Here is a 69,554-nt window from a genome sequence, read left to right on the forward strand (position 1 = left end):
AGGTAACTGCTTAAATCTACTAGTTGGAAGACCCCCAAGGAGAGAGCTTAACAGAAGTGCGTCCATCCTTGGAGATACAAACATTTAAATCTGTAACAGGAGGAAACATCATCTACGGCTTGGGATTTCACTGCCCAGGGCTTCACTCCAAATGCTGTTACCCTGCTTTCCCAAGAACAGTACAGTAGTGTATAAGGAGACGCAGCCAGTCCTCTTAAGAAGGTGACACAGGTCAATGGATAGACAACTGTCTCAGGAGGCCTGAAGTCAAGCATGCTCTTGAGCCAGAAGAGACCCAACCACAAGGTTCGTGTTGTTCTTGCTCTTGCATACAGCAACTTCAATTTTCTTTGCACATGCAAAAACATTGGAAAGGGGAGGAAAGGATGGAAGATTTCATCTCTACAAAATAGTTTGCATTCACTTAGCCTGAACAGGGAATGTGCAGGGCTATGGAGAATGGCCTTGGAGACCTGAAATACATCCACATAGCCAAGGTATGACATGTCTGGCTCAGCACCATAGAATCACAGAATGGCCAGAGTTGGAAAGGACCTCAAAGATCACGAATCTACAACACTCGTGCCAGAAGCAGGGCCACCAACCTCCACATTTAATACTAGACCAGGCTATCCAGGGTCCCATCCAATATGGCCTTGAACACCTCTACGGACGGGGCATCCACAACCTCTCTGGGCAGCCTGTTCCAGCACCTCACCAATCCCTCTGTAAAGTACTTCCCCTGACATCCAACCTAAATCTTTCCTCCCCCAACTTAAAACCATTTCCCCTTGTCTTGCTGTTATCTACCCTTTCAAAGAGTTGATTCCCCTCCTGTTTGTAGGCTCCCTTTAGGTACTGAAAGGCTGCAGTGAGGTCACCCCGCAGCCTCTTTTCTCCAGGCTGAACAAGCCCAGCTCCCTCAGCCTGACTTCGTAGGGGAGGTGCTCCAGCCCCCTGATCATCCTAGTGGCTCTCCTCTGGACCCTCTCCAACAGCTCTGTCTTTCTTTTACTGGGGACTCCAGACCTGGACACAGTACTGCAGATGGGGCCTCACAAGAGCAGAGTAGAGGGGGAAGAGCAAAGTAGAGAGGGAGCACCCTCATGGAAGTACATGCAGTTCCTTACCATGTAAGCTCTGCGAAAAGCCATCTGCAGCAACCTAGAAACCCCCTGGAGGAGAGTGCAAGCAGGAAAATCCAAGGAAAACAGAGAAGTTGCTTTTTCTCTCAGTCTTGCTGTGGTTTACTGGAGAACAAAAGAGGAGCCATAGGCTTGCCAGCTCTTCTGGTTTTATGAGCCGCGTGGTATATATATATATATTAATTGTTGACTCTTGAGACTGTGGGATTGTGAAGAGTTGAAGTTTGATTTAAAGGAGAAGCTGGCATGTAGCTATTGTGGCTTCAGAGAAATGCTGGAGGTCGAGTCTCAGACCTCAAAAACTGTAGGCAAATATAGTCAGTCAAGAACTGCCTGCACTTGAAGGTCTGGCCCAACACTTTGAACCCCAGATGGCTGGTGGTGTCCACGATGTTGGACAGAAGGGTTTTCTGAGAATGGTATTTGATGGTTTCAAAGGGAACCTGAAGCGATCACATTTGTGACTTCAGTCTGCTTTCTACAGCCTGCTGGGGACCACTGGCTGCTTTAGTATCTTCAGCAACTGCGTGCTGACCAAACCCTGATGCTAAAGTCGCACATTATGACCAAGGAGAAACTGAAATCCTCAGCCCTAAAAAACCATAACCACCGCTCCTCCGCCTGAGCACGAGCGCAACCTCAGCTTCGGACGCCACAGGCAGCGATGCCCAAGCGCAGCCCGGGGGCGCCAGGTGGCGCGAACAGCCGCGCCCCAGGGCAGGCCCGCGGGTGCTGCCTCCCGCCTGGGCAGCCGCGCCGCCGGGCGATGCGCGGCGCAGGCTCCTCCCGCAGGCAGCCCGCCAGGCCCTCTCCTCCATCCCTCCCTCCCTCCCTCTCCCTGCCTGCTCCATCCCTCCTTCCTGTCGGCGCTGCGCACTGCTGCCCGCCGGAGCTGGGCCGCCCGGGATCGCGCCGCGGACACCGCGCACACCCCCGCGGCATGAGGCCGCCGCAGGGCAGGGCGAGGCGGCGGCGGGTGAGTGCCAGACCCGAGCCGGGCGGCTTTTGCCGGCGGCGCCTCCGCGGTGGGGGCTGTGCTCGCACCTGGGAGGGGGCCGCGCCGGGAAGCGCCCCCCGCGTCCCTACACCCGCCTCGAGGTGGGGCGAATGGAGGCGGAGGGGCCCGGCGCGGGGCGAAGCGAGGCAGCGGGGTTGGCGAGCTCCGCGCTGCGCTGCCTTCCCTCGGTGCCTCCGCGCGGAGGGGCACGGAGCTCCCGCTGTGCCGGCGGCGCTTCGCAGGGCCGCGTCTCCCGCCTTGGCCGGGGCTCGGGCCGGAGACAGGTGGCGGCGGGGCCGGGGGCGCGGCGGGCGCGGGCTCCCCGGGGGAGAGCGGCGGGGAAGGCAGCCGCTGGCCGGAGCCGGCGGTTATATAGAGGCTGTGTTGTGTCAACAGCTCATTCTGCTGGCCGGCAAGTTGGTGGGTTCAAGGACCGAGCAGTGGGTAAATATTTATGCCTCTTTTTCCTTGCGTTTTTATTTATCATTATTTATTATTATTATTATTTTAAAAGTAGCATATTTCCAAAAATTAAAAAGAAAAGAAAAGAGTCCTTGGGAGGGACTTGCAGAGCCCTTTCTGTGGCCAGAAGCATCCGGACGCACCTCGCACACCGGCAGTGGCACGGCAGCGTCAGCTCACCGCCTCTATTTTAAGGGATTGAATTTATGGTGCCTTTAGAGAACGTGCTTAAAAAAAGATCACCGTAAGCCTCTAAGGCGGTTCTGGAAGGAACGTCATTCCCATGTTACAGCTCAGCGTGAACGGGGCATGTTGTGCTGAGTGCTGTGCTGGTAAGAATTAATGATAGATGTGGCCTTTCTGTTTCCTAATTGTAAGTGACTGGGGACTTTGCTATAAATGGGAATCGGACTTCAGATGAGTATTGAAATTCCCTTGTATCTGGGCGACCTCAGCTTTGTGCTTATTTGTAGGAGCTCTCCCTTTGATTCCCTAATCCACACATTTCATGCTTAACATTTCTGTTGCAAAAACAGTCAGATTTTCATTTTCCACAACCAAGTTGGCCATGTTGTGTTAAATTCCTTTGGAATTTAACAAAACATCAGGCAGGGAATAGGTAGCTTTCTTCTGTATGTGAAGTTTGGCTTGTTACTGAAGCAAGGCAATGTGACTTGTTTCTTTGATATCACACCTGAAAGTCTTTTCTGCCTTTTTTCCTTTTCTTTAAACTCTTCTTAAACCTTCAGCTTGTAGCTTGGACCCTGACCGTTAATCAGTTTTGGCAGGTCTGTCATCTGTGTGGAAGATGAGGGTCCATGTCGTGCCATATTCCCTCTCTAAGGGAACTGTGTTGTTTCATGTTGTTCTGTTGGTGCGCATATGTTTTATTAATACAGCTTTGTGCATCCTGTGGGGAAAAATGCATAAACTTGTCAATTTGCAAAAAGTCGTCTTGTTCTCAGCTTCTCAGCCATTGTATGCTGTATGGTTGTGGTGATAAAGATAAGCACGTTTGTTTTTGGTGATAAAGGACAGTGAGCACTCCTGGATTGGGCCCCACTGATTCAAGATTAAAACAAAAATGTTTGATGAAGGAAGGATTAGGATGTGGGAAAGGCAGAAGCAAAGGCAGGGAGAAGTGCAGAGTGAGCAGTGCTGTGCTGCCGCCGGGTGCTGCTCTCTGAGCGGCGGCTGCCAGCTGTTAGCTGGGCAGGCGTCTGCAGGTCTCTGCTGAGAGGTCTGCTGAGGCTGCAGAGAACAGCCTAGCGTCCGTCAGGAGGCTGCAGGGATGCGTATCTAAGCCAGAGGATGATGGAGACATCCACAAATCAAGAGCTTTATTACTGCCTTGGATCTGCTTTAGAGTATCGCTTTCAGGTAGTAGAAGACCCGATTTGTTTGGTTTTTCTTTCTGTTTACTCAGTCTTCACATTCTTTCATCTTATCACTGTTTCACCTATTGCAACTTTTATTAGTGTTATTAAGTGATAAGAGTTTCCATTGTGCACTGTCCAAACATACCTTTTCTGTCACTTAGAGCGTCTGATGGCAAGGACTATCAGGGGAGTTAGGTTTTGCAGAATCCCTTTACAGGTGTGCTGAGGAAAGGGAGAGATGTAAACTCTAGGTGAGGGCATGCCTGTGGACTTGCCAGACACTGTGGAGCGGGCAGGAGCAGCCATATGGGTGGAGATGCTCTCAGAAAAACTTATTTTCACAGGTAGAAAAGCTGCTCCTGCAACGTCAGCACTGAGCTCGTGGGGCTTTAATTTTCATGTGCTAGATAAGTTGCCGTCTATTGTTGTGAAGTCAGGTCCGTTTCATCATCATACGGAGCCCAGGCTTACTCTAAGAACTTTAGTAAACATAATAGATATGGTTTTATTTATACATCTTTATGTGTAATGCTGTAGCAGAGTCTGTACTGTTGATAAGAAGCAGCTCTGTTAGAGCATGAATTGTTTAATCTGGTGGGTGCCTGAAAGCGAATTTTGTGCCATGAGAGATGATGTATTTAAGCAGAAGGGTTGATGTATGCTGGTAAGAATTATACCTGAAAAATTAAATGGTACCTCAAGTAAAATATGTCTGGCAGTCTTAAACAATGGAGATTTTTATGGATTCTGACTCTATCTTGCAGAGTGCAGCGCATCATAAGGATGATGCAGATGGATTATGTTTTTCTGCAAATGACTCAGTAGATGATGTGGCCAGGTAAATGAGGCTTTTTTCCAGTTATTCTGTGTATTAGTGCTCAGAGGAAAGCAGAGCATGCTAAATTCAACCATACTGCTTTGTAAGCCAAGGGGTGTTCATACATTTGCTAAATGAAAACAAAAATCTTGCACATTTTTCAAAGTCAGGTTATCTTGTAATGAGCTTACTAGAGCTGTTGAATTAAAAAGACAAGGATCTCCTAGAAGTAGTCCAGTGAATGGCCACAAAGATGATAGAGGGCCTGGAGTGTCTCCTTTAGGAGGAAAGACTGGGTAACCTGGGCCTGTTCAGCCTGGGGAGAAGAAGATGGAGAGGAGATCTGATTAATGTTTATAAATATTAGAAGAGAGGTCAGAGGCAAATGGATGAGACCAGGCTCTTGATGGTACATAGTGATGGGATAAGGAGCAACGGGCTAAAACTTGAGCATAGGAAGCTCTGTACTAACATATGGAATAACTTCTTTATTGCTAAGAGTGGTGCAGCACTGAACAAACTGCTCAGAGAAGTTATGGAGTCTTTTTTTATGGAGATATTCAAGACCTGGCCTTGTGTGATTTTTTTATAGGGTACCTGCTTTAGCAGGGGGGTTGGAGTCAATGAACTCTTGAAGTTCCTTCCAACCTCTGCAATTCTGTGATTCTGTGAATGTCAGCTTTCAGGGAAAGTGCAGATGGAAATCAGGAAGCTCTATGGGGTTGATTTTGCTCCATTTTCAGTATACAGATAGGACATGTTTGTAACAAATACTGAGATCTTATGTTGAAACTGATATTGAAATACAGAGTTGACATAAGTGGAGGGGTGTTATTTAGGAGTACGAGGAAGACTTGATGAAGGAGATGTAAAGATACTTGCTTACATAAGTTTCTTAAGACAATATATGTTACTCTGGGTTAGACATCAATACATGCCCACTGAGATGTGGAAAACAGGTGCAGAAATCAGTTTCACTGCTGTTAACAAAACTGACTAGATTTACCTGCAGTAGTTTTGTGTCTTATTGTGCCTTTTCTCCTGATATTGAGTTACAAATCCTTTTTGACTGCTAGGCATCTAATTTCTATCTAAAAATGAGAAAAATGAACTACTTTCTTCTAGATATGGCATGAGAAGTGATTATGCCCAAAGGCCATTTCATGTACTTCACTCCATAAGAAGCTTAATATAAAAGACACAAGTAATCTCTGGGAGCAGGGCTCGGAGCACTGGGTCCTCCATTCTCCCTCACAAGGACACAGAGTCCTGCTCTGAGTCAGAGGTTATTGAAGCCATGAAGAGAAATGCCATTTACAGAAAGACTGGGGAAGTCTCCATCCTGGCTTGTCTCTTAATCTCCTGGTCACAGATGCTCCACAGCATGTTCTGTACTCATTGGGCCACCCGAGCAAGTAGAGCTTTCTTTTCTTGACTACTTTTTTTGGGAACCTCATGCTGGATGGCTGTATGTGACCTGTTCTGTGAACATTTTATTGGCTGGCTTAGGTGAAAAATAATTGCCTTGTGAATTTTGAGCATATAAGTGTTAGGCAGGTTTTCTGGTCTTATCAAACTTGAGATATCTGCATATATATGTGTTAATGCTTATGTAATTTATCATCTCTCCTCTCCTTTTTCTCTCTCCTTTTTTATTAACTTTTTCTTTTTTGTTCCCATTAATATTTAGCTGCAGCTAAATGGGATTTTGGAGCGTGTTCTTCTAGGCCTATGCATCACAAAATTTGATTTTATATGTGCTTAAATGTCTCCAGGGATTTCTTCCAGAATCTTCTGGATTTCTTCCAGACTCATTACTGTGGCAGTGGTGAGGGCTATATAAATTCCTAGATTGCTAGAGCTACTTTCTTACCCACCTTTGTAGGCTAGGGGACAGCTCAAATACCAGCCACCCACAAACAAAAATTGCCTTGTTCCTTGTCTGCTTTGCTTACTGAATTATGAGCCAACAGATATTAAGTAGAATTAGTGATACCCACCAGTTTGAAGCTCTGGATAAGGCTTTCTGTAGTAACCTCCAGACTATTGCTGGTCATTGCTGTCCTCCCTCCTCTGATGAGTATGTAATTTCTGGATTTATGGGTGATGGGAGCCGTCTAGGTGTGTGACTGCAAAGTCCTTGCCCTTATAAGAGTCAGGAGCTCGTAGCAGGGTCTTTTGCCCCTTCCCTACTGCCTGCCTTTCTCTACTGCTCTCTCAAGTCACTCCTAGCAGTGGATTTCACTGCAAGGAGAAAATGCTTCAACTAAATATAGCTCCTAATCCATTGGTATGAATGCTGGTCAGGGTGTAAAGTTTTGAAGGGCATATGTCTCTGCTGCTTTCCATGCACTGTCTGTAGCTGGCAGTGGGGTGATGACAAAGACTGTTGCTACAACAGAAGCAGCCTTCGCTTATCCCATAGGCAGAGAACTGCTGAGTTGTCAGCTGCAGAGTCCAAATTATGCCTTTTAACTCAGGGAGCACAAGTTATAAAAGCATGTGTCCTGGAAACAAGGATGGCACTGTGGCAACTCCCTGCTCCTCTGCCTCACTTCCTACCATGCCAAAAAGCAGAGCATGGGCAGTCTGTGTTGCCAGGTTGGTGTGGGAGTAGCAGGATGATTTCCCCATCTCTTAGGCCACGTGTGTCTGTGAGCAGAGTCTTTTCTCTTTCGTAAACCTAGGAACTGAGGGGAATCATCCTTCAAAACCAGAAAGTGCAGCATACTGGCCAGCGTCAGCCACCTGAAGTCTTCAGTAGCTGAAGGTGGATTTTGGATTGTTTTTATGCTCCAGCATCTTCCATGCCAGCCAAAAATTTTCACTGGTATAATATACTTGATTAGAGCATTATTGTGGGGCTGCAGGTGCACCGATAATAGCTTTGATAGTATTGACTGAAGCATTTTAAATTCATAGTGAAGTGGCCTGATTTGTAGTGCAGAATCATGAAATTTATGTACAGCACTGTGTTTGTACTCTAGATAATAAACGCTCTCTGAAAAGTATGTGGGAAACTTTCGTACACGTGTGTAATTTTATTATTATTATAGAATTTGCTTAATGGTGTAATAAGCTCTTTATGGGAGCACTTTGAGCAGCTCACAAAAAACTGGTTTTCATGGTTTCTATAAAGTTGCATTTCATGTTACTTGGACATTTGGGAGTGCTTCTACAATTGTGTGTATCTTGGAGAGCCCAGAGGACTGGCAGATTTTGACAAGCAAGAGAGGAGGCATGGCTGTGCTGAGTGTGGGCCTGGCTTGGGCAGGCAGCTGCTTTCAGGGCTGTCTGGCAGTATTTCTCTTATTCTGGCAGCCCTCCTTCCTCTCAGATCAGGGCTTGTGCTGTCACCCAGAAGTACTTGTGCCAAGGCATCTCTGCCACTTGCCCTGGGACTTAACCCTGTTTGGATGGCTGATCGTGGATTTGCCTCTCTTGAAACAAGTGATCTAATAATGGCCTCTCCTAACTATAAAATCAGTAAGGATAGAGCTACAAAATGTCTTTCTCAAATAATTGGTTTTAATAGTACTGCAGGGAAAAAATGTTGCTTAAATCAAGGGAACCACAGGAGAAAATTACAGTGGTCAATCTTACACATTGGGCTTCTGTGAGCTCTGAAGCCCAAGGGTGAATATAAGTTATATGTGTTTGAACTGCAACTAATTTTCACAGTGTTTCATGTTTTGAATCAGGTTCATCATTTTCAGCAAAAGAGAGATTTGATCTCCATGATTTTACAGCTACTGTTGAGCTAAGACTAAGAAGTTTAATGCTTAATCCTAGGTGGAGTTCTGAGAAAGAGACAACTTCAGTGTTGTCTTGAGCTAGCTGTAACAAGCACCAAAGTACTGTGTGTGTGAGTTGCTGTGTGTTGTTACTTGTTGCATGCTTCTTTTACTTTTGTTAGGGTTTCTGCTTGCAATGAGGCTAATAATATCTGTTCCCTAGAGTCAACCTGTTCCTCTTCCTTTTCCCCTCCTTCCCCTGCTCCCTACTCCAGCAAAGGTCATAGCCATGAGAAGTCTGTAGTACACAGGTCTCCAGGCATGTAACTCATAATTCATCTGCTAGAATAGCATTGTCACAGTTCCCAATATAGAATGGCCTTCTCTTCCAAATTGAATGTGATTGGCTGGTTTCTTCTTCAAAATGCTAGGAATTTTTCAAAAGAAGATATTTTTGGTCTAGTCTTATTGCACGTTTCAAATGATGGAATTGGTGTGGATGTAAAATCCGGCAACTTACCATGTGACTTATTTTAAATCTTACCTCAAAATTGTTAGTTTGTCCACTGTATATTGTCTTCCTCCAGTATTAAAACAGTTACAAGTTCTGAGGGATTTTTATGTTAATCTGTCTCACATTAGTGTAATATGAATCTGAAACTTAAATTTTGAAATATTTGTGCTAAAACCATATTTAGAATTATTTTCAGGAATGCATCTGATCTTGAGCTTTCAAGCAGTTCATCCAGTCCTTGGAAAGCTTTGCCAATGCCTACAGCGTCTGATGCACAGACTCAGATGTGAACTACCCAAATCGTTTATTACAAGTTCTCACATCACTTACATACTTTCATAAGTTTTCTTTTTCTAGCTTTGCCATGTTTAAACCTTTCTTCTTTGTATGTAATTGAGAAATGTAAACAAGTAACATTGTTAAACTAAGTAGTTGTGTTATTTCAGGCTTTGCAGCAGCAGATTATCTCCCAGGCGTGATCTGCTCTATGTAACTTTTTCATTCTGCATGTAAACCAGCAGTAGACCATTTCCATTGCCAGTGAATGTTTAGTAGTTCTCTTGCAGTGTTTGCTTGAATTCTATAAAGTAGCCTCATCCATACAGATTAAGTTGTGAGGACATTTTTTTCAGTGACTTTTAACGTATATTTGGGTGATGCTAAAACTCGTACTCTGAGAACTGAATTTTTTCCAATTACTTCTCCATGTTTCAACTAATCAGCAGTGCAGGTAGCGTTAATGTGTGAAGTACATGTCCTTGAAAATATTGTGTTCTTTTGTTTTGTCCTTTTGCCCTGCTGTATGCTTTTTGGCTGATCAGTAGGTATCATTGGTTTGAGATGAGTTTGGGCTGTGATTATTGCAGACAATAATGTGAGCAAGCCCTCAGTATTACAATAGCTGCCTGCAGAATTAGGTCATTAATGGGCTCTGAGCAGTGTTGACTTTTTTCACTACACTTGTAAGCACAGAAGGTATACATATAATTCAGGATCTTTTCTGATGGAACCTCTTGTGCAGCATTCTTCCCCACTGATTATATATGAATCTCTTAACTCCAGGTACCTACTGTGGCTGCCCGCTTCAGCGCTCAGCTCTGCTGCACTGAAGAGTGAGGACTGAGTCCATCAAAGGCTCCTGCATCTGAGCTCCTGCCAGCACTGCAAGTGTAAGTGTATGCATAGCTTTATTCATAAGGTCAGATTAGTCATAATCAGGAGCAATAAGCATATATATGTGGTTACTGAGATTTGTTTTCTCACGTAAATCAGCTCTTATTTGTATGGTACCCCTTGGCTTTGAAATACCTTCATTTCAGAAGGCACAGTAATCTCATGGCATTTCGCTGCTTGGGTCATGGGACTTGTGAAGGAGGTTCTGCAGTCTAAGCCTAGAGTTAGGAAGAACTGTTTACTTTAAAAGTTGCTTAGTAAGTATTGGCAATAATCATCTCCTGTTCATCTTTTCTTTAGAAGTAAAGTGCATCAAATTTTACTATTTCTAATGAAAACTGGTTGGAATGTTTTAATTTTCTTAATTAAAAAAAAGGAAAAAAGGATATTGTACATTTCTGATATGTGCATGCTTATTTCTTTTCAATCCTTTCTGCTGTAGCTCACGAAGACTTTATGTATATTCTAAAGCGAAATATTTATGCTCCTGTGGTATATGCATTGTTGCTTAAATACATTTTGCAAATGTAATACTTGCAATATACAGTTTACAGGCCCTTAGTACGATAGAATCATAAAATCATAGAATGACCTGGGTTGAAAAGGACCTCAAAGATCATCTGATTTCAACCCCCCTGCTATGTGCAGGGTCGCCAACCAGCAGACCAGGCTGCCCAGAGCCACATCCAGCCTGGCCTTGAATGCCTCCAGGGATGGGGCATCCACAGCCTCCTTGGGCAACCTGTTCCAGTGTGTCACCGCCCTCTGTGTGAAAAACTTCCTCCTAATATCTAACCTAAACCTTCCCTTTCTCAGTTTAAAACCATTCCCCTTTGTCCTATCACTATTCAACCTTGTAAACAGTCATTCCTCCTACTGTTTATACACTCCCTTCAAGTATTGGAAGGCCACAATGAGGTCTGCATGGAATCTTCTCTTTTCCAAGCTAAACAAGCCCAGTTCCCTCAACCTTTTCATATAAGAGAGGTTCTCCAGCCCTCTGATCATCTTAGTGGCCCTCCTCTGGACACACTCCAAGAGCTTCATGTCCTTCCTGTGTTGGAGGCCCGAGGCCTGGACGCAGTTCTCCAGATGGGGCCTCCCAAGAGCTGAGTAGAAGGGGACAATCACCTCCCTCTCCCTGCTGGCGACTCTTTTTTTAGTGCAACCCAGGATATAGTTGCAGAATATAGTTGCAGGATATAGACTACAGACTTGGGAAGAGTAGAGTACTTTCCAAAGGTGTTTGAGTTGATGGTGTTTCCAAATGATATGTGGGTTCTGATAACTTCCAATAACTGGGTTCTGGTGAGATTGGCACAAGTTTTTTAGAAGAAGGTTTTCCAAAAAGGAAAAACAGAAGTAATATGTCAGTGTTTCACACTGTAAAGTTTACGTTAGATGTTTTGCAGCTCTCTGGTTTAGACAGGTAAGGGTTTAAGAACATGCTTGACTTTGTGAGTCATGTATATATATATATCTGTTTAAATGCATAAGGAGCAGAAGTTTTCCCAAGGAATAGAAGTGTAGAAGTAAAAATACACTGAAGCAGAATAAGTGTTTCTTCTAACTTCACTGAAATATTAATGGTCCCATTAACTCCTCTTTACAGAGTTAGGTTTCATCTTGCCTCCTGCCTTCTCCACCCCTTGTCCTGACACTTCTCTCTGTAGCCACCAGCAAGACCACTGAGAACAGTCGCATGTCTCTTGTTCCCACAGTTGGACTTGCTCAGCAGTTTAGGAACAATAGCTGCTTCATTGCTGAGTTGCAAAACAAAAAAGTCAAATGTATCAGCAACAATGCATGAAAAATGGGATGAAGAGCATTCCACAGGAAGGGATTTTTTCATGCCGGTATATATGTATGTAGGATTTCTGGGAGGCGGAATCTAATAAGTAAGAAATTCTCCTTCTGTAGATCATCTGCCAGCTCAATGCTAAGAAATGTAAACCATGAGATTTACTAATAATAGCAGGAAGGAAGAACCCCATTGAACAAAGACAGCAAAATTGGAATGATTTGTGTGTGTAAAACCAGGGTTATTTTCCCTCTCTGTAGCCTGTTTTTATGCTCACCCTGGAGAAGATACCATAACAACAACAGATCTTCACTAGAATAATCTTGTTTTCAACGGAGGATTGAAGGACAGAAGACAGATCTAGATTACAGTTGTTACAGGGATGGTCATGTGAAAATGATGTGAAGATGTGAAATTAGGTGCAGTTGTGACTGAAAATTTATGATTTTTCTTATTCTACGCCTGTATCAGGTCAGGAGAAGCTTGTGGAACTGACTCACTGTGTCCCATTAATAGCAGGCTCAATTTTCTGTGAGCTGCTTTCATTTTTAAATTAGGTGCAGCATCATTTGCCTTACAGACGCTGCTGTCTCAGCACTTGCTGGTGGGTTATTGTCAAGAATTCAATTCACTGCTTTTGCTAAATACTAAAAGGAATGTCAGAAAGCGCTGCTCTGTTCTTCACAGATAAAAATGATACATCTGAGTCCTACCCTTGTAACTATTATTTTAAAATGCTGAGATTTTAATGTTTTCTGTCTTTGGTTGTGTATTTCAATGTTGCAGAGTCTGATCAACTATTTGATCCCCTTACACAGTCCTTTACCGCAGTTCATTCTATTCTGAAACACTCCAAGAAGCAGCTGAAGACCTGTTTATGTTTGTCATGCAAAATCAAGAAACATTGTAAGTTAAATGAATTCAGTCAACAGATAAGATGTGAGCTTCTCACTTGGAGTATTTAAAACAAAATTTGGGAGTTTTTTTAGTATGTTTTTCAGTCTCGTGGACTGAGACTTATCAGTCAATGTTTGAATCAAATTTGAAGTCATCCTACAAAAATGGAAAACAAAACCTGGACTTTGTATATATTTTATTTAGCAGTGTTCTGCTAAATATAAACTGAATATTTATCCGAAATTATTTGATATGGAAAATCGTAAATTAATTTAAATGTAAAGCAACAGAATCTTGTTCCTTCAGTCTTGCAGACAGTGATTTCAGAGAGAGTTCAGTTAAGGGAGCAACACGTGCTTGTAGAGCTGAGGGTGACATCGAGCAGTGTACTAAAACTAGATAGCTGGCAGTGTGTCTATTTTCAGGGTGTGAAAGTTTTGTAGGGGGTGGAAAGGATAATGTTAATGAGTTGGTTTATTTTGGTGTTCTGGATTGCCAGCTGTGCTACTATAAGAGCTGAGCCATGAGTGGACCGCAAGTCCGTTGCCAAACACCTGGGGACTTCTGCGAGAGGAATATAGAAGACTAAGGGGAACAGCATAGCTTCAGACAGATGGATTTGATATGCCAGTGTGTCCTCTGCGTGCATGGCTCCACTGATGGCGGTGACCAGCAACAGAATTAAGAGTGCCAGTACTGTGAAAGAGTGAGCAGGCTTGTGTGTGGGAGAGAGGGAGTCTCCATTTCCAATAGCTGTGCTACCGTGTATGTGTGCACAAATGCAGGAGTTGATATTTATCTTTTGTAGAGCAGTGCTCTCTCTTGAGGCCTACAAAAGTTAATTAGGAAGGAGGCTGGCTCTGATGCTTTTCAACTGTCAATATTTGTGTTTCTGTGCACTTAAGATTAATTCCTACGCTTTGCTGCCACAAAAGGAGACTATGCATGTGGTATGCATAAATGAGAACCTGGAGGGGAATAAGAAACAACTAAAGGAATATGTGAAATAACTACACTTTCAAAATAAATGCCAATTGCAATGTAATTACACATGGACAAGCTTGTTCTCGTAGTGTCATGATAAACTGTCGGTCTTCCTTCTTTGGAGGGAAGGGAAATAGCAGCACTTGGATGCCAGCTTAGTTAACAGTGCAGTGGGGAGGAAAGGAAAGCATTTAGTCACCCCATTGGAAAGGGAGCCTACCTGTAATGGCATGCTCTTCACTGTGGAAGTATGAGAGTTTTAAAGACATGAGAAAAATTAATAGAAAGGGAATTTATCAGAAAATATAGATCTGTAGTTTCAGGAATCGCTCATTCACTTGACTACTAAAAAATCAATTTCTTTCTCGTAAGTGACTCTCATTCCGTATATTCATGCTGAAAGGATATTGCATAACTGTTGCTTGTTATTCTCAATATATTATTTAATGCGAAAGCCACAGTTCAGCATTTGATCTATTTGTATATTGTTCATACACATGAGAACAGATTTCTTTGGATTCAGTTCATTGTACCTTAAAAATAATTTGAATACCACAGGTTTCACTGTAAACAAGGAAGGATTCCAACCCTCGGGTCATTGCCGGCTGTTTTTAGAAAAAACACTTTTGGAATTGCTTCAGTAATTATCAGTGTTCTCTTATAAAACTAAATAGGCTTTTCCGGTGATGGAAAGAAGATTAAAGGTCATACAGTTCAAAATAACTTTTTGAACACTGCCAGATTAAGGAAAATGAAATCTTCCATTAATATAGTCAGCTTCTTTAAGACTTATCTGTTCATAATGGTGTATGAGCTGAATTTCTTCAGCCTCTTTCAACTTCAGGGACAACATGACTTGCCTAAGCCCCTTTCATAAAATGTGAGTGACAATGGCCCTGCCCTTGAACCTCACATTGAATAAAGCACAGCTGACAATGTGAGCAGAGTTTTCCTCTGAAGTTGTGCTGTTCTGAGAAGTAAACATGTTGCCCTGAAAAATTAAATTTCCTTTGGAATAGTGGATTAGTGTTTTGTTTCAGTTATGTATCACTAAAATGCAGCAAGTCTCAGAGAAGAAGAAAATCTTGCTTATGTAATTCTGTTTGAGTAGTTTTTCAAATGAATTTGTTGAAAAATGTGAATATATTTGCTCATATGCATTGTCCCAGTATTAAATATTGCAGAGATGTAGTGGATAGACATAGGCATTCGTGTTAATATGAATGTAACATACAATGTTAATACACAGAGTGTTCTATACATATGCAAACTAATTTGACTTTTTTTTGGCCAGTGTACTTGTTCCAAGCTGTGTTGTGAAGTGCAAGAATTCAAGGAAGTGTGACCGTGAGGTCACTAAATTCAAGCATATCAGGAAATGTGTGTAGCTGTATCAGATTTACGCAAATACCAAAGTAGAGTCCTTCATGTTATTGCGTTATTAATTTGCCAGTTGTAGTATCAAGACAATTTTTGAATGGGTTAAAATACTAGTGTGTAAGTGACTCGTAGCTGTTTCCTTCTACTGCACAGCATAATAGCTAGAAGCTAAGTTTCTCATTGGCTAACAGTGTTCCTTAACCTTCACCCCTCCACTTTGTTCTTTGTTCAAATGATTAGGTGTTTTCCATCTGCACCACTGTGGAAGAAGAATCTGTGCTTGTTAATTTGAGCTAACTTCCTAAGGAAGTCAGGCATATCTGATAATGCTTTGGCTGTTCTCTTACCCCTGCCATAAACTTTGAACATGCTTCCCAGGTTCAGTTTGCTCAGAATGGGGAGGTGAGGTCTCAAAATACTACTTAAAAGCTATACGGAATTCTGCAGCTAGATGTAGAGACCCTGCTGAGGAAATGGCTGCAGCATGAAGTCAGCCTTCACCCTACTGCAATCCAGGCCTTTCTAGCATGCTTTCTCTGATGTCTAGTAAGGCTTAGCGTGTAAGCTTCAATCCACGATAACATTTTCCTAGCGTGTAAAAGCAATAAATCATGCACAGGCTTGCAGATATACTGAAAGTATTTAATCTATTTTTGGTATTATTAGGGTTCACTGTGTTCCTGAGAAGAATTTGTTTTCTTTTGTCACCATCTGGAGAGCAGTGCTGTATTCCTAGTAGTGATGGATGTTCGTGTAGTTAACCACATGCTTGGTAGTAATTGATACAAACAGACTTCCAAACTCAGGATTTAGACACCTGATTTTCATTTGGAAGTCTTTGTTCTTCTGAAGGTCCCGTGTCGGGAGCATCACATGCAGCATGTGGGGTGGTGACTGTCTTCATGTGTGCTGAGCAAGGCGTGGCAGATAACTCTGGAGGACTAGAAGTTCCTGAGTTAGCCTATAAATTAATGGAAAGCAGGAACAATTCAATGAGAATTAAGTTTGTACAGGATACAAACTTAGCTTAAAAATCCCCCAAATACCATCTAGTGTGTTCTGTTTAAGTTGTGGTAAGAATAAACCATAGATTCCTACAGCATCTCTGCTTTATTCTGATCTTTCAGTATACTGCTCTGCTTGACTGCTGTATCATTGCCCTTTCCTCTCTCCAGCCTGGTTGTTCCAGCAGGAATGTTGGGACATTCCAATGCTACCTATAAGCCATGTAGTGTGTTCTTGTGTATGAGCTTTTTTTCCTTAACAAAGAATCCCAATCCTTTTTCAGGATTGTATCCATTGCTGTGATCAAACCATTTGACATCTGTTTCACCTGTGTGTTTTCATTTTTTTTTTAACAGCAGATCTTCTGGGTATCAGGTTTTGTAGTCAAGTATCTGTGTTGTGATGTCAAGGAAGCACTAAATGCTTTCCTGAAATCAGCTTTGGATTGTGGTACTTGTTCATTTCTTAATCAAATGCCTTCAACCCTTTCTCATCTATGTCCTTACACAGAATACCTGCATCACCTTCCTCACATCAGGAAATCCTTTTCTGAGAGTTTTCTCTTGTCTCCTTGCCAGGTGCAGATGCTTTCTCATACTGATTTTCTTCTTTGAAGTATCCATCAGCTCTCAATGTGTAGTTTCCTTGGCTGTATTTCCATAGTGTTCAGGAGAACTGGCAGATTGGAAGCAAGGAGGAACTGGTAACAGTGAGAAGTGAGTGCAGCTGCTGTGTTGTCCTTGAGACTCTGAGCCAGGTGAAAGGGCTGCATTCAGCAATCTTTGTAAAATCTCTGGCTTTTTAGATGGCGCTGGTGACCAGCAGTTTTCAAAATCAGTTTGTGGAAGCGTTGGTCATTGAGCTGAGCTGGTGAGTTGTGTTTCGACATCCTCCTCCACCTTGCAGAGCAGGAGCATCCTGCAGTGGCTTCCCGGCACCTTTGTGAAGCTGCTGCTGTTCGGCAGCCAGAGGAAGTGGTGGGGAGGGAGTTTTTCACTCGTGCTTCGCAGAAACAAAACACAACAAAATATGTCTGAAAGGACAAGTTATATGGCCCTGTGCCTTCTTGCACATTAGTTGTGTAATACCTTAATGCTGCTAACTTATTTTTCCTCTGCTGCAGATTAGGAGGTTACGCTGGTGCAGATAGGCAATTTGAATTATTTCATCAGCTTTCCAAAAGAAAGCTAGTGAATTCTTAAGTTAATTCCTCAGAACTGGGGAAAGCCAGATTCCCAGATGGTCTTCAGCCTTCATTTATAAACAATTTTAGTGATTCATGTCCTGCAAATCTTTTATAACAGGGAATGCTGCCATGTTATAAAACAGAAAGGGAAAGCCTGCATTCAGATTGTTAAAGAGAGATTTTTGTCTCAAGTCTGGGAATTTTTTTAAGGAGATGGAAGAATGTACTCTGTTGAAAAATAGCCCAAACCTCTCAAATAAATCTTATTAATTCTACTTCTCCTTTTTATATTACTCAGCTATCTCTAGAAGTCAAAGACTGTAGACTCTAGGGTCAGCAAAGCTGTTTTAAGGAAAGCCACTTCGTCCTCTGTTTTTGTCTTCATTGTCTTTACTGTCAGCTGCACTGGCAGTTTGCTTTATTTCCCAGAAATGTGTACTTCTGGCATGGATTTTAGATAGGGGAATTTTTTCAAAGTATTCTGTTGGCGATAGTAGGATGTGGATGTGTAACTTGATCTGTGCATACAGATATAGGAGCATTGTCTCTCACTTTGGAGATTAAATTAATATATTTGTCTGGAAAAAAAATTCAAAGCCAAGTAAAATAAATGCTCTCCACCTGCGAAGCAGAATAGTTTTTCCGCTAGCAGTAAAGTTTTGATCTTGGCACCTTCACTTCTGCCTGGATACATTTGAGATGATGGGTATTCAGTGCCTCTGGAAATACAGCCTGACATCAGTCTCTACAGTTTTTTTGGTGCTATTCTATGCAATCATTTTCCTTGAGAGCATTTATTGTTCTGTTTTTTTGCTAAATTATTTTGATGATAACTTTGATGATGGAAAGAAACCCAACAAAATATAACTAGAGATAATTTATTGATGTACAGATCTATTACGTTGATTACGTTTATTATGTATGATCTCATCTAGTACTCTCCACTTATAATTTCTGTGAGCCTTCTGGGTAAGTTCACTTCTTAACTTTTCCTTTTATGTACCTGCATGTGGATCACAAAAAGAGGTATGAAAGGTGTGACCACTGATCCTCAGTTCATCAATTATTAAACCAGATCTGCAGCGTTGCGACTGGCATATCAGATTGCCAGCAGGAGACAAGCCAAAAAGGCTTTTTGATTTTTTTTTTTTTCAGTTGGTGTTGTTTGTTTGTGTTCAGAGCTGTTTCTAAGCACTTGACGATGAAATACATTCTGAGACCAGAAGACACAGAAATACTTTTTTTTTTCCTTTGTAATTACTTAATAGAACTTTGAAGAAGTCTTATACTTCAGGAACTAAGCTGTTACAGCTGACTAAGAAATACTTCTTTTTATATTAAAAAGATTCAAACAATTGATCAACCATATTTTAAAATACTAGGCAGAAGCAGTTAAACCCAGAAATGCACAGTAAGAAACACAGTTGGCAGGAGAGATGGCAGATATCTTGTGTTTTCCCCTTTGTGCAGTTAAGGCTGGTGAGGCTGGGAATGTGTCAACGTGTCAATGTCAGACATTTCGTGCTCCACTTGTTTTCTGAGCTTGTGACAGAACCCTTAACCTTTACAGCTGACAAGATTTTGAAGGAAAGATGTTCACAATTATTTTCCCAGACCCATACTGTTGAACTGGAAGTATCATCTCCTCTCTGTAATCTGTCTGATCCGCCAGTAGGTATGCTGCATGCCTCACAACATCTTTAGAAATCCACAGTTAGCATTAATCTGTTGGCTCGCTTGAGGCTGCTTTCCCAGTTTGTGTGCATGCATATCCTTAATTTTGTTTTAAATAGGGACCATCATCCTCTGACTTCAGTGATTAAGAATCTGAATCTGTTTGTCCTCCTTTAACTTGCCTGCATAAAAAGTGATTTAAAATTACTTCTTTCTGGCCACGAGGACAAGGACCAGTTCCACACCAGAGAGCCCTGAGCAGAAGTCAGAACATCTCCACGTACTGTAGCTTTCAGCAAAGTTATTTCAAAATCTTTTTTTTAGCAACTGATCTTAAATATGGGCAATTTATACACCAAAACCTTTGCTGCTGGTATGGCAGAAATTTGCATGCAGATGTCTTTTAAATACATGCACACTATTCTTCATGAGTGTGGAATTATGGAAGGCTTTTTCCTTATTTTAAAATCAGGAAAGTGAAAGATCTGTACAAGAAACTTCATTAAGATTAATTCTGCAGTGCGGAGTCAGGGGGCTTGCAGCCCACTTGAAGATGGGGATGGATTCTGAAGTGCTAGACAAATAGTTACGTGGCAGCTATATGCAGCAGCATCCGGGGCTGGATCACAAACTGCAATTGAGTCAACAAGGTCTGAACACTGAGAGAAAAGCAAATACAGTATGGCCTGTGTAAACACATACTACTCAAAGGTTTACCTTAGGAAAGTTCTTTCATTGTGCTTGGTAATGCTCAAGGCTTCAGGGGACAGAAATACCTTTGAATCTGAGAGTACAACAGCTTTGGTCCACACAGATGCATTCCAGGAATTATCACAGATCTAGAAATGGGGACTGGGAAAAGTGAAAAAAATAGAGTTTTTAAGAGTGGAACTAGTGGAGACCTGATTCTAGTCATCTTGTACATACAAGGTTGCTGTATGTCAGATGATAAACTGTGCTTTATTTTCTGAAAGAACAACAGAATAGTGTCCTTGAAAGCAGAATAATGTCCTTGGAACAAGAGGTAGTTGTGCAGCAGTTGGGGAACACCAACAGTGGAGTGATGTGAATAGATTTCCCGGGCTGATGGGACTGTTATGGGATGTCCTGTCACTGATGGATTTTAATATTCACTATTACAAAAGATTTAGCTGCAGTTGCTCTTTCCGGTGGAGAGACCAGATTTACCCCCTTCTTTTCGTTTTAAGAGGATGCAGACCTGAAACTGGAAGATGCTTAGCAGCAGTTGCTCCTGTTGCACTCTAGCATAGGGTTTTGACTTCTCCTAACAACACTGGGACCTCTTGTCCTGAATTTGTATCTCTTAATCTTATGTTGTCCTGTGCCATAGCAGTGTATCTGCTTAGAGAGTAACAGCTTTTCATTACTCTGCAGAGCAAGGTAAAACTTCCATATCTCATTAGCCTGCAACAGATGAAAGGCAGTTTTCATCCAAAGAAAGGGTACTTTCTATTTCAAAATTACTTCAATTATTTTGTAACTTTGTAATTAAAACAAGCCTTTTAATGGGTATCTTTTCTCCTGACTAATGGCATTCAATTACTGGATGTGAGTCTTTGATTTGGCAGCTTTTCAGCAAGCTAGAAAATGTATATGAGAAGACAAGAGCCAGGGAGACTACACTTCTTAGGAAAGATTGTGGTTTACTAGATACTTGTCATGCTTTGCATGGAAGCACATAACTTTCCTTTGGTGCCTGTCTGATTCTGAAACAGAAACTAAAACTGCTTGATTTAGGAGAGTCAGTTTTACTCAGATTTCTTGGAATTCACTGTTAAAATGTTAAAGTATCCACACAGCATCCAAAGTACATATAAGAAAGCAGGAAAGCATATTTTTTGAACCACACACAGGCACGTGTAGCTGCTGCCTGCCTCAGAAACCTGGCATGACCAAACAGGTTCTGCACAGTTGCATACAGCTGTGTGTTTAGAAAGTGAGTTCTTCGGGGTTTTATTAACTTCACAGTGCAAAGTTTTCTCTGTTTCAGGTGCTATCAGTGCTTTCCTTTTTTTTTTTTTTTTTTTTTTTGTTTTTTTGATTCCCTGGTTTTTGCAAGCTATCAGGATGCTGTCAACTTGAAGTTTTGATTATGAGCTTTATTGCAAACCTGAAATGGCTTTTTAAAAAAATACTGTGAGTACTTGCAAACAGTCAGTTGTAATTTACATATACTTATTGAGTGGATGCCAGTTGTTTTGTTCGTGTTAACTCCCAGTTCTATCAGAGCAGTCTTCAGATTCCTGATGAAGTGAGAGGTTTGTGAAGGAGTTTAAACCTGGAGCTTACATCATAGATTTCCATGAGTAATGTGGACAAATACGATACGAAGCCCTCAAAGGACGCCAACATGCAGTGGGTACTTCTGGCACTGACAGCATTATGTTCTATGTGCTGGCAGGTTCTTAATTAGTCCTTAATGTGGATTTGTCTACTTTTGATTTGGTCCTGAACAAGTTGCATGACATGGTTATTCCAGTTGAAGAATGTATGAAAACAAAAGTTTGGAACTCACTTGAGAATGTGATGAAAATAGAATAAGTTTTAGGGGTGTTTCCTCTCTCCAAATATAACGTTGACCTTTACCACAGAATCTTAGCTCCGGCTCTGCCTGTGCCATTCCCTCTGTATGCTGCAGACCAAAAGAAAGCAGTGGCCACTTGTGAACAGCTCTGGATTATCTGAAATAATGCTGCTACACTTCTAACACAATGCACACAGATTGATGGGGAGTGCAGAAGTCTTTGTGGCGTTCCCAGGTCTCCTGTGAGGGAGACTTTCTTAAATAATAATAGTAATGATAAAGATGTCTGTATTGAAAGATGAAGGAACATCTGCCTGGGAGTGCTGGACTTCAGTAAAGGGAGGCTTCTAAAATTATTAGAAGCTTTCAGACCAAGCCTGTTATTCAGACGATGAGGTACATCTAGCCTTGGAAGAGACTTCTGGGGAGAGGTGGTTTTCCACTTGATATTTCTTTTGAAAGAGCTGGCCTGCAGCGTTAAAAAATTGCTCTGTAGGAGAGAGTGTCTTGACGGTATTCCTGTATGAAAATGATATAGCTCCTTCTGATCTGTTTCTCTGGAAAACTCATGTTTTCAAAGCTTTCAGGTGGTTTGGGAAACAATGCTTCAGGAGTAGGCTGAGCTTGAGCAAAAGCTTTCCTGCAGTTTTCATTTTGAGAACTAAAACTGATGTTGTCTGAAGTGTAGGTGGAACTAAATGTGTTCCTCAGCTTCTGATAAACATCTCTTTGGAAAATATGAAACCCATTCGTCTTCAAAGAAGACATTAAATATAATATTCTAGATTTTTGCCTTAAGGTCAATATTTACAGCAGTAAGTATCCAGGGATGCAGATGTGGCCATCTTTTTTTTTCTTTTTCTTTTTTTTTTTTTTTCTTCCTCCTTTCTTTTTGCTCTAGAAATTATCATTTAGCAGCATATTGAACCAGCAATCCTCAGTTAATCAGCTTTGGTTCTGCCATCTCATAGGTTTGAGAGGCAAGAGTTATCACAGTGGAAAGGAAACCAGGTAATCAGATGAACTACTCTGCTCTCTTAGACCCTTGCCCAAAGCAGAGGACATTTGCAGTTGTGGTACTCAGGACTTCCTGTAACTGTGATATACAATCTACACTGGAAGAAACCTGTTCTAGAAGAATGCGCTGCCACATCTATTCTGGCATGAGATAGTCCTGAAGGAGCTTTGTGTACACTTGTGTTTCCCATATGTGTGAATCCTAAAATTATCTTTGAAATGCCTTTCTGAAAAAGTGTGCATTGGGGAGTGGTCGGGACGGTGAAAAAGGTTTGCTTGCCAATCAGAGAAAAGAACAGTGGTAACACACCTGGTAGCATCACTGAAAAAGAGAAATAGATGGAACACACAGTAGCGTTTGTGTGGTGGCAGCTCTAGAATTTCAGAGAGGTTTTTTTGTTCTTTTTTCTTTTTGCAATTTTAGAACTGACCAGCTTCTTAGAAGATGATGTTTATTCCTACTTGAAGCTGCCATTTGGGAAACAGAAGAAGAATGTGGACGAATCCAAACCTCCGCTGTCTTTTAGCGCTAGCTATTTCATGTTTAACAAGCTTAGTGCATAGTCGAGACATAGGTGAGTATGTTGTTATGTAATTCGCTAGTTACCTTTTTTCTGTTTCTACTGACACCACTTAATTATGGTGCCTTCCTACATTATGAATGTTCAGGAATTGCCACCAGTGTGATCCCACACCACCCTCGAGATGGAAACACCACCAGACCTGGTCTCTCTATTCCAGCAGCCGTTGATGTCTTGTTAATCAGCATAAAGCTGGGTTTTAAATTCTCCATAATGCAGCTGTGGTGGCCTGCATGTGTAGTTGATATAAATGTCTGCTTTGAGGCCATTCTGCTGTATATGTCAGCTGTCTGTGACAGTTCACACATTATCATTAATTGCCCATCTATCATTAATTGTCCTCCATGTGGGACAATGGAGGAAAACAAAAACACATTAAGTTTATCGTCACTGCTTGTGGTTTTGCCATTGGCCCAAAGCCTGCTTATTAGGCCAGGCTAGGAATGGGTTTTGTGGAGACAACTGCTTGTCTAGTGCGCAAATATAAACCCAGATTTTGCGTACCTCCAGAAATCCTTCAGTCCGTGGTTGCCTATAATCAGGCGCACTCAAAAATCATGCAGTGGTTTTAAAATACTGTCCAGAAATATGTACAGTAAATATGTAAACATAATGCCTACAGGTATGAGCCATAGTAGTTGTTTTACAGCTGGCCATTTATGACCTACCATTTTTTTTGTAAATGACAAAAATTTGTCATTTACAAAATTTTTGTGACTGTAGTTCTTATACAATTTCAGGTTCTCAAGGGGACCCCCAGAATTTAAAATGTGTCACGCACAATTTACGTAAAATGGTCTGTACTTGGGATATCTCATCTAAAAGAAGACACGGACAAACTGAGTTTTGTTACACTACAGAGTAAGTCCTCCGTTACCTACTTGACTGCAAACTGCTGAACTGTGATTAAAGTGTAGTTATACCTCAGTCTCTGCCTGTGAAATCCATAATGCTTTTTTTTTCTCCTAAGAATCTGCCTACCGGTTGTCCTCCATTGGTGCTCTCCACAGGCACTCAGGCAATGGCAGGGTTTCTGATGAAGTTGTTTTCTTTGACGCTAACAGTTCTTCTGCCAAAATCTCCTCCTTGATCTCTTCAAAGAGCTGGAAGATGCTCTCTTTTACTCAGAGTTCTCTGTGTGTCTGCCTAGCCCTTACTCAGTTTTCATAAGGGACGTCTTCATACCAGGTTTAGTCCAAAAGGAAATGATAGTTGGAAGAAGCAGATCCCGATATTATGCGCCAACGAGGTAGAATACATAAATGTCAAGATTTACATGTGGAAAAAACATTAAAAATCTCTTAGTGGCTATCTTATAACCTATTTAAATTTTAAGCTGTTTGAAGAGTGTTTTATCAGAGTGTATGAAAATGAGTCCACATATCCAGTAGCCTTTCTGAAGTGAATGCAAGTGAAAAATTTCAAAAAAACATGAAGAAAATAAAATCTTCAGTATGTTTTTCACTCATGAAAATGCATGTGCAATTCCCCATGCTGCTGACTTGCCAAATACTTATCATGTGCTAGGACTGAGTTCAAATCATTTTTGTATCTTGATTCTTCTCCCAGTCCAGACATTTGCGCTCTTTTTTTCCTGTTACTTCTGCAGGCAGCCCAAACTTTTCCTTGGGGTCTCAGGGCTTGGCTGCACTTCTTCCACCTACATGCTTGATTTCTTTGTTTAGTTATTATTCCTGCATTGCCAGCTATTATTTCTATACAAAAATTGCATATATGTGATATTTTGGCCAGAGATTAGGAGTGCAGAGTTCACAAGGTACTGCGCTCTGAACAACAACAACCTTGTAGCTGCTTCTGTTTTTCCTTAGCAAAGCAGATCAAGGTTGGGTCCCAAAGCAGAAAATGATGGCTGAGCTTCATGCAGACCTCCCAGAGGGAAAAAAATTTTGTTTTTCATTTGCTCAAACATCCTCTAATGATATTTCAGTACATAATAGGAATAGCCTTTATGAGCACTCAGGTCTCAACTGGCTTTCACTAGTTCAGAGTCTTTTGTGTGAATCAGAAGAGTTCAACCCAAGCTCTTGACTCCAGCAGATAGGAGTTCCAGGGTCCTGTTCCAGTTCATAAATGAGTAGTAATCTCTCAGCAGGAAGTCTGGCATTGTTCTCATCATTTTCCTTCCTCCTATCATTGCCTCAAGAGGAAGATTTGGATTTTTTCAAACATTTTTTCCTTTCTTGTTGCATATCAATGATTATGAGCAAAGGGACTTGACCCGTGCATTGTTGTTTTATGTATGTATCTATGACCTTTAGACAAAGGCCAGATCACATTGTGCTGAGCGCTGCATACTGTGTGCAGACTGCATTTCCATCTGGAATCTTAGTAGTTCTCTCCCCTGCACTCTGTTCTTCCCCTGCTAGCTGATTTTGTTTTCAGGTGGGTGAACATACTGTTTGCATCCACATGTCATCTCTCTGGAAAGAAATTGAGAGAGATGGAGTCAGGAAATGTAAGGAAAAAAACTGTAGAGTTTTTTTGTTTTTTATTTTAATTGTTTTGAAATACTGATTTGTAGCAACTATGGGTTTTAGAAAAGTATCTCGTGGTTAAAAAGTCATTTTTTCACTTTGAAGTGTTCTCTTAACTGGATGGCCACATTATACAACTAGTGCATGGTCTACCACTTTGATTAAAGTGGCTTGAGGGAAGAGGACTGCCTATTAATCTGCTGCCAACCAAGTCCTGCAACTCTTCACAAAGACGTATTTGATATGGAGTTCTGTTTGTTACATTTCAGAGAATCTGTGTTTTGTTAGTATCCTAGAGATATGACTTAGCTTGCCTTAACTTCCTATCAGCTGAAATACCTGCTTAAACCTCTCTGTCTTTTCAGTGACGTCATTCCAAAGTGTTTTAAAACTAAGGAGAAAAAAGTTGAGATTCCAGTCCCAGAGAGCTCCACCACGATGAAAATAACCACATACAGCATTTCTGGAACAGCCTTTGCTACTAGACGCTTTGAAATTCACAAGAAAAACATCTGTAAGTGTCGGGTTTCAGACCTAACATATCTGAAATGCTGTTAAGTGTAGATGCCTGCATTTTTGTTTGCCAGTGTTCCTGTATATAGAATGTTAATGAATCCACATGAATCTGGCCATACATAGTGTGTTGTTATTTCTCCTCAGAGGAAAAAAAATCCTGAACCCCCTCATCACAGAGAATTCAAGGACAGAATGTGAGGAGGAAACAAAGCCCAATGTTGTTAGATCCTTCCAATCGCTCCGTGTTCTTGTTTTCTTTGCTGCATAGTAGAAAGGATTTGTGGAATAGTTACTAGTTTACATTCTAAATTACCTACAAGGAGCATAAAGTGCATTTGCTTAGACTTGAGTGGGAGAAGGCAGATTAAAATTCCTAGTGCCAGTTCTCCCTTCTTAAATGTTGAACCACTACAGAACTAAGTTGTTTATTCCTGCAACTAGGCAATATTTTAAGATCAGTTATATCAAGCATCATTCATGACAGACTCATGTTTTCTTAATACATGCTGAATTTGTCCATTCTGTTTAAATTTATGTGAAACTCAGCAAAGACATCTATGCTTAACACCTTTACTGCATCCTATTGGATGTGGTATCATAGTTTAATAAAACAGACTTTTTCCTACTTCCTTTCTCCCAAAAGTGGAAGAAAGCAAGAAAGTATCTGCAGGTTGAGGCAGTGGAGCCCTACACTAAATTGCTTCCTACCTTGATAATAGTACTGTGGCTTGCTTGGCTCTGAGGAATTTCACTGAACTTGGTGTCCAGTGTTCAAAAGGAGATCCCCTTATCTCATTCAATATGTATGCCCACAGCCTCTCTCCCTAGAGTTTCAAGTGCATGTTCTTCCAGGTTCTCTGTAGCTGTATTGAAATTATGACAGTCACCCAAAACCACTGCCATGTAATCTGCTCCAGTAGTTTTAGCCATTGACATTATGTTGTGTATTTCCAACTCTGATTGCTATCAGTCAGGTTTAACAGCACTACCTGCTTCCACGCGTTTCTTACAGAAGCAGAACTTGAACTAGTCGACAGCTAATTTTTCCTTCAGCTTATATTTTCTGGTTCTTCACTTCCAGCAGCAACTTCACTGATCATCCCAGCTCCTCAGCTGTGAATTGAAGATAGGCATTGGCAATCTGATGCACTTACTCATAATTTAGTCTTTGGTTCTGGCTAGAGCTGCTAGGAAATGTGAACAAAACAGAACTGAAAAATATGTGGGGAATGGATTCCCACAATATGGTTCCCCAGCATGTGTCTGACTCCAGTCAGGAGGACCCATTCACGCTTCACAAGACATCCTGGCTAGTGTGTTGATCATTCTGAACATGTTGCAAGCTCTCAGTCTTGGCCAGTACCCAAGTTGCATTTTAAAAACCAGATTTATCCTACACCAGGGCCAATACCATCTGAACTGCTGTAACCCTTGCCTCTCAGCCTCTTGCTTCACCACTGTCCTTTTGTAGAAGATATGCTTCTGTTTAATCTCCTTGTCATGTCTCTATCACGATGTCATGTCTTCCCTATTTCTTGTATCTTAAAATCATATTCCTCATGATCCTCTCCAGAGCCTCCTGTGAGCTTCTTCCGTGCTGTGCTTCTGCTCTCCTATCTCTCTGTTCCCACTTTTGTTGAGTCACCTCTTTTCTGCTTGTCTCTAAAACCTTTTTCTTTTTTTGGTGGATTTTACATCCTTCTTTCTTGTATTCTTATGTACACTTCAATTCTGTAGTACACTCTGTGGCATGGAGTGAAAGTTGTCTGCCTGCCTTGCTACACATTAGGAAGGGTCAATTCATGATCACTGAATTACATGTCTGCAAGAAGCTGCTACCTGGTGACTCATTGGCACCTGTGCTGTCCTCAGCACTTTTCTGCTCAAGTAATGACGAAGCACATCTTGTTCTAATCACAGAGGTTGAGTTATATGTTTGTATGGCTACTAGCCAGTTCAGAGCAGAAATGTGTCTGTTAAACACCTGTAGGGCTGGTGTTGCTGACTAATAATTTCAATATGTTTGTTTTTTTTTTCCTGCCCTCTCTTTCAAGCATTTGTTCCACTCGCTCCACGCATTCTTAGTTTAACACCTGACTTTTCAACTTCCATGTTAACTCTGAAGTGGAGTGATAATGGATCAGCCTTCCCATATGGAGTGGACGCTTCTTGGGAGATTGAGATACTCCGTAAGGAAACAATGGAAGATGTCACACGAGTAAGTTCTTTTCATCTTGAAAAATAAATGTGCAGATTATGTCTCCAGTGTTGTAGTAGGTCAGCTGAATTAATCAGTAGGTATCTTGAGGTCACAGTACCTTCTAAATTTAACCAGAGTTTAGGAAACGACATCCCCAGTTTTTCTAACCTTATTTGTAATTCCATTACATTTGTTTTTTAGGAAAGGAAAAAAGATAAAATATGTATTCTCAGGCTAAAATTTACAAGAAATTCATGCTGAAAAAGTTGGGACATGGAGTAGCCCCTGAATATTGGGATACAATATATACCTTTTGAAATGCACAGCAAGCTGCCTACTCTCCCTCAAATGTGTGCCCTCTGGTATTTCTGGCTGGTGGGCTGTTTAGCGTCTTAGACTCTTACCCAAGTGAATTCATAAGGCAGTTGAAAATTAAATGAAACACTGTGACCATCCATTGTGAGTTTATTATTAACCTCACTCACTTTCCCGTTTGGTTAACAGCTGTAAGATTATATGTCTTTGCTAACAACCATTCATGATCTTTTTGTTTTTTTGGGGAAAAACTTTGTAGGAATTTTACAATTCAAAACTGGCCCATGAAGACATCATCCATTCTTGGAACTGGAAATCAGACATGCCTTTGGAGTGTACATCGCATTATGCAAGGATTCGCCGTTATATTAATATAACACAATTTGATGGCAAGAAGGATTGGAGTGACTGGAGCCCAGTAGAAGTAGTTCCTGGTATGTATGTTCTGTTAGTACCACATGGACTTTAAGTACTTTATGAAAACTAAGGCAAAGTCAGAGGGAAAGATTTAAGGCTGTGATGACCCAACGCTTTTTTGGAGGTATAATAGAGAAATGTTTAATGAAATAATGAAACCTCATAAGCATTGATTTGGGTGCACTGGCTTACTCCTGGGTTAAGTTTTAGTTGACTGGCAACATATTTATAGCAAATTGTTTTTGCTTTTTTTTTTTCCTTTTTTATTTTTCATTTTTGTTTTTTCCTTCTCTGATAGGAAAAGATACTGAGCCCAGTGGAAGTGGACTTTTTCCTCAGGACACTGTGGTGGCAGTGGGTTCAAATGTGACATTTTGTTGTGTCCATGAAGAAGGACGGCAGGTACAACGGATGTCATATGGAGCAAAAGATTACCCACTAATACGTCTGAGCAGTCGGAGCAGTGCAATCAGAGTGCTAAATGCCAGTGCTTCAGATGCCAGTGGGACAAATATAGTGTGCAGAATGTCTGAAAATGGGATGGATGGAACTGTCTTGTTTGTAGGATGTATGTATAATTATGTTTACTAACCTTGAGGAAATGCTCTTGAGACTTTTGGGTCTGCTAGAAAACATGCTGTTGTGTCTTTCTTGCTCTTCCCTAGCTTTTGGCTTGTGGGGAAAAACTGGGATTTTACTCATATGATTAATTTCATTATGGAAACTCCAACAGATGGAGAAGACACAAGGGCTGAGAGGGTGAGGGGTGGTGGGTACCCAGTGACTACCTGTGAGAGTCTCCTAGAACCAGTCCCATTGCATCTTTGCTTCTGGACCTCTTTTCCTGAGGCAGTTCTTCCTTATCTGGAGTACGTAGTAGTTTATCAGCATTCAAAGATTTATCCTCATTTTCTGTCACTTTTGACAAACATGTGTTTCAGTTTGTTCCTAATAAAGGTAAGAGTAAGAGGAAGAATTGTAAGTGAAGACTAATTTACCAACCAAACAAAAGCAATAAAACAGTTATGCTTGAAGCAACAGCAGATGCTCATCCAGAGCAGTAACTTCCTGGGAGCTAATTACAGTGAGGGAATTTGGCTGACAGTTCATTTTCCTTAGGAAATCTTCTGAATATTCTTTTAATATATTTTTTAAAGATGCACCATGTATCTTTTCTATGTATCTTTGCCAGCCTCAGAGATGCAGCTACCTTTTGAAATTATCTGTTTCTTCTTCCCGTTAATTAATAAACCTCAGAGTTTTATGTGCTTTCACCACAATGGTTATGAGAGTTGCCATCTTCTAACAGCTCCAGTTTTCCATTGTAAGCACCCATCTTGGAATTTAGAATCCTTGGAACTGAGGAACTCGTTTTGAAAGTGTGTTCTGATTCCAACATCTAATTCCAACATGTCTTTTGAAAATCTGTCTTCTTGCATATTCCGTGTTAGAAAATGCAAAACAGCCTTCTCAGTGAGGTGCAGTTTTTATGTCTGTGCCCTGCTTGCTTTTGTGGAAGAGCCTTCCACATGAATAATCAGTGCTCAGTGAATGAAGACTATGATGATCTAGGATTATTTCATACAGTACTTTCTGAAGAGCAAGGCTGTAGTGAAGTCTGTGTCCTTCCAGTGTTTCTTGTACTTGCCAGTGTAGCTGCTTAGTGGGAAATAAGACTTGCCAGAATACCGTTCCTGATGAGGTAGATTTGGAGAAAAGAAAGTAGAGGAAATGAATGTATATCCACACCATTTTAGTTAAGGCTAGACCTGGCAAACTAAATGTTAACTCTTCTTTTCCTTTTACTCTTAGTCTAAACTAACCCTTGCCACTGTTGTCTCATGTTAATTTCCTTCTATATGGCAGCTACATGGATACTACTGCAGTACAATTTGGGGAAAAGTGTATGAGAATTGAAGTAAGACTATGCATAGTGTCGCATCAGCCTGGTTACCCTGTCTGTTGGCAGTACTGTCCATCTTCTCCAAAAAGGCAGTCAACAGTGGTGTAGTGTGAGAGAGAAAAACATGCTTCAAAAGGAGAGGATGGGTGCTTTCAAATCAACAGTGAAAAGAATGAGGGAATCATGGTTTGCTTAAGCTTTCAAATTCAGGATCAAAATCTTGCCAAGGGGGACATCTCTTTGACATGACTTGCTTGGAGAATGCAAAGCAGTCGTGGAGCTGGCATGTGAAAAATTCCTAAATTGTTTCATTGTTAAACTGAGACTCACAGAGTTTTAGTGAAGCACTTCCAAGTCAGAACCTGGAGCTTGTGAACTCAGGTTTAATCAACTTACCTACCCACTTAGGAGCCCAGAGTCAAGCGTAAATCAGTTGGCGCTGATAATAATAATTCATTTTATTTGTTCAATTAAGCATGTATCGCAGTTTCACTTATCACACTGGGATGGGAATACTTTGTCTAACTGTTTTGATTTTATTTTATCCTACAGATGGTCCTGATATTCCCGAAGACCTCAGCTGTGAAACATCCAACTTTGTGATAATAAAATGCACCTGGAAACCAGGTAGAGCCAGTGGACTGTACGGAGTACGTGGAACAAAGTACAGTTTAATTGAAAGGTAAAACCGATCAGCATTGTAGAAGTAAAAAGGTAGAACTAGAATACATCCTTTGCTGGCTGCGACTAATTGTTCCATGCCTCCTTATATGACATAGTCTTCACTGTTTGGAGCCTGAAATATTTTTGTTGAAGTTGGAACTGAACTCTAAAAATAAAATTACAGGAACCTCATTTTGAAAATTGCAATGAGAATTGGAGATGATATTTCCAAAGACTTACGCTGTTCTGGACGAATGACAAAATAAAGGGCTTATTCTGTCAGACTACTGCCAACATGATATAGCTCTGGTCTTGGGTATTACCAACCTGCTTTTCATTTATAAATGGCTAGGACTAATGGATGTATCCTGGGCAACAAATCTTAATTTAAGTTTGGCAGGGCTGGTAGAAAGATGTTATGTATGTTACATTTCCTTAGCTCAGAAAGCAATCAAGATCATACTTCCAATGCAAATGTCTGCTGATCTGAACAAAGATACTCCAAATAAGAGATTTAGTTGTGACTTGTGAGGTAGTTTTACAGGACATACCTGTTTTCCAGGCTTTTGAGAAGTGGAAAGATAGAAATGTTATGCTAGTGAAAGAGAGGAGTTTCATGTGAGAACGGGGCAAGTCATAACTGATGCCACTTTAACTTGTACTGTGGTGTTAGATATGCCTCTGCAGTCAACTAATTCTGTTAGCTCTGTGTTTTAATGAACACATTATTCTTCACTCTGTTTTTAATCTAGACTTCTGACTGTTGCTGTAAGTTACCTTATTCAAAAATAATATTGTTCCCCCACCCTTTCTTACTTTGTAGTATATCTGGTAAAAATGTTTCCTGTGATGTAAATGAAATGAAGAAAGAGCGTGTTTGTGGCTTTCCAGTTCTGGCTGATCAGAAAACCTACAGTTTTGTATTAGGAGTTTCCAATCCTATTGGACAAACAGAGGCATCACTTTTGGTTGACTTAAATCAGAGAGGTAAGTCTTGAGAGTTATGAAGGCAATTAGATATGTTTATTATACACTAAAGGTTTGTTTGGGGTTTGGAAGAGCACTGACATGGTATGCTATTCTTTGTGATTGTTTCGCTTTGTTGTCACAAGTTTTTTGACTCATTTTGTGATTTGAACTTAAGAAAGCTTAGCACATGTCCTGAGGTAAAGATAGGGTGTGCAGGAAGATGTCTGTACTGTATGTACTCTACAGCAGTACTGCTGGACTGTATACGCTGCTGTATGGATAAATGCTGCTTGTGATAAGCAGCTGTTGCTTATGTGTTGCTTCATATTCTATTCCAAATCAGCAATTAAAATTTAGTTGTAACTAAGAACTGCAATGGCAAAACATATCCAACCAAGGTGGTGACCTTCTATGATGGGCCAGTGGCTTCAGTGGGTAAAGAAGGGGCAACTGATGTCATCTACCTGGACTTGTGCAAGGCCTTTGACATGGTCCTGCATGTATCCTTGTATAATCAATAGATATCAAGATGTTATAATCACAATATTATTGTATAATCAATAGATATCAAGATGTTATAATCACAATATAATCAAGAGAGTTAGGCAAAATAGACAACAATCACAAAAAAAGAATAGGTGGAAGAACTTACACTTCAGCTGAGCTCACCACAAAACACCAAGAAGAGGTGATCTCCAGAAGAGATCCTTCCCCTCTGGTAGCCAGCTCTTCAATAGGTCTAGGAGGGGTGCAGCTAGGCTCCACCCCTTCCGGCAGCACAGGTGAATTGCCTTCAGCTGTGCTCCTCTGGCTGACTCATGGCTCACCTCAGGTGATTAATCAGAGGTTCAGGCCGTGACTCAGCAGTTCCCATACAATCCTTATCTCTAAGGTGAGAGGTATGGATTCAAAGGCTGGACTACTTGGTGAATATATAATTGGTTGGATGTTTGCAGCCAATGTCCGTATAGTCAGGTGAAAACTGGCCACGAGTGGTGTCCTCCAGAGATCCATCTTGGGACCTGTATTCTTTAATGTCTTCATCAATGACATAAATGATGGGATTGAGTGCATTCTTGTCAATTTGCAGATGATATCAAGCTGTATGGAGCAGCTGACACAACAGAAGGAAGGGAAGCTGTCCAGAGGGTTCTGGACTTGGGTCGGGGCAGTCCCGGATATGTCTACAGGCTGGGAGAAGAGCTCATTGAGAACAGCTCTGTGGAGAAGGATTTTGGGGTTCTGATGGATGAAAAACTGAACATGAGCCAGCACTATGCACTTGTATCTCTGAACAGTAATGTTCAGTAACAGTAATGTTAGGGCTGCATCAAAAGAGGGATGGCTGGCAGAGTGAAGGAAATGTTCTGCCTTTATAGAGCCCCATCTGGAGTACTGTGTCCAGGTCTGGGGCCCCCAATGCAAGAAGGATGCAAAGCAGTTGGAGCAGGTCCAGAGGAGGCCATAAAGATGATGGAGGGGCTGGAGCACCTCTCCTATGAAAAAAGGTTGAGCAACCAGGGCTTGTTTAGTTTGGTGAAGAAGAACATTTTGGGGAGACTTCATTGCAGCCTTCCAGTACTTGAAGAGAGCTCATAAGTATGAGGGAGGCTGACTTTTTATGCAGTCTATTAGTGATAAGATGAGGGTAAATGGCTTTAAACTGAAAGAAGGGAGACTTAAGTTAGATGTTAGGAAGGAATTCGTTATTTGGAGGGTGGTGAGGCAGTGGCACAGTTTGCCCAGAGAAACTGTGGATGCCCCATCCCTAAAGGCATTCAAGGACAGGTTGGATGGGATCCCAGGCAGCTTGATCTGGGGACTGGCAACCCTATGCACTGCAGGGGGTTGCATCTTGGTGATCTTTAATGTTCCTTTCAGCCTAGGCCATTCTGTGATTCTTTACTTCAGTGTCTGCTTAAAGGGCAAAATACTGTACAGGCTCACACTGGCAGCATTTGGAGCATAAAAAGGCTGTGCTGAAAGGAACTAGCAAGGGTATTACTTACTGTTTATAATAAGCACGTACCTGTGATCATCTGCTGTTATGAACTTATTTCATTGCACTCATGTTTTAAAGCGAAGATGAAGACCTTTGTCATGCTGACTCTCTTCCCTGTCCTTTTCCATGCAGCCACACACAGCTGTGGATTCAGAGTTTCTAGGGCTTATAGCTTTCAGCCATTCACTCTGTAAAACTCAGTTTGTAGTTAAAGATAGCTCATCTTATTTATTTGTTTGTTTGTTTGTTTGTTTATTTGTTTATTTTCATCTCCTAATGACAAGTAGCCTGAGACTAGAACTGTAGGAATACATAGGCAGGTCACTTTGGTATAACTTCCTTCTGTTAATGATAAACTGTCAGTATGACTGCTGTTCTGTATTTGTTTCCTTTCCTTTTTTTTTACTCGCTGTACACTTAGTTCCCAATGTAGAGCACATATTTTCTCAAGGGCAACTGGAGCATTTCCAACAGTGGAGACTGATTTTCTCCAACAGCTCTGAGAAGTAGTATTGAATAGTCCACAAATGCTTCATGAAGGGAGCTTTGGACAGGGGGAGGTAAAGAGGTCTGAATATTTTAAGTTCTAACTTGCCAGGTTCCCATGATTGGGTGAATTTCATGTGTCCTTACAGTCCTCTGAAATAGCCCATGTTTCACTGTTTTGGTAAAATAGCTAGCGATGAAATGTTTTTCTGCAACTCCAACCCCTTATTATGTATGCCAGCGGAACTCAGCATAAGTAAATCTGCTTCCATGTTTAATAACTGAGAAGTGCATCAGGAGCAAGGCTGTTTTATAGGTGCATCTTAAGCCCTATTTGGGTATTATTTATTCTTCTTATTCTCTTCAATCTTTCAAAACGTAATTTTTTAAAACTGAAATTAATGCTTTTTTTTTCTTAGAATAAATGTTTTTTTCTTTAATTTTTAAGTTAATCCAGAAACTCCAGAAAAGTTAACTGTTTATGGGAACAGCTCCACAAGCGTCCGTCTGCGTTGGTTTATAAATGGCAGTTTTGCTGAGATCAGGCTTCTGTGTCAAATTGAAATCCGCAGTGGCCATTCTGAGCAAAAACTGGTAAGTGTTATTTTCAGTGGAATTTTTTGGTTCAAATGCTTATCTTTTTTCATATCTTCATTCTGATCATCGTAATGCAGGAATGGCTAAGAGCTCATCTAGCACAATTAGATAAAATTCTACTCATTTTCATTGTTGCCTGCTGTTCCTTATTTTGCTTGTTTTTAAGTAGCTTAGGGGAAGTTTCAGTGTAGCTACAATATTATTTGGCAATTCAAGCCCACTCTTTGAGTAACAGTCCTTGTAGTCTGTCCTTCGTGCTGCAAATTGTACTAATGCACATTCTTTCCATGGTTTGCTTCTGCCCCACGGACTTCCACAGTGATTGTTTCTGATTGCCTTTAGTAATCTGTAGTTGATTTTCTTTTTTCCATCCTTTTTCCTTAGAGAACATTTTATTTGCTTGCTGTTAGCAATTGGCATGTGTATGACTGTAATACAGAGTTGCTAAACCTGCTCTTATGTCACTAGAGCAGAGGCAGGATAGGGAGACATTTTCCCACTGGCACATCAGAACATAATCCTTGGTGAAGACCTCCGCAACTGGAGAGGAGGTGGTGGTTTTTGGGTGGTGTTCGGATTTCCAGCATTCAGGCTAGCTGCTGCCCAGCATTTGGTGTTCTGTCACTGATTGGAGCTGCATATTTATTCTGCTGACTGTCAAATGAGCTTAAGGCACTAATTTAGACACCAGCATCAGATACCAAGCGTAGGTGGTGGAAATATATCCCCTTCTTACTGCCTAAAGTAGTGTGTGGGTGATCTGTATCAGTGGGGAAGCCTAATGGCTGCCTGTTCAGTTGGCCTCAGGTTTACCTCCAAGTTCTGTGATTGCTCATTGCTGGAGCATCTCTGAGCAGCTCAGGTGGACAGATGGTTAATTACCCAGACTTGGTGTAAAGAACCTGAACATGTGGGCACGGAAACCTCACAGACTGATTTTTATCAGTGCTGGTTCCTCAGGAAGTTTGTAGCAGGAGTATTCTCTTACCCAATTACATTTAGTAGCATAGCCTTGTACAGAGTCACTCAAGTCACAGAAGTGAAGCAGTTGACAGTGAACACACTAATTTTATGTGTGTTCTCTAAAATAATAGGGTAGTAATAAATACATGCTCATTTCTAAAACAATTTTGAAGCATTTACAGACTGTGGAAGCCTTAAGATTGTCTATATTCTCTGTAGTAATATGTTTAGTAGTACTCAAATACTAAGTATTGCAGAGAAAATCAGTTCAGATGCCTTGGGAATTATCAGAGGAATTAACTTGCTTTTAGATGTAAATAAAAGCTCTAACCAATGAGCTGTATTGGATTTTGGTGTTGTGGTTACGGATACCCTCACCCACAGTTGCTTGCATTTTCTGCTCCCAGCAGTAACTGCTTCTGCTGCAGTCAGGAGTGGAAACAAATATCTGAGCATTACCCACCCCCAGCTCAGCTTAAAATGCCAAAAAGTAGTTTTGCACAGTTGTCTAGCCTGAATTACACTGTTTGAAGCCTGGAGAATATAATTGCTTGTAAATGCTGCTACCAGGTCAGTAATCAGGGGCAGTGGAGGATGATAAAGCCAAACACTGCCACAGCAGTTTGCTTCACTGCACCTGTATCAGTGCTCTCCCTTACAGATACTTTGAAACACAATGCACAACTTGGTAGAAGCTCTTAAGCATTGTCACATTGTCTTTGGTTGCTTAATAAAAAAGCTCAAAGAGTTCTCTGTAATAAAAAAGTAGCTGTGAAATTGCTATGGGTATTTACATGGCATTTTGATGATGTTTTCAGAAGCTTTTCCATCCATATGAGAGATTGTTGTCATTTTTATATTTTTCAAGTTGTCGTTTGGCTTTAGAAATGCACAATTAGTTGCAGCTTGAAGTCACTGAGAGTCCAGTTTTGGCAGCTGTGATGCACATGTGTTATAATTAGATTCAGTAAAGCGCATTCCCATGCCTAGGTTTTGTGTTGTTTTTTTTTAAGTGGTTGTGAAACAGAAATACTCTATAGGCTTGTACCATTTTAATAACAGGAGAGACTAGTGCTGTAGTAAGAACTGTGAACAGAAGTCATTTGGGTTTTACTTGGATACTGTCTTTTGAGGGGAAAACGTCTGTCTGGTGTGGATGCTGCATGATAAGCTTTTTCTCAGATGGACTGTCTTTAGCATGCCTTTGTGAATGTGTCTTAGGAGTAAGTCCTTTGTCTGCCCAGTCTGCTGTGCACAGTCATGATGGGAGTTCAGATTATGAGTACCAGAGACGAAGCCTTGGTGGAACTTGTGAGCTAACGTTTCACTGCTCATAGGAGAGGGGGGGAGCTAAAGAGGGTTGGTGGAAGCAGCAGCCTGCTTTTGCCTGCAGAGCTTATCCTCTTGAAAGCTCACACTTCTAGGGAATAATTGCAGCAGACAGTGTATGTCATATTTTTGTGCCACATACGACTTCATTTTGACAGACCTCTGAATTCTTTTCTAGCATGACTGCATAGGAAATATTTTTCAATATATATTTTTTTTATACTCTCCAAGCATAATCACATTCTCACACTGTTTCTTTGTATAGTCCTTCTCTCCTTGGGAAGGCTGCCTTCTGTGAGACAAACAACAGCTATCTAGAATTTGGCTGTAGCATTTTTCCAGTCTATATGGGAGAAAACACCACCTTTTTTAGGTGTTGACTTTCAGCAAATTATATATATATGTATTTTTATATAGCAAGTAAAATTCTATCAATGTTTAACAGCACAATGTCTCCATGCCTGGTGGGAAGTTCTCAACCTACACAGCTCAGCTGAATGCATTGCACCCATACACCAAATACCGGTTCAGGGTGCGCTGTTCAGCTGCTGACCACTTCTGGAGATGGAGTGACTGGAGTGGGACAGAGGAACACACAACATTGGAAGCCCGTAAGTTTATCTGTTTCTTTGATGATAAAGAGTGAACTTGTGAAGCTGTGTGCTTTTTAAATTCGCTGTCTAAAAAGCTAACTTTTTGATAGACGATAAATTGTGTACAGTGCAACTTGGAAAAAGAATCTTTTTCTTTATCTTAGCTCCTGCCAGAGGACCAGATATCTGGAGAGAGAGAAGTCCTTCTGGAAAAAGCCTAAGAATCTTCTGGAAGGTAGATAGGAAACCTAACGTTATAACATATGGTGTAATTTAAGCGTGAAAATCCATTTTCCTACAGATTTATAAATGAATGAAGTTGATAGTCAATAAATCAGATTGTTTTTCTTATCATTTTATAGAACCATCCATGGAAAAAATATTTTTCCCCAAATGGAAATTTACTGAAGTTGTATTTAAAACGTACAGTGAGAAGCATTTCGCTTAAACAATTAAATTTTTAGTAGAAATGAAAAACTTAGAAACCTTTGTATTAACCTCCAAATTTACACTTGAGTTACTAAATTTTCTGCCTTTCCTGCGCATTCCTCAGACAAGACTGGGAGGCTAGAATCATATTATCCTATGTCTTCTTTAACTTTCTTCCTTGTTATTTTTTTTTGTAACGTTTTCTTTGTCTGTTCATAGCCCTTATCCCTTTCTGAAGCCAATGGAAAAATTGTGTCTCATGAAGTGTCCTGCTACCTGCTAGAGGAATCACTGGAGTATAAAGAAGTCACGGAGCCCTCAAACAGTACTGAGATAAAACTTGGAAGAAATGACTGTGTAATTAGTGTTGTAGCCAAAAATCATGCAGGCTCATCTCCTCCTTCAAGGATAACAAGCGTGGAACTTCCAAGTGGTGAGTGCTCCCAGCAGAGAGCTTAGCACCTTTATACCTTGGGGAATATGTTGGCAAGTTTGATGATTGAAAAATGAGATGAAACACGCTTTGCTTGTTTGCATTTTGATTTTGTTTCTTTTTCCCATGCAATTTCCACTGCATGGGGGAGGTAAAAAAAAAAAAAAAGCTGCTTTGCTCTTAGGGTAGTGTCTTTCCAATTAATTATGCTCTCTACAAAAAAGGATGATAGTGTACACAGCCTCTCTCACTATTGCTTTTCTGGAGACCTCCCAGGAGCAGCAAACATGAAGCTTCAAAGCATTAGCATGGTTCTCTGATGTTTAAGGAGCTCAGTTTATTTCTGTGCATTCTTTTTGAGATACCGAGAAGTGTTATGTGCTGAAGAGAATCAGAATAAATATTTGGAGGTGTTGTGTGCCTTTTTAGGAGAGGGATTGTTGGTTCAATGCTCCTGAGCTCTGCAGGAGAATATTAATTGGGCTGTCTGGTAAAATGCTGGCATCCTGGCTGAGAGCTGGGGTTTGTAAAGAAGGTAGGACCTTAACTTCCTAATTAAAATACTGCCACTCTTGCTGTAGACTTTTGTAAAGCAAAATAGCTGAGCCAGATAATGATTTTCTGCTCCTAACCTTGAGCTTGTGGAGCAGATGATATCGCACGTGGCTATTGACAGTCCATGCTTCCCTACATACCAAGAGAAGTGTGATCTCCAAAGATTAAACTTTTGGCTCTTTTAGCTGTTTTTGTGCAAAGGATGTACTGCTTCTCCTTCTCCACTGAGAGTGCAGGTACCACAGGTAACCACAGTCATCCTTCTTCCAACTCTGGCTCTGGTAAGAAAATGCCATCTCCTGCCAGGAAGATGCATGCCTTGAATGAGATCTGCAGTGAGAGAAAAATGCAAAAGGAAATAATAGCTCCTAATGTTTCTTGTGCTTCTCCAAAGCACCAACACCTAAAAATATTTTCTTATTCTGCTTCCTGAAGGGAAAAGTAATTGTAGAGTAGCTAAATGAATAAAAATGCTTTTATAGCTCTCTTCATGCAATACCAGCACTAGACTCTAGTTGCTGGGGAGGTCACTGTAATAGATTTGTGGTGTGGGACAGCTGATGGCAGCTGGAGCTTTGCAGTCATTTGTAGCTTTCTCTTGTAATGAGTACTTGGGATGTCTGAGGTTCCCCTCAGTGTTACCCAACTTGCACTCCTTGAAGGTTTGCTCCCAAGCTGGTATAGGAATTGTCTGAGTCACTGACTGGAGTCATGAAAGATGACTCATTTACTGAACTGGATGACATTTCTACCCAAACATCTTTTCTGGCTGCTTCCTGTGTGCAATCTGTAAGTGCTTTCAGTGTCCATAAGAGAGCAGTGGCTCTGAGGCTTGAGATCTGTTGAGGTTTTAAGGAGCCCAAAAACACAAACAAAGGATACTTTGCCTTAATTAATTTGTTGCTCTCTGTGAAAAGTGCTGTTCAGTGTTCAGGATGCATAATCTGGCTGTTACAGACTCTTCTTCTACAGCAGTGCTTTAGTGCTTCTCCTGCTGTAGATTGCAGCTATAAATACATCAAAATGAGCAATACTACCCTGGGTGAAACTCTAATCTTCTGGCTCAGGAAATAATATTGAATATGGTGTATTTAAGCGTTTTAGAGGGTATGTGCTCACTATAAAAATAGGAAATTTTCATGTCAGTAGGAAAATTAAAGCAGTCTAATTACAAATATGCTCTTCCAGCATCACAGAAGAGTCATTTCACTGAATGCATAGTACTTTTTGGGAAAAGATATTACAAGACTTCCGGAGTTGATTTGTCTTTGTTTAACCAGATGTGGCTTTTTTTGCCTAGCTAGGAAGCTAGAAAATGATTGTATACTTAGAGCTAAGCAGTCCTTCATCATTCACAGCATGTCTGTGAGAGTGAAGTTTTCACTACACTGCTTTTTAAAAACTGCCATTGCCCTTCAACCTTCCATGGTTTGTGGATTTAATGACATGAAATAATAGACTCAATAGGGAGCATAAATGAGAATACTGAATAAGGAAAAACTCAAACTCTGAACTTGTTTTTGAAGATCAGTTGTGGGGCCACAGCGGTTGCAATGGCCTTTGGAAAACATCTCTTAGCTCTGCAGGGTCCCATCTATCACCAGGGAGGGAAGCTGCAGGAATCAGAAGTCATTCTCAGATCTGATTTGTTCAGAGGCATCCAAACCTTTAAAAATCAGAAACAAGCAAACAAACAAAAAGAAGACCCAAAAGGTATTGCAGGTTTGTTTTGGTTTGTTGTTTCGTTGTTTGTTTTTTTTTTATAATTTATTTACCCTTGGTAGCCTCGAATTTCTATGAAGTTCACCAAGGACTCAACTTCCATTGCTGATTCTCAGTGAAAAATAAAGGTCTGTGGTCAGGCGAGTGACAGCAAGACACTCTGACAGAAACACAAAGCAAACTGTTAGCTGAAATAACAGCAGGAATTTATAGCTGCAGGCTCCTGCCAAATTGGTGTCAAGTCAGATTTGAACCTGCCATCTGCTGTAAATCCTTACCTTGAAAAAGTGCTTTTTTAGCCAGCCCTGAGCTGCAGTACTTCTCATCATCTTACTTAAGACTTGCTGTGGGATTTGCTGCAGGCTACATCTGATTTCCAGCACTTGAGAAAGCATGGCTGAGTGTGCTGCTTTGAATTTCACAGTACCAGGAGTGCGCTTCTCATTGCTAGAAGTCACTGCAGTTTATAAAACCTTTGTGCTGTGGCTGGAAGTCTTTCTTTCAGCTTTGACAGATAAGTGTCTGTCTCTGATGGATTTTTTTGTTGTCTTTGTTGCAGACAATGTCAAAACAGATCGAGCCGTGGCAATGGGGAATGGAATTTATATTTCTTGGAATTCGTACCCCAACATGACCTGTGGCTATATAGTAAAATGGTGTCATTCATCTGGGTCGGAACCCTGCAGTGTGGACTGGCAGAAATTTCCTTCAAATACAACAGATGCAGTGATAAAATCTGGTAAGTCAGAAATCAGTTGTTGAGTTTTTCTGGTTCAGAGTCTGAGTAGAAAATGAAGTGAGAGCAGTATGATGCTATGGATCAAAGATTGTTGCTCTGTGCTTGTGTATACTGACGAATTTCTCCTTGACATTGCATTTTTTTAAAATTTCTTATGCAGCCTTACCAAATCCAAATGCTAGTCATCACTAAATTATTATCATCATGCATTTATTAACTATTTTGAAATTACCTTTTCTAGCTACACCCAACAACATTCTGTCACAGTATAATACATAATGGTTAATCTAGCGTTCAGGAGTGTATAGCACTGCTCAGGATGGGGGGAAGACTAATCCATTGTTTTTACATCAGGCAGATTTTTTTTTTTTAAAGTGTGACCTCCATGTGTTGGATCACTTTCCGCAGTTAAAGTTCCAGGTCTCTAGGCGCTGGTGGGGAGATAGGAAAATGAGTTTCAGCTGTTGTGAGACTGGTAGAAGCAGAAAAGACCAAAGAAAGATGTAGTTTTTTTCTCTGCTCCCTATGTATATGTATATTTACTTTCTAGAAGCATTTGCTATATACAAAGCTCCCATTAGAGAAAATGATTTGAAACTGTATACATAAAAAAGTTGGGTGGGTGCAAATTTAGTAGGTGAGCTTTCCTACTTGCAGTGACAGTGCTGTCTTCATGTTATTTTTGTTTGTGCTGGCTAGCTCTTGCTTTTTCTAAGCAGACAATACTATGTCTGTCCTAAATGCACTGCTCAACTCCTGCTCTCTTTCCTGCGATGCTTTTTGAAGTGTGCTGTGAGAGTTTCCAGGCTGTGGGGGCTGGGCTCAAGCTGCCACATTTACCTCTGTGTTTGGTCCTTCCAGAAGAGTCTCTCCATCTGGACCTGAATCCACATGACTTCTGTAGTGGTCCACAGAGGCTGCTTGTTTAGGAAAAGATTAATTGAGGTTCAGCTTGAAAATACTGACCTGCAGAAATCACAGGAAGTTGTAAATTATTTATACAAGGTAGTATTAAGCATCTATCAAAGGCATACAAAGCATACAAAGTTTGACTGTCTGGGTTTTGTAGAGTCATTTCAGACCTGGAGTTTCATTGCTGAAGTGTTTCAGAGTCACTTCTGAGACCTCTCTGAATTTCTTTTGCACTATTGCTGCAGTAAGTCTGTGTATTTCAAAACACATTTTTGTTTCCAAAGAGGAGTCAGGATCTACATGGCTGCTGTGGGAGGAAAGTAAAGTGACTGTTTCAGTAACTTTAGTTTGTATTTCCTCATGGAAAAAGCAATTTATGCATTTTGAGTAGCTTATTTTGAATCTGTTTGTTTAGAAACAAAATTTTTCCAAGAGCAAGATTTGCTTACTGCTCCAAAACCGTGACTAACAATGTTTATATCTAATACTGCAGTCTGAGGCTGTCATTTTTTTAATACACATTTTTGTGAGTATGTGCATTGTGAAAATTAGAAGCATCAGTGTCCATTAGTGAAACCTTCTCACTTACAGTTTTTCTCTTGCAGCTCTGTTCAGACCTGGCGTGAGATACAACTTTTCACTGTATGGCTGCAAATCCAGTGGATATCAGTTACTGAAAAACATAACTGGGTATACAAAAGAGCTGCGTAAGTGTACTTTATCATTCAGGATCTTTGCAAAGTGAGTTTGAACTGTGTCTGCTTTTAGCTTGGTGTTGGCAGAAGATTGACACTGAAATTGTCATACAGTGCTACTGACTTCTGCTTGTTCTCTGTGCGTAATTGTAATATATTTCTTGATCCACTCCAGTTCTCAGCATGCAACAACTCTATATCCTTCAGCTTGTATTGTGGTGTAGGGTTTGCCACCACAGAGCAGAAGTTTGCTTTATGGACAGTGTTCTTCGGTGTTGAAGGCACAGTTACAGTGTGAGCCTCATTGATGTGGTCCCTTCTGCAGGAGAGGGGTCAACTTGTCAAGTCAAAGCAAACTTCTGAGAACTGGATTCCTTGGCTACTGTCATAATGAATACCCTGTCATACTGAGTTTTCTCATTTCAGCTTCTTGGGGTGTGGACTAAGGCTGAGCTTACTTGCCTGGGGATGCACTAGTGGCTGAATGCCTTCTACTTCCAGGAGCCTGAATTTGTCGTTGTTCTTTACAATCACATCTTCTGTGTAGAATGTGACTACAGCTCCCATTTCACTTTGAAGTTTAGCGTGGTTTCTCCTGGAAGATTGTGCTTGGAAAACTGAGCTGCTGAACTGATCTGATCCCTTTGAAAAACTGTTGTTTATTGCATTGCTAAAGCTGAAGGTGAAATCAAGAGAATTTTTCCAGGAACTCATCTTTCATTCATTTGCATTTCTGCAAAAATAAAGAACAGTCTCCCAGAGGGTTTTTCAGTATGCATTCTCAGCAGAATTAGAAACTTCCAAGACAAATAGATAACAGCTTTGGATAATAAAAAACGCATTGGACATTGGAAAATAAGGATATTCATTTTGCTGAAGGTCATAGGTTTATTCTAAACATCAGATTTGCCTTTGGACAGGTAATCATCAAAGATGATGAAATCAAAGATGAAGTAGATGCATTCTCAGACGTGAGTTCAGTGCTGATAGATAGTAGCAGATTAGTGTCTGATATCAGACTATGTCCTGTTACATGACCTGATACAACAGATGTTTTCAGTAGCTCTAGGAATTGGAGTAAGGACCTGTGATGCCTGCTAAGGCTGTTCTTTTAAACTGAGATAGGCTTCCATAATAGTAGTGTGAAGTTTGTTTAATTTGAAGACAAGCAATGCAATCACAAAGCTAAAGCCTTTACAAGCTTAATAGTTAATATGTTCTGAATGCAATCTTTCAGCATTTGTTATGTGAAGAAGGGTATGGGTCTGCAAAAACACAACCTGAAAAGAGATTTTTCTCTCAGCTGGTGTTACTAGATAAAGTTGCAGTACTTAATATCAAAGAGACCAATGTACTTGTGTCTTTGCAGTGTCACCTGTTCAGTTTTTGAGAGTTAGGGAAAGATGTTCAGGAAAAGCTGAACATGCCAGCCCTGAAATTAAACTGATGCAACACTTGCATGGATTCAGCATTTAACTCTAGAATATTACTGACTATCTTCTTCTTTCTTAATCCTTCCTGCAGCTCCAAAACGTGCACCAAATTTTACTGTAGAAGAAACTTCTTCAGATTCGATATTGGTAAAGTGGGAAGACATGCCTATTGAAGATTGTCAGGGGTTTTTAGAAGGATATCGGCTTTCCTTCGCAAAAGGTGAAAAAGATTCCTTAAAGCCTAGGCTTTTGGAATCAGGTAAATCTATAGATTATCATTCCCTTGCTCAAGCTTTTTTTTTCTTTTTTTTTCTTTTCTTTTTTTTTTTCCACTCATTTTAATTTCATTTTTAAAAAGAAAAGAGATCTTATAGTTCAGTTGCATTAGTCACTGATACTGTTGGTAGTTGGCCCCTGATACGTAACAATGGCATTTGAAATATCAGCTCTTTGTTTGATTAGCATAGTTGTTCTTTAATATAAGGCAAAAGTTGGAGAACACCCAGGTTTGCTGAGGGCATAGAGCTGTACAGTGACTAAGTGTCAGTGAGACACACTGCCCTGTGTACAGATGTCTTAGGTGGAAGAGATGCAGGCAAACTTATGTGACTATGTAAATTGGGTCCCTACCAGGACCCATATTGCAAACACACCTCTGTACAGGTCTGTCTCGCGCTGAATTAAGAGGACAAGCACAAGTGTAAAAAATTCAGCTAAATGCTGTGGTGTTTGCTGCCATACAGCAAAGTGTCATGACCAGGAATCTCTGCTTCAGTTTTGCTTAAAACAGAGGTCTCCTTGGGTTTAGTAAGCTGACTTAAAGAAAATCTTGCTGATGCTGAGGATGGCTCTCTGAATTCTTTTTTTTACAGTGCATGCTTTTCTTTCTTCTAAACAAACAGGGAATCCAGAACTTAAAGTTAAGAATATCACTGACTTAACGAAAAAGTCTTTGAAAATACTTGATCTTCAAGGCAAAACGAGTTACCAGCTGGATCTACAAGCCTACACTGCTGGTGGGTTGAGCCCTCCAAACAGCCTCTATGTGGTGACAAAGGAAGACTGTAAGTTGAACATCCCTATGCATTAATGTTAGTTACTCAGGGGCTATCCAGTGTATGTAAAATTGAGGTGTTTTGGTTGTGTTTTTTTTTTTTCCTGGTTACTTCAGATAGTCTATGCCTATTTTTTATTTATTTAGTACCTTAAAAAAAAAAAACACAACACAAAAAAGGATAAAAGTGAGAAAAAAGTCCTTTCTCATTACAGCTACCTTATAATTCAAGCTAATCTATGCAGAAGAAATAATTTATAAACTTTTATTATAGTATGGAGTCTTCTTTAGCAACTTGTTTTTCTCAATTTTCCCATGAAGAATATCTATCTGTTAATACATGATGGGAAGAAACACACTGTGGAAATATTTACCCGTTTCAGAATTATAAACAGATGCCTTTCTGCTTTTAATTCAGTTTTATCAATCCCCTGACGGAAACAAACCCTAAAAGATAGTTAGAAAAAGAGATTGACTTTAGGTAACAAGAATTAAAAAAAAAAAAAGTCATGTGAAAGGAAGATTGAACACTGGGGTGCAACAAAAATACATGAAAAATCGAATGTAAGGCACTTAACATCCGCAGAGAAAGGCAGAGGGAATGTATCAGAGAGCAACCCTGGGAATTAGAAACATTGTAAACCGTATAAAAGCCAGTGCAGCTTGTGCAGTGTTGTTTGCCCTTAAGAGCTATTACCAGAGATTTGAAGAGCTCAAGTAACCTGAAAGTGCTGTTCCAGTGCCTACTGAGAACAAACATCGCAGTGGCAGTCAGTCTTGTGTTGCACCTTTGAGATTAAGCAAGCAGAGAGAAATAATCGGCTAATTTCTGTAGCTGTCACTGAATCAACTATTTATAGATTGACGTTTGATCTTCCTAAAAAGTTTATGGTATATATTATGAAGTTTATGGTATAGGTCACTGTTTATGGGCCACTGTTAGCTGAGTTTCTGTGTAGGTGAGAGACTCTATTCTGTGGGACTGTTAGAAAAGGCATAAAGCTTGCTGGAAACTTTGGATATATTTAGTACCTTCTCTTTTTTGTCCCCCAGCTGTAGGACTAATCATTGCAATTCTCATCCCTGTGGCAGTGGTTGTTCTGCTTGGAGTGGTGGCAAGCATCTTTTGCTATAGGAAAAGGGAGTGGTAAATATCTGCATTCAATTCTGAACGTTTTTAAAATATATTTGCTTTAGCACCAGTGTTTTTGATTGTTTGAGTAATTCCTTGTTTTCTGCGAGTGCCCAAATATGTTAGTGTACAGACTTTTGTGTAAAAGAAGTTGGCAAAATAATGTTTTAGAAGGTGAGGAAGAAATTAAGTTGGCAATAAGTGAGAACTAGGGATACAAAAGGGTTTTACAGGAGCCTGTCTCCCAGTGAGCCCTGTTTATTAATCATTTTCCAAAGCATAATTTGTGAGCTATCCACAAACACTCAGATAGACATCCCACCTTCATGTTCTCATAAACATGGCATCACAAGTTCCCTAGTTTAAAAAAAGAAAAGGAAAACAGAATAGTTTACTGCTATTTCCATTAAATACTCAGAGAAAGTACAACGTACTGAATCTTTATACCAGATGTCTTCAGTATTCTGAAGTAAACTGAAATGTTCTGACCCCTTCAGTGTATTGGCAATGTGTTTCAGGGCTTGGTAACTTTGATAAATTCTGTCTCTCCTCTTTAAAGGATCAAAGAAACATTTTATCCGGAGATCCCAAATCCTGAGAACAGTAAGGCACTGCAGTTTCAGAAGAACATTTGTGAGGTAACCTTGATTTTAAATCTGGCATTTTAAACTTCTAGAAGACACTCTGAGCAAATAAGTCTCTGTAGGCTTTGAGTCTTCTACTCTAGTTGTAAGGTGACTCTGTGGCAAAGAGGAACATGGCAAGATGCTGTGTAACTTTTGTCCAACTACATCTGAAACTATAATGTTTATGTAGTTACGAAGTTTGAACTAGGAAAGAGCTTATGCATTTCTGTCCTGCCACGCAATTAGTGAGTCTTAGTAGATGGCTGTGTTACTCCCACATAGTTATTATCTTTGCCATGCTGGTAGGGGAAGTAGAAAGTATGGTAACATATAGTGGGCCCCATAACTGGAACTGAGTGTAACATTTAGATAACCTTCTTGAATGGATTATAAAAAGCTGAGATTTGAGGAAACAGTTCTCAAACACTTACTGCAAGATTTGGAGTCTCTTTAAATTGGCTGAAATAGTTTTAACAAGAAGAGGAATGTGTGAGGAAACAGAAAATAAAAATCAAAGCATTTATTGATTGACTGATGGATTGATTGATTGACTGTACTAATAGCAATGGAATGAGTGCAAGGCACAAGCCAGCATGCAGGTTTAATTTGGACAAGCTGTTATTATCAGGGTTTCCAGGTCTTTTAGCTTAGTCTCTGCCTTCTTTTTCTCACTTCAGGGGAATAAGTCACTTAAAACACTGGAAATGAATCCCTGTACCCCAAATAGTGTTGAAGTGGTGGAAACACAGTCTGCAGCTCCCAAAATTGAAGACACTGAGATGATGTCCGCAACAACAGACACCATTGTGCCTGAAGATGGATCTGACTCAGAAACAGAAAACCATGTGGTTGTGTCCTACTGCCCCCCTATCATTGAAGAGGAGATATCAAATCCCCCTATGGATGAACCTGTGGGGTTATCTCAGGTGGTTTACATTGACATCCAGTCAATGTATCAGCCTCAAATTAAACCAGAAGAGGAGTCAGAAATAGATTTAGTGACTACTGCAGGCTATAAGCCACAAATGCAACTGCCTGTCAGTGCTCTGAAAATAGAAAGTCACTCACCTGCCGAGGAAGAATCAGATAAGACAGCAGGTTACAGACCTCAAGCAAACGCAAATGCCTGGAACATGGACGCTCCAGACTCTCCTGGATCAGTTGAAAGCAACAATGAAAATGCATCTTTTGGGAGCCCGTGCTCCATTAATTCCCGACAGTTTCTGCTTCCCCCAAAAGATGACGAAGACTCTCCCAAGCCCAGTAACACGGGGTGGTCCTTCACACACTTTTTTCAAAACAAGCCAAATGATTAACAGTGAGTTATCATTGCACCTGAACCTGCCTTCTAAATAAGCTCTTATTCCTGATGAAACAGGATGAAAAAAGTACAAAAAGCATGCGTTATTCTTGGAGACAGTCAGCAGAGGTTCTAGTAAGCTGAATGTTACCATGTTTAAGTTAATGAAAGTGTTGATGTTCCATTTTAATAGAGGCTGAGGCCAGAATTATAGCAGTCTAGTTATTACTGTAGTAAAATATATTGGATATAAGCGGTATTGAGTTTAGATCTCCTGATAAATATAGTCAGAGAACTCTGCTTACCTTCAGTGTTTGAAGGCTAGTGTGATCTCATACAACTCACAACGTGGAAAGATTGCTTTGCTTTGTTGTAGTTGTTCTCAACCATGCATACTCAAATGATGTAGTCCCAACAGATACGCTCACTTGAAGATTTCATTTACTGAAAACTTCAGCCTAATGTTTTATAAGGATATGGTTGGAAACTCTTGAGATCTTTTACCTAATGATGAACTAACAGCAAATCAAAGTTCTACTTTTCTCCCATATGTCACTGTTTAACACTTTTTAAGCAATGGCCGTTCAAAGCTGTTGCTTCTTAACTAGACACTAGTTTCTGTACCTACTGTACAATGTTTATTCAGTGTTTGACTCAGGGGTACAAACTTGGGGAAAAAAAGTGTAACACTGATTTAAACCTCAACAAGAACTGCATGAAGTTTAAAAAACAAAACAAAACAAAAAAAAAAAACAAACAAAAAAAAACAAAAAACAAAAAAAAAAAAAAAAAACAAACAAAAAAAAAACAACCATAGAATACTCTATACTTTTTCTGTCCTTCTGTTAAGGAGTTACATTTCTTGATGTATTGCACTAATGCATTTTGTATTTTATAGTTTGAGCTCCAGACCTCCTGCCTCAACTCATACTCTATTCAGTTCCCCCACAGTATTCAGGAGTCTTTGCATTATGCAGCAATGTAAGCCATGGGGAAATCTCTGACCACTAACACTAGTTGTCCAAGCCATTTGGCACCAGAAATCAGATGTAGTACTACAGCTCTGTGAGAACAAATTTCTCTTTGGATGGTCTTCATTATGTTAGTGTTGCTACCTGCTGCCTGGCTGTTCTCCACATTGTCCACCCGACAGGACCTTTTCCTACACATCCTATCTAGGAGTGCAAAGGGGGATTTCTGCAGTGGCAGAAACCTTAGGAGGTTTTAAGGCCACTAGTTCTACCTCTCCTTTACTAGACATGTGATGCAAAGATATCTTAAATGATGTAAATTTGTATGCTTAAAGAAGTTTTCAGAACAATCATCTTTGAATTTTTTTTTCATGTATGCATCTATAGGCAACTGTAATTGTAGTATTTCACTGTGCAAATTTCCAACTTCAGCACACTGAGTTTCACTAGCTTACAATACAAAGTGCTTTCTAATTTACCTGTTCCATATTGTAAAACACAGTGAAGAGAGGTCAGATCTTTAAGCACTTGATCAAAAAGGGTTTTCATAAAGTCATAACCAAATCTTAGTGTACATTTCAATTTCCTGAACCAGCTTGTGGCATTTGAAAATAAGATGAATGAGTAGATTTCAATCTGAGATTTCTAACAGATAAGGAGGCTGGATTGACTAAGTTTTTAGCTATAATGGTGTGAGAACAGACCAGAAGGGTGGCTAAGCTTAGCAGATGTTTGGTCTACCGAACCACATGACCTGGCCATCAAAGTAAAACCAAGCATTAGGTTAAACCTAGTCACTGCAATGGGTGCTGCAGTTTCAGATACTGACATGTCTCTGCCATCTCCGTAGAATGAAAACACAGAGGGATTTCAAAACAGACAGAACACTAAAGGCAAAACACTAAGAAGCTTCCAAATCATCATCACTAACAACTGTATATGCCTTCTGGAAGAGTGAAATGTAAAGACAGTAAGTTTAGATGTGTTTGTGGGCCTGACAGAATACACGGTCTGTCTGAAGAATGGAAAGTGCAGATCAGGTTCTGCTCTAGAGGATGAATTTTGAATTGAACAGGGCTGCAAATGAAAAGTAAGGCAGTGTGAATAGCTGGTGTCCATCCGTCCACAGGCATCCCTACAAGAGAGCATTTCATGCCTAACGTATTACTGCTTGTTATTCAGTACACTAAATTAATACATAAAAGGAAGCAGTTCTACTCTTTGTGCTTGATAGAGAGGCAGCGATTATGTCCTAATAGTAGCAGTATTTTCTTCCTATTCCAAAGCTCACAGTACCTTATTTAAAGCCTGTTTTTTTTTCACTCTAACGTTATTTTTTTTGTTTTCTAATGCATTTTGTTCTAATAAATTTTAGATTATGCTTTTAACTGAAAGCAGAAGATGTTTAGAACAGAAGGCATGGGTAGTGTGGTTTATTACATTTTTGTTTAGTGGAGCAGTTTCTCAACACAGAGGAGCAATTACTGTTATATGAAGATCCGTAGGAAAAAGGAAAACTCTGTAGGGGAATTGCTTATCTCAGAGAATAACAGTGCTTTCTTATGATTGCATTTTGCAAGAAGCAACACCAAACCGAAGTTGTGGTTTTTAACTTGGCGGACTGGAAGCCAGGGTGAGCAGAGGGCGCTCAAAGCTCACAGGGAGCAACCTAGCACCTTTTGCAGTGCTCTCGAGGAGGATCAGTTCAACATAAATATCACATAGTCAAATTCTCTTTCATGTTGCTCGTAATTTTCAGTAAAGGCAAAATCCTTTATTTCACCATGATTAGGTGGTAGAGAGTTCCCTTAACAGAGGGCTGTCTTTAATGAACCATAGCACTCTCACTTAATTATCCATTGCTATTTTTAATTTTTTTTAACTTCATTTGATTTGTGTCCCGATTCCCAGTATGTAGGCAGAAGAGTCCCATTAAGAACAGTGGCTTACTATATCTTTAATCTTGGTTTATAGCCCTGCAGAGGGGCTTCATCTGTACACTACCAGCGAGGACTCCTTCCCAATATCTGTCTTAAATCTTCTGCAGGAAATCCAAATACCGTATTAATGAGAGAATATGTGCTTATTTAGTGTCCATGCGAAGACACCCCTTGGTGTACCCCCTTGGCAGTAAGAGTAGACTTGCTTTTTGAGCCCAAGTGATTTGTTAAACCAATGAAGCATTTTTAAGAAAGTCATTCATACCAAAAGCACTTTCAAAGCATGGTGCTGTTTAACCTCTGGATGTATTGATGTCAGTTGTAAGACTGAAACTTTGGGGTTCAAAGGAGATCAGACTCCTTGTACTTGTGCCTTTGGGCTTCCCAGTGAGTCTGTGTGGTCAAATTAGATGTGAGTGAAACCCCTTCTTGTTGTTTCTGAAAGATGTATTAAGAAACTAAATGTAATGCATTTTCATCATTTTCTGAAAGATCTTTTTCCTTTATTGAACATCTATTTTGTTTTAATTCTTTTGAATTTTTGTTTGGTTTTTTTTTTTCTCCTAGAATAAAAAATGTAAAAAGGGAAAAGAAAAAAATTCCAGAAGGGTTCCAAATAGAAGAGCTTTTTTCCAAAACACTCCTAACTCAGTGCTTCAGTCCTCTGGTTGAATCAATATCCAGAGATGTAGGGTGCCAATGTCAAGCTGTTTCTTTCTGAAGCAAGTCACCGGTGTTGCTGCTTTTTATTTTGAGCCATGACTATAATATGTGACAATTGGGTTTGTTTTTTGTTTTGATTTTTAGTACTGTTCATTTGATGCACGGAACATTGGTCACGTCTGATGTAACATCATGCACTCTTCTGTTTGACTTGTTCATTATTTTTGTTGTTCTGACTGACATACAGGAGCATACTTGGGATCTTGATTTTGTGTGTTAAATTCTGGAGTTGTAAATTTGAATGTGATATACCTCACAGAACTACTAGTAAATATTTCAACAAAACAGTAAGCTAATATTACAGATGGGCAGTGAATTATCTCCCCAGCTATGTGGAGGCTGCAAATGCAGACTTAGGACCTAATCAGTGGTATTTGCTGTTCTTGCTGACTCTATTATCCATAGTTGCTGCTTTCATGGGTAAATTGTTTCTCAAAGGAAATCAGCAGGCATTTAATCCATCACAACACAATTGGCAAATGCAACACATTTTTTTCACATTTGATTTATGAGGGGGACCAGAACTTTCCTTTGCTGGGCACAGGGCATCAGGGTGCTTCTGCTCAACTCAAGTTTCAGGCTGCTCTGAGGGGGCACACAAAAGTCTCTTCTCTCCTTTTTTGTTTTTGACAAGTCCAATAGAATAAAGTTAGAGCTGAAGGCAGTGATATTGTCTCTTATAGTGTCCTCCACACTCGATTGAACATAAATGGTAGCAAAATTGAGGGTAACTGGATTTGTTGGAGGGAGAAGATATTTGAATATCACTATTAAAAGGTGACGAGAAATTGTATCCTCTATTTTTAGACAATAATTTCTTTGTAAATAGCGTATTTGTACCTAGAAGTAGATAAAAATACAGTAAAAGAATTTGAAATATGCAGGAAGAAAATGTAATATTTCAAGAATCAAGTTGCTAACAAGGCTCTGTACCATAAATCTATCAAAGACTTCCCCTGTAAATAGCATGCTTTGCTCTGCCACAGGCTTTGAAGAAGACTTCAAATCCAATGGCATCAGAATTTTTAACACTAAGTAAGGTCCTAACTTTTCATGCAAATGCGTGATAGCAGCATTATGTACCTAGGTATGTATTGGCCTACGATTCCCAAAGCATGGTTTTTGAGAGCCCTGTCCTTGACTATATGCCTTAGGAGTGCATTTTCTCACAGGGGAAATTGGCTGCCATCTGCACTCCTCCCAGCATCCTATGCAGAGTTCGTGCTGCTGTGCATTTAGCAGTGACTGATGTTTAGAGATGCTGTCAGCACATCTGCAGATTTGTTGTTGGATTCTTCTTTGAATTGGCATTATCAAGCCGGGGAGGACATTCTTCGACCCCAAATGTTGCATACAGAGGTTGAGGAACACTGGAGTGTTTAAAAGCTCATTTCCTCATGCCTCTCCTAAGTTTTTAAATATCTTCATAGAAGCTGGAAAACAGTTTCTTCCATAACAGTTTTTTTTCCCCTCCTCCATCATTTATATAACTCTGGATTTTCCCCAGTGTTTCTATGATAGTGTTTATTTCCTTTTTGCACATTATGCAAACAAACCTCAAATTATATTGGCAGGGTTTTCCATAACTTTGCAAGTTGTCCCAGTGTGCATAACAATGCGCCCCCCCCCCCCCCCCCCACACACACACACACACAAAAATGTCTATCAACTTCTCTCACTTTTTCAACAAAAAAACTCTCCAGAAAATATGTGAGGAATGAGCTTCACCAGTGAGCTGGTCAGTGAGTAGGGTGCTGCAAGGGATTGAGTTAATCCCTTGCAGTCTCACCTTCTCCTTGTGTCTGGGTGATGCCATGGTGAGCCAGAGCAATTAGCATCCTCATCTTTTACTGTGTTCCTTAACAGCATCTGTAGGGAGGATTTTGAACAGTCCCAAATCTGCTCTTCAGCTGGTGTTACTGGAAAGCAGGCTGCTGAAGACAGCTTCCACGAGCACTCTGCCAGCCACACATTTTGCAACTTGCAAATCGTAGTGCCCAGAGAGTAAAGTTTAACCAGAGAATGCATAAAAATTGAAGGTTTTCATTTTCTTTAGTTGGGATGATAAAAATTCAAAAAGCTCCAAGTGGGTAGAGTAAAACAGATGCTTGTAAAGTCTCACGCCTTTTAGTAGCAAAACAAATACAGATACAAAACAGTCCTTAAACTTCACCATGACATTGTTTCTTTAATGTGATTTAAAGTGGCTTAGGGTAAACAATACTGTAAGGTTTGCAGCCTGTCAGATGGCCAGAAAAGAAGGTAACTCTCATCTGAAACCCTACCTGATGATAATGGTAGTTTGAACTTCAGTCCAGCTGTGGCACAAAAAGCAGCAGAACTGGTGGAGTCATGCAAGTCACCCAAAAATTTGTTGTATTCTAATGCTGTTACTTTTAAAATATATACTGTGAACAGGTTCAGTGGTTCAATGTTTTGGGTTTTTTTTAGATCTTTTTATACCGTCTTTTTACAGCATAAGTAATTTTTTTAGAGATGGTTTTGTGTTCTATTTTTACAAATATTTTAATGGACTTCTGTTAAATAGTAGTGAAATATTGTTTGCCAATTTGAAATGTTCATCTATAAAATTAGTCCTGAGAATAAATCAATAAATCAATAAATCATACTGTCAAAACAGTCATCCTAATGCACTAAACCTAACCAGTCATTTAACATAGCTCTATTGCTGAATGATACCGAAGTTCTCCAGCTTCCAAATCTGTTACTCAAAAAAGATTTTCACAATTTAAAATAATCGTACAGCACTTTAACAAAGTTGTAGTATACCAAGTAAAATAGTGATTCAACAGTGTGTATCAATGAGAAAATTTATTGGCTTAGCAATTAAACATGCATGCTTGAAAATGGAAGCGTGGGATCACGATGGGGAAATAATATTCCGGTGAGCTAGATGACACGTGAGACTAACCTGAGACACCAACTTTGCAAATGTCTTAAAACTAGTTTGCTTGGCTGTTGTAATTCCTGTTATATTGCTTGTGTGTCTAAAAATATGCATGTATTTAACAATTTTACCATAGTATTGCCATGGAATTTAATAAATATATTTTCTTACGCTCTTACATGTTTTGATATTCTTTGCTTGCATGTTTATTCTTAAATAAGAGTTAAATTCTGCACATGCTCCAGTGTAAACAGAGTTATTTTAACTTTGTGCTAGAATAAATAACCTCAGGATCTGGCAAGCACTGCCTTGGCTTCTTGATCAGTAGAGTAATGCAAGTACTCTCTGATCTGCTTCTAAGCACAGCATTTCATAGCATGTAAGTACAGCATACACTGAAGCTCTTTGGTTCATGTCATGCAATGTGAAGAGAAGAAGTGGGCTGCCTCCCTTACCTGTGTCTCCCTCAGATTATGGCTCTAACACCTGGGGGTTGAGATGTGATTCCAAAGCTGAGGGCTTCTAGATGTGAGGAGACAGAGCTCCTCACCACCCACACCAGAGCTGTGTGGTGGACACCCCTATTCCAGGATGCAGAATGTAGAGGCAGGAGGAAGTGGTCCAGAATGAGGATTGTGAGTAGGTTTGCCTGATGTAGGACACGTTCTCAAGATCTTGTAGTGGAACTGAGATGATCAGCCTCTATGGTGGCTTCATGGGCCCCAATACGGGCCTTACATTTGAAGATATTTATTTATGCCACAATACTTGTTTGTTGTAGCGATATCCAGGGAATTTTGTGTCTCGTCTGGACTTATGAGGAGCAGCTGAGGAAACTGCGATTGTTTAGGCTGGAGGAGAGGAGGCTCAGGAGAGACCTTATTGCTCTCTGTAGCGATGTAGAAGTTGGCCTCTTCTCTGGTGTACTAGTGATTGATCTAAAGGGAATGGCCTTGAGACATGTCAAGGAGATTCAGATGCTAGGAAAAATTTTATCTCTGACAGAGGCTGGAATGAGATACCCACAGAGATGGTTGACTCACTGTCCTTGGAAGTGTTCAAGAAATGTTCAGATGTTGTACTAAGTGACATGGTTTAGTGGGAAATATTGGTTGCAGGTGAACATTTGGACTGGATGATCTTGCAAGTCTTTTCCAAACGTGGAGATTCTATGATTCTGTGATTTAACTACAGCACCTGGACCAATGAGTGACCCACTGCCTTAGTACTGTGCAGACAGACAAGTGCTATAACACAGCATACAATATATAAGTGTTGCAGACCAGCTACCCTGCTGATCTCTACCACTGCAGTGACCAGAGAGGAGCAGCTGAGAGTACAGGCCCTTGAAGACACAAGGTAGTCTCTGATCTCCCCATAATGAGCAGTAGTCCTTCTCTATTACTTGAAGCTCTGATGAGGCAGAAATCCCAGTAGTGCATCTTACCATGCGTGTGGCAAGTCCTCTCATTGCAAGGATTCACCTCTAGGTGCGTGCTTGTTTCCTAGTTGCTAAGTGAATGCAGAAATCAGTTACTGACAGCACCTTTTTGTGCTGCATTTACAACATACAGTAACTATGGAAAAAAATACCTCAAGCAAGTTGTGATCTGGAACTTTTCATTCTGAGTGCATTTGATAAGTGGGAACCATTAGTACAGGCACTTTTTAATTATTAAAAAAAAAATAATAATAAAAAAATTAAAACCATATACCCAAAAGGAGTGTGAGGTTCAAGTTATGTTAGGGTGTTAGGGCCTTCTGAACAATGTAAGTTGTAACAGTAGCCTGACCAAGTTCTAAGGTTGGTTAGTGATGGAGGATTGGGATTTTCTGTTCCTCACCATGAGTACATGGGCGCAGAGAGGGCTTTATGTTCCCAATGTTTCCTGGCCTCATATCTGCATGCATCATTTTATGCTGCCTAACTTTATTTTCTCTGGTCTGTCAGTGCTATCTGCTTCTAACACATCACTGCCTATGGCATTTACATCCAGTGTTTCCCTGCATTTCCTGTTGCATTACATGAATAAAGGTTGCAGCATCCCTGTGTGTGTGCCACTTGCTAGTTCTAAAAAAAGCAGTGTTATGGTAGTTCAAATGAAACCTTGATAATTGGCTATTTCATTTTTAAATTCTGCTTTGTTGATGCCAACTCCAAAAGGTGTATTGAGGTCAAAAAAAAATGGAAGCAAAATGAATAGTGAAGAAAATATTAAATTTTCTCACTGTATCTTCAAAAAATGGGAAAAGTGAAGGAAAATCTAATGTCCACAAAAAGTTATCACAAAAGCTGCTGCTGTTGCCACTGAAAACTACTTGCAAATCTGCAAAAAAAAAAAAAAAAAGGGTGGAAAGCCGCTGAGTTGTGAGCCAGCCTTAAGTTCTGTTGTCCCTTTTCTTCTACCCAGTCACAGTTTTTTGTGGCTGTCTGCCCCACGGTGACCTTCACAATGTCCCCACTCCCACTCCTGGCGTCTCGCCGTCACGTGTGGTGCAGGAAAATGCAACCGGTGGGGCTGGTGCAGGGAGAACAGCATTGGTGTTCCCTTAGAGAGGAAGACTGAAGGAAGCTTAAAAAAGACAGGGGGAGGAGAGGAACAACGTCTTCTTTGTCCTGCACACAATAAACAAAGAATAATGCTCTGACAGTGAGGGAAAATTCAAGAGAAATGGGGACACTCAGCCCACAGTGCTGCCTGGCAGTCTCCGTAGTGGGCAATTTGGAGCTGGCAGAACAGAAGGGGCAAAAAGAGGACTGAAGAGGTGATATTTTTGTTATTTTGCAGATAGATCCCGTCCAGGCTCAGCTCCTAACAACACGGTCTGCGCAGAGTCCTCACTGGGCTGTGCAGGAGCACTGCTGAGGGGTTTTGATGCTCACAGCCTGGTGAGGCTGCAGGATGCAGCAGGCCCCAGTGCTGCTGGCACTTGTTGAGCCCAGGTATAGAAGTCTCAGCCCCACTGTGGGGACAAAGACCCACTTTGCGCCACACCATGGAAAAAAAACAGAGCAAGTGAGAGAGCCGCCCCCTCCACAGTAAACTTCTAAAACCAGAAGTGACTCACTGTTGAAATGGGATTGCTGCTCTCTGTGAGTAGAATTCAGCAATGTTTTGGCCTCTGCTTTAAAAGGTTTTCCCAGAAGCAGAACCTGTGTGATGAAAATTCAGCAGGCTCTTCTGGCAAGATAATGCACCGGGTCCCAGGACAACCACCTCCAGCAGCCTCCTCCTGATCACCTCCTGGCTCCCCAGAGACAAGTTTAGAAACTGGGATAAAGAAGAGTCCCTGGTCTTCTCTACTTTTGGCTGCCAAAAACACACTGTTGCCAACATAAGGCTTTGCCTATAGTAGGGATCACCGCTTGGTCTGGCTTCAGTTTCCTCTGCCATCGCTTTTCACTTCATTTTTTTTTGTTTTACATTTTTCCTTATTTTGCCCTAGGACGACCCAAGCAGACCTACCTGCCAGTACCCCAGCAGCTGGTCCTTACAGAGTTGGCCTGAGATGAGTTTAAACCAGGCCCTCTGCCTTTGTCAGGGCATTAGGCAGGCAAGCAGCAGCTCCCAAAAACATGGCCTCTGCCCCACTGGGCATCTTTCTCCTGGGACAACACCATCTATTTTTTTCCTGACTGTCCCCTGGATTCCGCAGCTCAGCACAGAGCCTGCCTCATCCCACCCAATGCTTGCAGCAAGAGTGTCTTTCAGGATGAACATGGAAAACTAAGAAGAAAACCAAGACCTGAGATTAGGTTTAGGAAGAGGATTTCACTCAAAGAGGCAGAAAGACCCAGTAATGCTAGCTGCATTTCAATGGCCTCTTTATAGCAGTTTTAATCTTTTTTCTGTAGTTTACTTAACTGCATGCTCCCTGTTGACCTGCTGCAAACAATGTGGAGCACCATGGATACCGGTTTCCCTGCCAGCCCAGCAGGTCCTTGCAGGAGGACTGGGAACAGCAATGGCCCAGGTAGGGATTTTGTCCCTGGATTTTGTTCCTGCTGTCCCCTAGATCCACCGCTGCAGTGAGAACTTGAAATGCAATGCAGAACAGTGATAAAACCCACCAAACAGCAGCACACCAGTCCCACGGACTTTGGGAGTTACAGTGCATGTGAAAAAGCCCCAGATTCAGAAGCCTGGTTTTTGGCTTGTAGAAAGTCAGTACTAGGGAATGGTGACCACAGGTTGGGCAGTCTCTCTCCTCCGTAGCACATATATATATGAGACCTGACTGTCAATGGCTGATCCTGCCGCAGTTATGCCAAGCTTCTGATACATACTGGATGATATGTAATGTGGTTAACAAATGGCCTCAGTGAGTGAGCAGCACACCTGGGCCAGATCCTAGGAAAACAGGACAAAGTACACTGCCATGCACTGTCCATATCTCCCCAGTCCAGACATCTCCAATCCACTGCCCACCTGTCTCACGCAGCCCAACTGACAGCAAAGAGTTGTGTGCATTTTGGTTCATTGGCTGAACACAGTCCTGTAAGCAGCAGAAAATACACTGCCATGCTTCCCATTTTGTTAAAGGAATTTGAGAACATGCTTCAAGATTGCTGGAAAAAAATCCTCATTTTTTGGTCTGCTTGCAACTCCGTCTTCAGTCAACATAAATACATGACCTGGGAATCTTCAAATGGAGTGCAAAGAGTTGTGATCAGATACTCAACTGAAAAATCTGACCAGACCTCTTTCATAAGCCTCATTTTACCAGAGAAGAACATCCCTCCCTTCACAGTCACACTTTATTCATGTCATCACTTTTTGGTAGTGTGTACATTTGCGACCAACTATTTTCAAGGATGATGCTTGGGAATAGTAAAATTTCATCAAAAATATCTGATAAATAGTCTGAGAGCTCACTAAGATCTGCAGACACTGCCATGGAATCAGGAATTGATGCATTAGCTTCACAAAAACAGGGCAACATATCCCACTAGTTCTGTGTTTTTGTTGTATTTTTTTTTTTAATAAAAGGCATGAAGGATTCAATGTTTAATTTCTTGTATACATAAACTATATACTTTATGAGGGCTGCTCTGAAAGTAACGCCTCCTATTTAATAATGTTGGCCCATGATGTCAGAAGTATCAGAATCAGTGCCATATCAGTGTTACGGCAACAGTGGCTAAACTTTCCCACCAGTATTTCATTACATGTTGTTGCCATGTGACAGAGGGCAGCAGAGGGGCAGATAGAATGGCATCTGACACGGAAGTGTGTCTGACACAAAGGTGTGTCATTGAGTTCCTCCATGTGAAAAAAAATGGCACCCACTGACATTCAGTGAAGCCTGTGTAACATTTATGGAGATCAGTCAGTGGACATAAGCACAGTGAGGCAGTGGACGGTGCATTTCAGCAGTGGCGTCAGCAACAGTGGGTCAACTCTGCCAGTACAGATTTTTATGTGTGACATGCAGGTTCTTGTTCATCCCTAGCAAAAGTGCATAGCTAATGATGGTGACTGTTGCAAAATAGTGCTTTGTAGCTGAGAGTTTGCTCTATCAAACTTTCTTATTGTGTATGCCTTATCAATTGCAGTTTCCACGGAAATAAATAGAAGGCATTACTTTCAGAGCAACTTTTGTTTATGCAGCCTGTGATGATTTCTCTTCACTCAGTGTGGTCCAGGCCAGCAAAGAGGTTGGAGTCCATGCCCCAGGTACCGAGTCCCCATGCCAGGTCAGATGTTCCCATGGTCCTGCTGCCTGCTTTATGCTCAGCCCACTGAGCAGAAGCTCCTGTTCCCAAATCAAGCCTGGGAGAATCGCCAAACTTCACTAAGGAGACTGCAAATGTGTGAGCAGGGATGCTCCCCATCTGGAAGCTTTTCAGACACTCTATAAGAGATCACAGAATCACCCGGGTTGACTCAGAAAGGATCTTTTTTTTCTTTAGAGGAACCAAACATCACAGCATCTGTGCTATCTGCACCCTCACACACACTCCTCGTGATGCTGCACAGCTGTATTGCCCATGCTTTGCTCTCTGCTGTGGTGGGGTGCTGCTGCTAGTGCCAAATTCCCATGCAGTGATATATGCAGTTGAAAAGAGGCATTTAGAGAGTTGTAGTTTGCTGCTTTTCCTTCCCCACAACACCAGAAATATTTCTTACCCGCTCCCCCTTCTCACTTTTCAAAGAGCAGCTTTTGTTCTGGAGAAGCGCTGCCTTGTACCTAGCATTCTATACCCTGCAACAAATTATCTCAAAATGGACACCTCACACGCCAGATGTCTGCCTTGGAGCTGCTCTCCTATGGTGAAAGTGAAAGGGGATGGAGGGGCACACGTGGCAGAGCAGAGGGATGCTGTCAACACACCATTCTCCAGGACAGGGGGTGTGGCCAAATCTTGCTGCCCTTTGCCAGGATGGTCAGGTCACTGCTGCTTGGGAAAACCCCAATGCACATAAAACACAGCTCTTTCCTCTCCAGCGGCTGGCAAGCCTGCTGTCTCCACAGATTTTCCTTTTCAGTCAATTTCAAATTTCTCTTTTAAATCCTATTGCATCAAATTCCTTTTACTTTCAGTTTAAAGATATGTCCTATCATACACTTCAGTGACACTTAGTTCATGCATTATCCTGATTTTTGCTGACCATATACAGGCTTCTGTCTCCCTGTGGGGATCCTCAAATGTGAAAACCTTTGTTCCTCCTGGGCGGAAAGCTATGTGTGCCCCTCTGCCATCCGCCTATTTCCTCTGCAGCTTTTCTGCAGTGTGTTTTGAACAGGGGAACACAGGTGAATATGCTAAGTATGAATTATATGTTTTAGCAATCAGAGTCTCTGTTTCAGCATGCAGAATGACTGGGGTCTCCTGGGCAGCTATTCCACACACTCAGATCTAGAACCAACTACTATTTGTTCTCTCCATTCTGCAGCTCAGCTGCTCAAGGACAGGTTTATATGGGACAAGTCTCAGGAACATTACAAGGAGTATCTTGGGCACAGTAAAAAGCAGCCAAAAGACCTGGCTGCCCGTTGCCCTCGCCACATTGCATCATTTCAACACAGTACAACTAAGAGGAGCCAGCAGGGAACTTCGTGCATCTCTCATACCTCTGCCCCCTGACATCTTGGGGCTCCTCTTCAGCTAAAGAGTTAAGAGAACCCAAAATTTCTGAACTATGAAATTTTGGAATGTTTCCTTACTGTCTCGACAGCACTCAGTTTGCCTTCTTAAATTACAGTTTGGCAATCAAGGTTGCACAAGTGTTGGTCCAGTGCCTAGAAATTATTTTATTTTAAGAGGATTGTGACCTACTGAGGTCTCTTGCACATTCCTTTTTGTCATTTTTTAGGATCAAAAATTGTGCCTCAAAACACGACAGCAGGAAGAGTTTGATCTTTTTTCTCCTAAACTTTTAATCTGGATAGGCAGAAAAACCTCATAATGTACAATTTTAAGCTGTCAAAATTTACAAAACAAAACAGAACAAAAAAAGATTTAAAGCTGATTATAGTTCACAAATATCCCCAACAAAAACTTTATAATATCGATCCTTCTGTATAACCAACTGAAACCACAGGTCACTTTGCTGTTTTTTTGGAAAGTGTGCAAAGAGCTAAATGTATAGTACACTTAAATGTTAAAAGTTATACCACATAAGCAGGTCTGCTGCTGCTATAAAAAATATCAAAGTATAAAATTACTTCTACAAAATCGGTCCATTGATTTTTGTTGCTTGTAGTAAAAAAAGTAGACTTTAAGAACTTTCTCCTCAACAAACAACAATATTTTTAACCAACCACTGCAGGCATTATTTACACAGGTGAAACATAATTTAGCTAAATCAGAGAGCAATAAGAACTACTTATACAGAGACATACATTTGAATGCATAGATACATTTCTGCTTGTGTTTCTGTTGCACAACATAGTTGTTGTACCACTGCAAGATGGAATGAATGCAGGTGTTTAATGACTGCTCTTTTTGACATAAAAAAGACACCTACGGACCACAACACAGCCACTGAGCTACTTACAATATCACACAGTTCTTTGCTGTTTGCACCAACACACGATCTTTAGCACTCACTAGACACGCAGGGGGAAAAGGGATGGCTCCTATACAAAATACTCAGTTTGGTCTGGTCTGCTGAGGAAAGGAGAGGGAAAATGTTTTTTAGGGTATCCCCTTTGGCTCTGTCATCTTCCCGGATGGCAACTGTGGTCCAGCTGTGGAGGGCTGCAGCAAGATGGCTTTCAGCTGCACACACAAGCACAGGACGGGTCCTCACCACCCGGGCTCTTCTCTTGTCACTTAGTCCCACAGGTGTTGATGTTCTTCCCATCGGCTGCATCCTCCACCAGAGAGATATGATAGTCAGTTGACAGTGTGAGGTGTGAGATGCAGCCCACCAGCCCCCGCAGGTACTGCCTGTTGGTGTGCAGGGCTATCTCCTTCATGCCTCCTGTGGGAAAGAGGTGAATTTTAATATATGTATTCTGTTTTTAGAACTAGCTTTGGACAGTCAAAGGGGATAAACAGAAGAGAGTGAACTAGGATTCTGATTATTGCAGAAATTGTAGCACTAGTAAGCTCTGAGAAAGCTTGGTGCCTAGGCTCCCAGTAACACACAGTGTTTTTCCCTTAATTATCTCCTGGTGTACTGCAGTGTAACCTTTGGTGCTTATCCCCTCTCCTACAGCAGTATCCCCTGGTGAGGCCTCCCCCAGAAGCCAGAGGAGGACCAAAGGCCAAGGCATGGAGCCTTCACCTTATGGAAAATGGGACTAGGATGCATTGGCTTGCGGCTGTCCTCACAAGCAGAAAAACACAGCCATGTGCTGAACACAAATGATGATCACTCACCTACATAGAGATCTCCATTGATGTTTAGCTGCCTCATTTTTCCAGGGGATTTACCAGTCCTGGCTCCATAATCGTCCACAGTTACCTTGCCAGACTGCCCATCTCTGAAATGCAAAGCAAGCAGCTCTCATGTATCCAGCTTACATCCAAGCAGGGGGAGCAGCAGCATCTCCTCCATCCAGGAGGCCAGGACAACCCAAATTCTGGACTCAACATCCATCCAAAAGGGAGTGGATTCTGGGTGCCCCACAGGTAGCATTGGGCCGCATCGATCCTGACCCTTTGGGATTATGTTTTCCATGGACATGCAATTACGGGGACACATTTCTGGGGGAAAAACAGACTGGAGAAGTTAATTGCACAGCTCAGGAGGAGGGGAGAATGGGCATGTGCTGACAGGCATTTTAAAATCAGATACATGAAACTAAACTGCAGAAGCTTAGACAAGAAGAGGGGGAAATGATAATCCAAGATATTTTTGGAAGGCCCATTACATACTCAAAAGACTTCTTTCTTGCTTGAGCTCTTAGGCTGCTTCCATCTTACAGACGGTCAGTAACCTGACCGACAGAGGAGCCACTTGGAAGGCCTTACTCTTCACTTTGGTAACAAAATATACTAACATCGTTCTGTGACTTCCATGGAGCCGACATCTCATGAGGCGAGAGATGTGTGCTTTTTCTGCTGGGCCTGATGGCTTCCCATGAGGTAATGAGCTATAAATACGAGTTATATATACACTGTGAGATGTCTGCGCCTCCCTCAGATAGAAAAAGTAGGCATACATGGTCCGTGCTCCAGACATTGTGCCAGCCCACAAAGTGCTCACTGGGGAATTTCAAAATGCAGACATGAAAGAGAGATGCAAGAAACCCATATGGCATGAGCTGAAGAGAGAGCCTGTCACCACTGGGGAGCAGACTGCCTGAGGCTGTGCTGGTCTCAGAGCTGGCACTGCCGCCTCTTGTACAAAGATCTCCACGTACGCCCTTCTGCTACAGCCAAACTGCTCACAGCTTAGCTAAGAAGTGTTGAGAGAGCACAGGGTGCAGTGGCTCACACCCAGATGGCAGCCCCATGGCAGGAAGTCTCCCAGGGCCTCTGTGGCAGCACGCAGCCACTCACCTAACAGCCTTGACCCGGTGCCATCGGCCATCGCCAAAGGAGCCGTTCACCACTATGGAAGCAACGCCACTGCCTAAGTTGTAGCTGAAATGAAAAAAAAACAAAATGTAAAACATTACTGCTTCCTCCACGAGGACTGGCTTCCTGTCATTATGACAGAATACCCTTGCTCTGTGCCTCATGCGCCTGCTCAGCTACCAGAGCCTCCTTCCTTAGATTTTGGAGTGTGTCAGTAGCTTCCTTCAAATGCCAGGACTGATGTAGTTTTTTTGCAAAGTCAAGATCATAGAATAATATAAAAAATTTGCTCCTAACCTGTCTCAGATGAGAGAGGATACCAACACCAGCAGCCCAGGAGGCAAGGAGAGGGCTTCTGCATGGCAGCTCCTCTGAGCACCAGGAGGCTGCAATGGTCAGTGATCTACAGAACTTTGGCCTAAGAGCAGAGATGAACGGGAGGATGCACACATGGCTGATAAACTATTACCATACAATAAAACATGCAGCTTACAGCAGGCTCACAAATCATCTGAATTATAGGGAAGGTTGAGTCCTGTCATGCTAGAAAAGGTGAAGCCTACTGATGTAAAGGTAGAGATGCTAATGAACTTCTCTGCTTCACTTGCAGCTCTGAGTATTTCTTTGCATTTGCTGCTAGTGAAATTACTCAGCAGATATTGCCATCATATTTACACTTAAAGCATCTTAATTTCTGAGCTCCAAATACCTAAGCCTACTTTCATGAACGGAGGTGATGATGCAGCACTGAGCTACTGGGTGTTCTGCTGCCTGAATAGTCTGACCCCCAGCTGCTGATCAATGGCCTTCTGCCTGTATTGACTCTGGAGGCTAAAGCCAACATCATTAAATATTCAGATAAGATTGATCCTGGAACGAAGTTCAAGGCCAGAGTTAAGCACTTGAGAAAAGAGTATTATGCCAAGCACTGCCTACAGCAAAGCAGTCAACCTAAATTTGACTACTCACAAAGACTTGAGTGTGTCTCAAGCAAGTATCTCCTCTCATCCTGCAGACAGAGGAGGAGTGCTGCAGGAAGATACAGCTGTTGCTAAGCTCAGCTTTATAACTCAGTGTTATACTCTTAGTTATAAAATGAGATTCATATCCCTGATGAACAGAGATTCTCTGAAACAGAGGTATAACCTACTGAAACACAGAAGAACAGAGAGAGTTTACAGCACTGAACAGGGAACCCATCCCTTTTGGGTGGGGAAAAAAAAAGAGTATTTGAATTTCAAACCAGAACACAGATATCTAACTTTGTGCTTTCTTACCAAATGAAGCCTATGATTTTCTTCTGACCTAATCTGTCATGAGCTGCTCTTTTCAAGAGTAGAATGAGGCTTACTTGCTGTGAAAGATGATACATTTTTTATACATTTGTCCTCTCATCATCTCCAGTGCTCACTTTAATTATACAGTGATGGTTTGCATGAATTTCAATCTGAGATCTTAATTTTAATCTTTCCTAAATGTATAAGTACAGTTGTCTCAGTAAAACAAAACAAAACAATAGCTTCAGTGTAAAACCTTTGTGTTTATTTACGCTGTGTTGAGAAAACAGGCATAACAGATTGGCCACTTACTAACCAGCATCTTGGAAAGACAGGCTCTCCCAAAGACATAAAATGCACCACTTCTGCAGATTCAATTCCTAATTTATTAAACAGTGAGGTAGCTAAGAGTTATTAAATGGTTAACCACAGGAAACCACAAGATAATATCTTTAAATAAATTAATTTAAATAGAAATACGCATCTGTGTTTGTGTATCTGTGGTTGTGAAGAACAATCAGAGAAGTCAAGTAAAAGGTAGTTCCAAATTAGGTTAAATGGTTAACAAAATATTTGTAATTTAATCAACAGTCATTCATAATAATCCATAACAACAATGAAATTTGTAGTTTTCTGTTTCAGTATTTGTCTTACACAATCTTAAAGTGGCTCACGTGGAAAGATGCAGCTTTCAAAAGCAGGAGTCACAAAAAGCGCCACGCACAAACTTGCACTGAGTCTGCCTAAGTGTCTGTGGGGGAGAAAGTAATTCTGAAGAGCCAGCAGACATCTTCAGTCAATTCCCAGTACTCCCTGGTTTCAGCTTTTTGATGATAATATTACTCAATACTTAAACAAGTGGTTTTGTCGGTAGTGTCAGTTACAAAGAGTCTGATGAAGACTAAGTCCACTGTAAGCACAGGCACTAGCAAGGGTTTGTTTCTTTGACCTGTTTTGTTTGCAAGCCCTGCATCTTTCTACTTAATTGAAATAGCAAATACTTCAATAGACATGGGGGGGGAGTTACATTACTTTTACCACCACAGGATAACTTTCAATACTTAAAAGATGATGCTCTAAGAATGGGTAGGAAGAGAGGAAGAATGACTGCTGTGAAGCTGGCCTAGACAAGAACTGGACTATCTTTGAACAAACCTTGAAATCTGAATTGTCCCACAATGTACCAAAGGACAAGTGCGCTGGATATGCAGTGGAGATTCCTTTGAGCGTGAAGTGCATTGTCTGCCAAAAAAAACAAGGAAGTGGTAGTTTACCTGAATATTAATGCTCCTTCTTGAAGGCCAAGAGAAACGAAATCACTATTAGGTCGCATAGGACTGTCTCCTCTCCACATCAAAAGACCTTCCTTCATGGTGGTTTTAAACCTCATGAAAACATTTGTTCTTGATCCTGATACCCTGTTTAATGTAAAATAAGAAAATAATAGTAAACACTGAATAGTACAGTCCTCTTTCAAACAGACCTAAAAGACAATACAGTATTCCTTCTTCACTGATCTTGCTCATTTCTGTTTAGTAACTTGCCCATGTAGTGATTTATGAGACACTGTGGTTCACAGGCCTGTTTCCAACATTTTGGGGTGAAGGAATTGAGCTTGGTTCTCCAGAATCCCAAACACTAATTTATACTACACAAAGAAGAGAAAATACTTTCTGTCCCCACATCATGTGAGCTGCACTCTAACAAGCAGACTTTGAGAAGGTCTAATAAGTTTAGCGAACTGGTGGGTGAGAGGTACTGAGCTGCAAGTGAGAATATTTGGGAAGCCTCCCCCCAGCCAATGGCTGAAATACAGGCAAGTATTTGCTGAAATAAATTTTGCAGACTGAGCATCTTTATAGGGTAGAGAGCAGGAAAAAAAAAAGGAAAAGGAAAAGGAAAAGGAAAAGGAAAAGGAAAAGGAAAAGGAAAAGGAAAAGGAAAAGGAAAAGGAAAAGGAAAAGGAAAAGGAAAAGGAAAAGGAAAAGGA

General features: G+C 41.0%; 2 protein-coding genes across 6 annotated transcripts in view; one reads left to right on the forward strand and one right to left on the reverse strand.

The window, feature by feature from the left end:
• The first annotated feature begins 2,065 nt into the window (after window positions 1-2,065).
• Window positions 2,066-56,489, forward strand: LIFR (LIF receptor subunit alpha). Of its 3 annotated transcripts, none has more exons than XM_042875147.1 (21): window positions 2,066-2,121; window positions 10,111-10,217; window positions 23,135-23,285; window positions 24,032-24,152; window positions 26,152-26,300; window positions 28,357-28,520; window positions 29,077-29,251; window positions 29,533-29,802; window positions 31,690-31,819; window positions 32,624-32,787; window positions 35,706-35,851; window positions 38,592-38,757; window positions 38,904-38,974; window positions 39,388-39,601; window positions 42,438-42,617; window positions 44,135-44,236; window positions 45,749-45,916; window positions 46,560-46,721; window positions 47,765-47,858; window positions 48,403-48,481; window positions 49,147-56,489. In XM_042875147.1, the coding sequence occupies exons 3-21, from the start codon at window positions 23,204-23,206 to the stop codon at window positions 49,783-49,785; spliced, it is 3,276 nt and encodes a 1,091-aa protein (XP_042731081.1). In that variant the 5' UTR covers window positions 2,066-2,121; window positions 10,111-10,217; window positions 23,135-23,203; the 3' UTR covers window positions 49,786-56,489. The 3 variants fall into 3 exon arrangements, with proteins under 3 accessions (XP_042731081.1, XP_042731083.1, XP_042731082.1); XM_042875149.1 differs by lacking the exon at window positions 2,066-2,121 and adding an exon at window positions 2,499-2,586; XM_042875148.1 differs by lacking the exon at window positions 2,066-2,121 and adding an exon at window positions 2,672-2,936.
• Window positions 56,490-63,674: 7,185 nt separating this feature from the next.
• EGFLAM (EGF like, fibronectin type III and laminin G domains) overlaps window positions 63,675-69,554 on the reverse strand; it is a 76,588-nt gene continuing 70,708 nt past the window's right edge. For all 3 annotated transcript variants that reach the window (XM_042875390.1, XM_042875391.1, XM_042875389.1), the window contains 4 exons: window positions 68,839-68,982; window positions 66,270-66,353; window positions 65,145-65,248; window positions 63,675-64,743 (listed from right to left, as the gene is read on the reverse strand). In XM_042875390.1, coding sequence (XP_042731324.1) covers window positions 64,589-64,743; window positions 65,145-65,248; window positions 66,270-66,353; window positions 68,839-68,982 — 487 coding nt within the window. In that variant the 3' untranslated portion in view covers window positions 63,675-64,588. The remainder of the gene's footprint in view (window positions 64,744-65,144; window positions 65,249-66,269; window positions 66,354-68,838; window positions 68,983-69,554) is intronic.

This window comes from Lagopus leucura, unplaced genomic scaffold (assembly GCF_019238085.1).
Source record: "Lagopus leucura isolate 7727_CA_CO unplaced genomic scaffold, USGS_WTPT01 Super-Scaffold_100014, whole genome shotgun sequence".
In the NCBI taxonomy this organism is placed as follows: domain Eukaryota; kingdom Metazoa; phylum Chordata; class Aves; order Galliformes; family Phasianidae; genus Lagopus; species Lagopus leucura.

Coding starts and splice junctions, on each gene's coding strand:
- LIFR (XM_042875147.1), top strand. CDS start 23,204: ATGTGGACGAATCCAAACCTCCGCTGTCTTTTAGCGCTAGCTATTTCA. Junction 42,618..44,134: donor AGATGCAGTGATAAAATCTG/GTAAGTCAGAAA, acceptor TTTCTCTTGCAG/CTCTGTTCAGACCTGGCGTG. Junction 47,859..48,402: donor TGCTATAGGAAAAGGGAGTG/GTAAATATCTGC, acceptor TCCTCTTTAAAG/GATCAAAGAAACATTTTATC.